We start from the raw sequence: 54,615 nt of genomic DNA on the forward strand, positions 1-54,615 counted from the left end.
TTCAAAAATAAAAAACACCATACAAATATCACCTGTGAAAATTTCACAGGAGAAATTTTTTCATTTCACAAGGAACTGTGTACTTAGCTTTATACGAGAATCCTTCGCGAAAATGTTCAATGGAACATTCCATCTTCATCGTTGTGTGCAGTTTGGTTGTTTTCGGGTGTATTGGTTGGATGCTGTTGATTGTTTGTGCCGTCATATTGCTGTGTGCGCTTTGGTGTGTGTTCGGTCACATGGGTTGAGTGTTCTGAACTACTGTTAGACATATGTGTTGAGGTCGAATTTGCATTTGAATTTTGTTCGAGAGAAAACGAGCTAAACATATCACTGGACATTTCTATGGGTGAGATTGAGAGTGGAGTATGTTTTTTCTTCGATTTATATTTTTGAAAAGGCGAGTATGTTTTCTGATAATTCTGTTGGCGTTAAAGTAGAGTATGTCGTAGTACCGTCTAGCCTCTGCGGTCTTCACGGTTTTCGCGCAACTAATAGGAGAGATAACAACATGGTGTCTTCGGCAAAGTTGTAGTACTCGAGGTCTTCTATAACATTGCTGAAGGCATCTATCTCTTATCTCTTATCAGTTGCGCGCAAATCGCGCACATAAAAAAGCAAATTTTATTTAGAACTTTTTTTTTCTTATCATTTTTTGCGCTTTTCGCGGAACTTATAAGAGATAAGAGATAACTGACTTCAGCAATGTTATAGAAGACCTCAAGTGCTACAACTTTGCCGAAGACACCAAGTTATTATCTCTTATCAGTTCCACGGAAACCGCAAAAAACCGTGACGACCCGCCAAAAATGAACATACTCGCCTTTAACCATTTTTGAGTCGAAAGAAACTTTCTCTTCTCTTTCATAACAAAGTCAGTGAAACATACACCACTCTCAATCTCACCTATAGATTTGTGTCGTCGGTATTTCCAATTTCATTGAACCATACTGAATTGACTCGTATTCCCCAAAATTGAGTTCCTTCCGGTCCATAGTGAGCGTCACATTGATTGATTGGTCAATGACGATGTTTTTCTTTTGCTGGCATAATTGGCAATATACTCGTTTGAAATCAAATTCGATTGGATGTGTACCCATTATGATGTTCGGTACCACGTCGTCAGAATCGAGCATTAGGTCAATTGATCCATCGCCGTTTTCTACCAAATTTGTACTTTTCACCGATTTTTTCGGCAGTTTCAGCAGATTCTTTTTTTTCTCTTCCATTTTGCTTGAGCTCTAACTAACGAATGATGTACGTATCTAATGATATTCATTTTCATAGTGGCCAATTTTTAACCGTTATCCTGAATCTACACAAAAACTCAAGTCAGAGGCTTAACTCAAAGGTGTAATTAAATCTCACTTTCGCCTTTATTCTACTATGTAATGCGGCGCCTCATAGCAGATGAACAGTCTACGTATTTGCAGAGTTTTTTTTCTTCTTTTCTCGTTTCCTCTCTTTCTCTCTCTTTGCAACCGAGAGTTGAAAACATAATACGCTCATACGACTCAGATGAACAGCATACGTATTTGAACCGACGCTTCGTGTTATTTCGAGTTTGATTTCAATACTGTTAAGACGTTGTTCATTTTATGTCAGACGCTGATTAAATTTTTTTGAGTTTTGACATACATTTTTCATACGGCCAAAAGAATCGGAAGGTACGTAAAAAAATTATATTGAAAGTATTTCAATTTTTGTTTATATCTGAATATTATATCGATATATCTCCTTTGAAGTGAAACTGTGCTTTAGAGTGTTATTGTATTTTGTGAAGCATAACATGTTGTATCATTTCTATTCGGTTTGTGCGCATCCACCAGATAGCCACCAACGAAATTCCGCCGGGTGTTGTGATGTTTGCGGTCGCCTGCACCAACTTCTTGTCGGATGCAGAACGCCAGCAGGCCATCGATGCTTTGCCGCGTGCAACCCCCCGTTCTCGCCGTCCATTGCTGATAACTCGGCAAGTAGAAAATGAACGTTGGCATAGTTCGTGGTTCAACAACAACCCATCCACGTACATCCGCACCCACAGCGACAGCTACCTCAATCAATTGTGGCGACCAGCAACCAATGAGGAACGCAATGGTCAACGTCGTAACGTTCGATTCGCCGTAATTGAAAACACCAACATCTTTGCGGCAGAAGCACGTTCACACACGTTGTGGCGGTCGTTTCGACGTGGGTCATCCATCGTATGGATACACTTTTGGGTCCATTCCCAGATGATGGATTCACCGCTCCCCGTGACATCAACAATCGCGACGGAATTCCGTAAATTTGCCCAACCATTGTTGGATGCCCAATCATTGTTGGATGATCATTTTTGGAAGTTTAATTAATTTTATTAATTTTTTTTCAATTTAACATGTTAAATTTGATGTTTCAAATAAAACGAACTGATGGCGTCAAAATAGCTTTTCATGATGACCCATTTATTCTAAATGATAAATCGGCAACAGGTTTAATATTCAATCTTATTTTCAAAACAATCAGAAAGTAATATCTGTCGGAGTGATCATTGTAACCAAACATTACTTAATTGAGATTGAATTTGTCGATGTAATGAAATTACTTATTTACTTTGAAATAAAGAGGAATAAACAAGAAAATGGTCAGAAAGAAATCGCATCATCTCGGTCCATCATGGTCATGTTAAGACAACTTAACACCATTTTCTCATATGAATAGTCACTATAGTTCAAGGGTTTGTTTTTTCTGAATCGATGAAAGGTTTTAGCTATTTGTCAAAGGATTGTTCGTGAATTACGTTATAAAAACCAGATCAAAGCAAAATCTTGAAAATGAAATTTCGCTTGGATCAACGAAATTTTTTGATAACCGTGTACATGGGAATTTTAGAAAACGGCGCTTCCGACGATCAGAACAAGTAAACCTCGTTTAATAAACGTATAATTATGAAAGTACCGTAAATTAACTTCACTGCGAAGTCTACGAAAATTGTTTCTGACATGAAATCAAGCGGAATTGATCAGATCTTAATAAATTCTACTGATGATAATTCTTATTCTTATTTAATCCACCTATTCATTTGTGCATAAATCAATTTATAGTGCAAGCATATGATGAATGTCAAAGAAACGTCATTTTCTTTGCTCTCACTCGCCCTTGCCAATGTGTCAATCAAAATTAACCACTACTGGACAGGACAACCACAGCTCAATATACATATTGTTCTGTTCGACCGCTGTGCACTAGCTGGTGTTAGTGCAAACAGATCGAATTGTAAACGTCAAATCGAATCATACCAATTCTGCGCATTCATTCCGTATCGAGTATTCAACTGGAAAGTGTGATTAAGTGGAATGAATAAGGTTTTTCATGAAAATTTTGAGAGAACGAAGAAAAATTCAATATTTTACAACCAAACCAATTGGCCAGAGTCAAAAGTTGATGCAATCGCTTATTTTGAACGAATATTTCAGCGTTAATTTATTGTGTGTCCAGAGACAACAGTAAATTGAAGGTAAAACGAAATGTACATTGTTTTTTTCGGAATTGAAATGAATATAAAACATAGTTGATTGAATGAATTGATTCCATAGAAGAGAACAAATGAACGCGTGAGAATAAAAGACTGACGCTAGCAGGTTTTTCGCAAAAGCGGGATAACAATCAGTTGCACGGAAGAGAGACATTTCAAAAGGTTACACTCAAACGGAACATTTTATTTTGTCGCATTTTGAATTTTAAAGCCGTGATTACAACAACAATATACTTCTCTCTTGCGTGCAACCTTTTGAAATGTCTCTTTTGTGTGCAACTGATTTTTATCCCGCTTTTGCGAAAAACCTGCTAGCGTCAGTCTTTTATTCTCACGCGTTCAAATATAGCATCGCTACTTAAATTTCATTTTTTTCTCAGGCAATCTGCGGATTCCATCAAAGCCATTGAACATAACCTCAAGCACGTTACAAGTTTGCACTTTGAAGGCAAATACAGGTTATCTTTCCATGATCAATATTTTGACTTGATGCTTTCGATGTTTTCCACTTCAAATCAAGATAGAATTCAAAACTGATTTCAAATCTGTGAACATTTTTTCCGTTCATTCTACAGTGTTTTGGACTGTCGCAAACAAAAAGCACACGCAACAACAATGGAAATATATGATCCACTAAACAGCGACTAAACAACTCAATGGTACGCGGCGATCGGGAAAAAGTTGTACTTGAACGCCGAACTGGCCGATGTTCATTTCGTGATCGGATCAAAAGATGACTACGAACCAGTCCCGGCCCACAAAGCTCACTTGATGACCGGCAGCGATGTCTTCGCGACAATGTTCAATGGGACGTGGAAAGAAAAGGATGAGGTGGAGATTTCCGACGCGTCTGCTGCTGCTTTCAAGCTTTTTCTGCAGTTTTTTCACTTTGGACAAGTCAAGCTGACGATGGAACACGTTGCTGCAGTAATGAATCTGGGCGAGAAGTACAACATGGCCGAGTGTATGGCGGTGTGCAGCAAGTTCCTGAAAAATAATCTCAACGACGACAACGTCTGCCAAAACTATGAGCTGGCAATAATTTTCAAACAAGATGATTTGAAGCGGCTAAACACGAATGCTCTGCTCAAGTCAACTGGTTTCCTGTCATGCGATCAAAAGGTGTTGGCCGAGATTTTGAGACTGAATTGGTTGTCGTGCACAGAAGTCGAGCTTTTCGAAGCGTGCATGTCTTGGGTCAAAACAACTGCCAGGAAGGACGATTTAACCAAAGAACTGGTGCAAACTCAACTCGGTGCTTGGTTTTATGTTTTTCGTTTTGGGTCGATATCACTGGGTGAGTTTTCTAAATTGATTCCAGCTTATAGACATCTGTTCGTGAGCCCTGAGTATGCAAACATCATTCAAATGATTGCAGACAAAGAATTTCAAGCGACAATGTTCAATGGGAATCGTGAAAAACGCTCCGATTCAGAGGGTTGGAAAATGAAAAATACGATTTATTGCAATCGATTGCTCTCGTTAAATTACTCGACTGAACCATACTTTATCAACAATTTGGAAACAACCAAGTTCTCCAGTAACGAACCACTTTTGCTAAAAGGTTTCGGTCTTGATTACACTAGAGAGCATCGTGACAATGAATATAGTTTCTGTGAAGATGTTCCAACAGAAATAAGTATAGTAGAGATAGCCGGTTGCTACACAGTCAAAAATAAATGTCCAGATTTAGGCGGAATTTCGACTGGTAGAGGCGCCCAGTCCTATATTTTGCCTAGTAAACAGAGTTTCAGACGAAATACCGACTAGATTATAAGCGGAATTTCGCCTGTAATGGATTAATGGATAGTACGGGGAGTTTGGAAAAACTCGTCGCTCAGGCTGTTATCAGTCTATTGCGAGACGCCCGTTTATGTCCGTTGCGGACATAATTCGTTGTAGTAGATTGCTTTGTTTAAAATATGATTTTTAGCCTGGAGTCAAACTCACAGGCCAACGTAAACCATTGAATGATTTTATATATTTCTTATAATTGAACTAGGCTGTGCTTGTTCGTTTCCCAGACAATCCTTTCTGATGCTGCGTAGGCAAGCGCAGTCACACATCAAGTGAGATGTCGTTTCTTCCGCCCTTCCGCACAGCCTACAGTCCGGATCGTCACGTAACCTCATCTTCTTTAGGTGATAATTCACCTTTGCGTGTCCCGTTAAGAGGCCAACCGCAATTCTGAGAGATGGTTTGTCTAGACTGATCAATTGATTTGTAATTTTGTTGGACTGGGCGCTTATGAAGTGCTTCGTCTGATTGCTTGAACTCGTTGCTCTCCAGCGTGCGTTAATGTGTTCCTTTAGCCAAAGCTCCGTCTTCCTCTTCACAATTGAATAGTCAATTGGTAGGAATGGCTCTGGGCCAAAGGTCCTTACAGATGCCGCCGCTTTTGCGAGCTCGTCCGCAGTATCATTTCCGCGTATACCAGAGTGCGCACGAATCCAAATCAGTCGAACTTCATCAAAATTCTGCGCTAGTCTTTGTAGTGTCAAGTGGCATTGTAGAACAATTTCGCTGTCTATCACGTAGTTGTCAAGGGCTTTGATGGCTCCCTGGCTGTCTGTGAAGATAGCAATCTTACCCGCTATGCCTCTTTTTAAAATTTCGTTTCCACATTCTGTGATGGCTGTAATTTCCAGCTGTTTCACAGTGGCATTTATTCCCATTGACCCTGAGATATTAATTTCCGGAGAGGCGCAGTGTACTCCGTAGCCTCCGCCCTCGCACTTCAAAGAGCCATCGGTGAAGAGTGCTACGTTGGCCCACTGAAACTCTCTGCAGAAATCATTCATATCTTTTGTGTATCTGACTTCAAAGGTCTTCCCAAATGCATATACTGGTTTTGAGAGTCTGTCTGAATGGGCACTTAGAATGTTATCTATTGATATCAGTTGATTCAGTGCCTCAATGTGTGTGTCTTTATTGTATGGGTTGTAATGTATGGAGGATTTTAGTCTGTAGGCAGTTTTATATGCCTCAGATTCGATAAATTCCTCCAGCTTCGGTAGTGATAATAGGGTGTCGAGTGCCGCTTGTGGTGTTGTGCTCAATGCACCAGTCACACACAAGCAGGCTACTCTTTGTAAGTGATTCAGCTTCGCTCTGACTATTGAAGAAAGTGTTTCGCCTTGCCACCAAACGAAAGCACCGTATGCAATCATTGGTTTGACAATGCAGGAGTATAGCCAGAGCAAGCATTTAGGATTTAGTCCCCATGTCTTTCCTATGGCTGATCTGCAGCTCCAGAAGACTCTGAGGCATTTCTCGACTCTGTATTCAATATGCTTGCGCCATGTAAGTTTCGGATCCAAAATGACACCAAGATATTTCACCTCTTCCTTCTTCGATATTCTGTCGCCAAAAAGAAGAGGTTCCCGGAAGCCACTCAGGTCTCTACGTCTTGTGAAAATGATTATTTCCGACTTTGTTGGGTTCACCTTGAGACCTACTTCAAGATACCAATCTTCCACCAATTTTACGGCGTGTTGAGTTCTATCAGAAAGGGTACTCAAAAACTTGCCCCTACAACAAATCTGAAGATCATCCGCATAACCAATGGCTTCAAAGCCAAGTGCTCGAAGTTTGGTTATTAGGCTGTTCATTACTATTATCCAGAGTAATGGTGACAAGACACCTCCTTGGGGCGTGCCCCTAGTCGCGTGTGCTGAGACTCTTTCACCCTGGTGATAGAAACTAATAGTCCTATGCGCTAAAATGTATTTTATCCAGGCGTTGACAGTAGTACCTATTCCGCAATTAGCAATATGTTTGTCAATCGCTTCGAACGTAACATTGTCAAATGCGCCTTCGATATCCATAAAAGAAGATATCATATATTCATTATTTGCGAGTGTATACTCTGCATTGGAGATAAGACTGTGGAGTGCTGTGTCAGTGGAACGTCCTTGTTGGAAAGCATGTTGATTCCCATCCAAAGTGTTCGTGCCGTCCAGCTTCTCCTTGATATGTCTATCTAATAGTCGTTCCAATCCTTTAAGAAGGAAAGACGACAGGCTGATTGGCCTAAATGATTTGGGAGATGTGTAATCCTTTTTACCAGGCTTCGGAATAAAAGTTACCTTTATATCCTGCCATAGTTTTGGGATGTAACTCAGTAGCAAAGAGGACCTGTAGATATTCTCCACTATCTTTCCTACTAATTTCGCCTGTAGCTCAAGGTACTAGCAGAAATATCGGCTGAATGAGTCTTTAGCTGAAAAAACGCCCAGATGTAGACTTTTATTTTTTGCTGTGTATGATTCCAAAAACGATGTGGTGAAATATAACGTAAATGGAATATTAGAGAATTCAGAGGTCCAATTCGACCTGCCAAATCCGGTTCTTATTAGTCCTGTCGATTGGAGCAACATCCCCCAGAAGAGTGTGCAATAGGTATTCTAGTGAAGTCAAAAGTTCAGATGAACAATGGCATCACCATTCAATTTCATGATGACCCATTTATTCTAAATGATAAATCGGCAACAGGTTTAATATACTATCTTGATTTTTGCCAAATTTGAGAATTACATGTGTCAGAGTAATAGCCCGTTTCATTGTAACCAAACATTACTTGATTGAGATTGAATTTGTCCATGTAATGAAATTACTTATTTACTTTGAAATAAAGAGGAATAAACAAGAAAACGGTCAAAAAGAAATCAATTGGTTCAAGGGTTCTCTTTTTCTGATTCGATAAAAGTTTTTGGTATCACCGAAAAAATTGGAAATACAAACCATTTGTGGAACGAATTTCAAAAGGAAAAACAAGAGTAAGAAATTATTGTATTGCTTCTAAGTAGTAAAAATGTAGAAAAGTCTTTATTGTCTTTTTGTTCAAAGAATGACATCAAAATCTTGCACGGAATGGCTGAATTAAACACATGACGGTAAAGCAATCTCGAATATGTCTCACGAAAGATATCTAAATTGTGGTTTTTAGCAATTTCATTTTTATTTTAAAAAAATTGGCATTCTGAATTTATATGAGATACTTTGGCATTCGATGAATGAGTTTTTTTTAGAGTTAAATGTGTAGTCTAAATGAGTACAATTCGTTCAAATTTTATATATGCGGAAATTGTAACCCAACATCGGATCGATAAATATATCTTTGAATTGAAGCTGTTCATCGTCGGCAATTCGATTATTATTAATATTAAGTACAAAAGGAATTAATTAGCATAAATACGTATAAGATTAGATTGGGCACGATTAAATATACGAATGCTTATGACACAAAAATATTATTGTCCTCAATATGTCGATCAGTAGAATTGGGAGGCGCTGCGTTCGGTAACTGATTAGCATTATTTAGAATGGGCTTGAAGCAATGATGACTTTTGAATAGCTTCAGCGTTTGATAAGCGATAACCTCTTTGTTCACCTTCAACGTGACCTGCACTATGTAGCCATGATTTTGCTCCAGATTCCCCAATTTGAAACGTTCCATACTTTTGGCCAAACTGTTGATCAAACACACACATTTAGAAATTACATCAAATGATCAGAATCGTTTTCTCTTACCTTTCATTGTGCGAACTCATTATACAATCGTATTTCTTATTTGGCAGAAACTTTTTTTGGTATTTCTCGATGTCGCAGGTGTCAATGCTTGTAATAAAATCGTTGAAGCTCTTCGCTTGAATCTTTATTGCCACAATGCAGTAGCTAAAATCAAACAAACGAAACGAATGATCAAATTGTCATTATGCTCGAGTGTGTTTCCTTTAAACAAAGAAAAATAGTGTTATGAAACTCACGTTATTGGGCGTGGATCAGGCGATGGATGCCATTCGATGGTTGATTCACTGCAAGTGCTCAATGAAGTCACCTCTGACACACGCATATCAACCGGTAACATTGGGTAGTTTACGAATTTCGATTTGGTTGTCGCCACCAGTTTGAAACTCCCTAAAATGTTACCACGATTATTTTATACGGAACAAAATTTGGTTTCATCACATATCCACTTACTTCGCTGTAAGCCTTCGTCTGAGTTGGTCGGGGAGAATTTAACCATGAATCGATCATTTTCTCTAAGATTATTGAACTTTAGCATCGTTGCTATGTTTGTGTCCACAACTTTTTTCAATCTCTTGACTGATGATACTTTCACTTTTACTGGATGACCGCAAGGAATGACTAGAAACATGACCCTCTTGGCACTCTGCGTGCCATTTGGCTGTTTATGGAATGAAAAATTGCGATTAGATTAAGATACGAATGAAAATATGTTAATATTCATGTGGAAAATCGGACGAAAAACGGAATTGAAGCCTTTTTTCAGTTCGTACCTTGAACACGAACGATGTTCGCTTGTCAAATTCCGACCATTTACCCAGTTCAGTTTGATCCTCGTGTAATTCAATTGGATTTGTATAGTTGAACACAAGTGATGTTGAAGCTAGCTTAAATATCAGCCCAGGCACCATCTTATGTATGCCAAACACATCGACGAAATACTTTTTGTTCGGAATTAATCCAGCCAGTGTGTGTCTACTTCGCGGACCAGTGCAAGCCAAAGCCGTTCCACGCTTAGCATCTGGTTTGGAAAAATGATAATTTTCATTAGGTTTGAGTCCAACTTGGAGGTTTAAATCATATGACTTTTGAAATACTTTACCAATATTCGAAATTCGATCAACTGGCCGATAGAAGTAATTGTTGAGTGTGCCTTTCAATCGCGAACAGAACATTTTCGGTGATTTTCCAATCACATGATCCATTGCATCGCAAAATGTTCGTTGATTACTGTGAGTGTTTATGGCCAAACAGTAATGCACTGCATGAATGTCGAGTTTGCTGTAAAACATTCAAATTGAGCAACTAACAACGTTTCATTTGAGAAAATATTTAGTAATTTAAAAAAAATCTTTTGAGCTTCACCTTTTGTCCCATTTGAAAATCACTTGACGCTTGTGAATGCGATTTTCGTACCGAATCCGCGACGTTTGAACGTATTGCAGTAGCTTCTGAGCTAAAAATGGCTTTTGTTGCGAAACATTGACGTTGATCTGAGCGTTTCCTTTGGAAGCCACCAAAATATCGTACTGGCCATTCGGTGCGCACGGAATGTTATAGACCGATACATTGGTAAGGAAATACTTTGATAGATTCACTGCGAAAAAATGGGAGAAAAAAAGATGAAAAATGTATCAACTACAGACACAAATCACCCGATTGTGAGAATAAAATTATTTACCCGATTCATTATAAAACAGCTGTGGAATAATCACGCCCACTTGATCGACATGGATGGAAACAGTGAGCGGCGTTGTTTGGTCCAAATTCACAGAAAATCTAAAGAGAAAAAGAAGAAAAAAATGCAGCACAAAAATTATGGATGCAATGAATTTTGGCAAATCGTTACTTTATATTCGAAATGGGCTCCTTATGCTTTTAATAGTCTCAAACGGAATATTTCTTCGTTTCTATTCGTTGTGTTGAAAAATTAACGACTCGACTATCGCCATACACAACTTTCATTGCCAAAACGTAATAGGTTTTATTCCCACTTAATCCAAACTAGTATCACTCGAAATATATAATAGTAACGACAATTTGTGGCCATAAATCAGGGAAAATGATGATTTTATTACAGTTAAAATTACTGAAACGACCATAAATTGTGCGATTGGAAAAATGGAATTGAGAAATGGCGAGAATCCGCGTTGGAATACAGAAAAAATATGTACCATTTATTGTTTTCTCTGTCATTCTCTCTTTTTCGCTCTTTATCAACTCTCACTCTTGCTCTCCGCGCCAAAAGCAGTGCTTGACAATGAGTCATTTCATTGGAACTGTCGTAAAAGTACGTGAGCATGCTCATACATGTGAAAACGATACATAAAAATGCTGTGTGTGTTTTTTTTATTGTGTCGGGCGCTATTCGCGGTACGTAAAATGTGTGCAGACGTCTGGTGCTTGAAACTTCATTCTATCCATTAACTACCCCAACAATATATTTCGTTATCAAGTGTGTTTTTCTATTTTTTTTTCCGTTCCGCTTTACTTCTATATTCGCCGGCTGACTTTCTCTTCCTCTTGTTCTCTCCCTCCCTCTCTGTCTCTCTCTCTCGTGTCTCTCTCGTTGCTGCTCATTCTCTTCACACAAACTGACGTCGTTGTGGTGACAGGCGAAGAAAAAAGTTTACGAGACAATTTGTGTTTTTTTTCCCATTCACTTCAACAATAGTTGGTTTGTTTAAATGTAATTGATGTTTTTTATTTGTTTGTTCACACATGGCAAACTGTAAAATGAGCAGCACGAATGTTCACGAGAATGCCGTTTTTTTTCCCGCGGATAAAACCATCTTCAACCATTTAATTAATTGCAGTCCACTTGTGTGTGCAGCGCAAAGTCAAAACTTACTTTGCGTGACTGGTTGAGTGCCAAGAGGACAGAAACAATATTGATATTTCGCTATTCATGACTGCATATAATGGTGCCAACAATCACGACATGCTTGCAAAACTCGACACACCACATTCAATGATCCATATATTTACAGGTGAATATAGGAATGAACGGCCATTTCCTAGTTGACCATTGACAAAGTGTTATGAGGAATTTTTTGTTGTTAAAGAATATTCATTTGGTAATTTTCAGTCTTCTGTGCATTATATGGTGCTGTAATGCATCGATTTGGATTAAAAATGTGATATCATACGGTCCATCGGCGGCAAATGTCGGTGTAAAGTGTTTATCAAAAATGTCGCAGTTGTATTTGAATGAAAACGCATTGACGAGATCTCGAACGATGGTTGTGGCATACACGAGAAATCTATCAATTCCGGCCGATAATATTCAACGCCAATATCTGAAGTGGGTGCACGAGGCAATCATTTACAACGATTTGGACGAGTATTTTTCACTTTTAACATACTTTTTTACTTTGAAAATATTTTTTTTTTCTTTTTAAATTCACAATAATTTTAATTGATTTTGTTCATTTCTATAATAGAATGGAAATAATACTGATTTCAAATGCTGTAGATGCTAGAAAAGCGTCACATGTGCAATCGAACACAATTTACGCAAAAGACTATTACGTTCTTGTTATGGATGACTTTAACAAGGTAACACGTAATACACACTGAATTGAAAATACAGAAAACGGCAAAAACTGCTAATTATTGATAATAATCGATATATTTTGTGTGCCATTTTTTTTTTGATTTCAGTTTGGTCAGCTGATGCGTTCGTATATTTCACAAGCGTCGTTTAACCCGGGAGCAAAATTTCTCATCCTTTTTGACAATCCAAATGTACAGCCAACGAATGCTACACAAAGAGAATTGGCGTATAAATTGTTTCGTTTCATGTACGATCGCTATAATGCTGCAAACGTTGTGTTTCTGTATGCGACTGACGCTACACAATACAATATTTACGTAACGAATCCTTATCGAAACAAAACTAAATGTGGTAAATGACTCTTTTTCTGCATTAGCACATAATTACTGAGTCAATAAAAATGTTCACGTATTGTTTTTTTTTTGCCTCGGTATGTACAAATCTATTTTTAGGCTCGTTACGGCCAGTTTTATTGGACACATGTCGAAATGGAGTACTACAGGGGAATATTACCACCATATCTTGGGTGACAGAACCACACATACCAAAGGTGTTACCAAATTGTACATTCAAATTTTGTGCTCGCGTTGCTGAACCTTACATCAATGCTGGGTGCACAAGTGGCTTAGAAATTGATATCATTCATGTGTTGCAGCATAAACTTGAATTTAAGGTACAGTTCTACACCTTAGATATCGTCAACCAATTAAATGTTCATATTTTTTCCGTTCATCAAATCGTTTTTTAATTGTTGATTTTATTTCCATTCACCATATTGCCGTAATTTGTTCGCGTGATGAGGAAAAGTGACATTTAGAAATTGATTTTTGATTTGACGTAACGATAGGGATATTTCCATTAGCTCAATTATTTGAATTTGAATTGGTTTCGAAACGTGTTCAGACTCAGTTTTCGTTTTTTTTTTTTGGCCACAGATAAACACATATTGTACGAAAAAGAATCGAGGTGAGCCAGTAGGAAATGGTTCATGGACTGGAATTTTAGGAATGCTTCGGAACGATAAGTGCGATTTTGTTGTTGGTGGCTTTTTCCCTGACAATGAAGGCAAGTTACCACCGCCAGCACATCCCAAGATATTGCAACGTAACAAACTGGCATTAGGCTACAAGAAAGATGGTAATGTAATGTTTCTCTTTTTCACATTGTGTATTCTTAGTGCATGATGACTTTGGTGTTACGTCTGCTTATCTACATGATGCGTATACTTGGTAAGAAATTATACATTGCCCAAAAAATTATAAGTGCTTTTTTCACGGAATATGCGTTATTTTCCGCGTAAGGTACGTTTTCATTGCAAAAACTCGACCGGAGTGGTTGGCAATGCTAATGCTATTTGAGTACATCACTTGGATTGGATTGTGTGTAACATTCATTATGTCTGCGGCTGCATGGTATTTTTTCGGTCGAGTAACACGAGAAAAACTGCCTCATGGACAACCAGCTCTGGTTGCTTTGAACAGTTTCTCTGTATTTTTGGGCCACGCAACCAACAATCGACCATTGTTAAGTCCTCTGCGTGTATTTTTTGTTGCATTAGCACTTTACGGAATGAATATTACCACGATCTATACGTCGAAATTGATACGCGTCTTCACCCATCCCGCTCTGGAAGACCAAATCGATACGATTGAGGAGGTTATCGATTCACATTTGCCCATTGGTGAGTTGGAGTGCAATAGTAGAATTAGTTCAGTAGCATTTGTTTTTTTTTCATATTCCACAAATATTTGATCAAGAAATTATGGGGAAAGTCCCTCAGAATCCGAAATTTTAAACACAATAACTCAGAATTATTGATATAATTTTGAAATGATGAAAATTAAGGGAAAATTAATTAAAAATCTAGGCGGTCGTGAGGAAAACAGGGATTGGTTTAACAATGAAAATCCATACGATCAGACGATATACAGGTTGTACGATGCTACGGAAGAAACTTTTTCGCCGACGGTAGAAAATCTGGCAGATGTGGCGCTGGGAAAGCGTGTTATTTTAGTAAATCGTATCTTCATTACCAGTAAAGCCATCCATAATGTGTATGCGTTGCCATTCAATGTGTTTGCAAATCAATTGGAAATGATAAGCGAACGTGGTTTTCCGTTGCTCCGACGATTCAGTAATTTGATAATGTTCATGAGAGATGCTGGCATCATTGAAAAGCTATACGACAACTTTTACTACAACATGACAACGTTAAATCATATTCGAGATATAAAGAACGGTGACGATCTGAACCAAGAAACAAACATTGTTCTAACACTGAATCATCTGGATGGGACATTTACGGTGTTGATACTCGGCCTATTGATAAGTTTTGTGGCATTTGTCGTTGAAGTAATTGTTGGCACATATAAAAGACGTCGTCGAGCTAAACGATTATGGAAAATGGTGCAAAACTCATGGCGTCAAGTGTCATTAATGCGTATGATGGCGAAAAAGAGTACACGGAATGCGACAAAAACAAAAATTAAATGGAACGCACCAAAAAAACTCGGCAGAAAAGTAAAATTCAACATGTCTAACGACCAGCCATTCAAGTCTAATAAATGGTAAAAATGCTTTCGTATGGGTGATGTGAAACCAAAACTGACCTATAAAACGGTCATCTAAACGAGTGCAATGCATTAAAATGGGCTTTCTTGGCCCAGATCGACTGACGCAATTCAAACACACATATATACAGATATAGAATTCTCTCGTCTAAGATTTTCTGTCGCATTTTTTTCGTGTAGTTGAACTTGGTAACACAATATATATAGATTTGATGCACATAATCATTAGCACGAAAGAGTCACAGATGGTCGAGAGTGCGAGAGCAAGAGAGAAAGAGAGCGATAGAAAAGGGTCCGTGCAAAAATACCAATGCACAAAAAGTCACACACAATCTTCACTTATTATTATTCCAGTAAACACAAACATTAAAACGTGATTATTTCGAGAGCACATTCGCTGCACAGCATTTCGTTCATTTTTTGTTTGTTGCATCGGTATTTGATGTTTCGCATTCTACACATAAATGGCGCTAATGAACGAAACACAGGCTTAATTGCATTTTAAATTCAAATTTTACGGAGCAGCAGCAGCCCAATTCAGTTCAATTCAGTTCCTCTTTTTGCCTCCGAACGCCACGCACCAATGGAATTTGATGAATTATTTCGATTTTTTTCCCGGGCAGTTTTTAGTTTGCGCTTAAACCGTCTGATGTCACGGTCTCTTACCGAGAGACCAGTGTGTGTGTGCAAGTGTATCCATCAGAAGAGTGAAAAATAAATGCAGAAACTCAATTTAATCGGAACATACCTTGCATTTTGGCCTTTTCGTAGGAATGCGGTTACAGTTTGTTCGGCGGCCAGCGTATACGTTTGGTTAAAGTTTCGATGAAAACTGACATGCATATTGGCACCATTCGTGCAATGTGCTGAGATTGTGGAAATTCCATTACGTTGAAACAATGTACCGCAAAAAAAGGCCGTCGCACACGTCAACACAATCGGCCAGATACTCTGAAACGGCAAAACAGCAGCATTTGAGAAAAATTCACCTTTTTGTTTGTTTGGTTGGTTTTTATGTGAAAAAAGAGCATGGTGTTGGAAAAAAAGAGTAATTTTGAGAAGGATACAATGAATTTTGTGTATGTGTGTATGTGCTGTGACATGCTAACCATATGCAAATGGTTATGGTTCATTGTATTCCGAATGAAGGTAAAAAAAACACAGTTCAGGTGTTGGATATATAATACGTAATTAGAAGAGTGTCAAATGTGCTTCCTTGTCTACTGTCTGCACCTCCTTCATTTGATCCACTTGCCGAACATTTTCGTCCAAATTTATTTTTTTCTAAATTTCATTCATAATATTGTGTCGCTAGACGTAAATTGATCCGTTTTGCCCCCGTTTTTACTGCGACTCGAGTCGACCTTCAATGAATGTCTGTAATCATGATTTGTAAACGAATCATTCGCTGTTTTATGACGCAAATCACGTGCAAATGTTATCGAATTTCTAATGTCCGAATTTTGATAGCAAATCATAAAAAAATTGGTCAAAGATAAAAAAGTGAGTTTTTTTTTCGGTTTATTGGAATTCGATTTGGCGATTGAAAAATTATGTCTTCGCAAATAGCCGAACCAAGAGAGAGATAGAGAGGGAGAGAAAAAAAATGTGTATATGCCGGAATAAGCAGATAGAATTGTGATCGCGTAACAAATTTTTGCCGTGCCCAGAAACAGAGAATAGTGAAAGAGAACGAGCAACGAACGAAAGAAAAAAGAATCGGTCAAATTCTGAGAATTCGAGTATTTCAGTTGATTTGGTTACCATCGGCATTTTCTGACTCAATAAATTGATAAATTTATGCGTTCGTTGGTGAAAACGATATTATGCAAAATGCAACGACCACTCAACTGCCATCATTCATCTTTTGAGAGAGATGAAAGGAAAAAACATCACCTCAAACACAAATACACATGCATAAGGCAAGCAAAACGGCAGCACCTTGAGAATTGACTTGTCGAAAATTCAGATTATAGATGTAGATTTTTGTCCGCACGTTCGATATGACCGCGTTGAATGGTTGTTTTTTTTTCGCGTGTTCAAGCTTTTGGTGTGCAATTTTTACGCTCTTCTTTGTGCATTGGGCCAGTGCGAGTCGTGGTGAAGGAAAGCTGTGATTTCTAAATTCATATCAATTTGCATAATTGGTTAATTACCGGGCCCAATTATCCAATTGAAGGAGAGAGATAAAGATGGAGAGAGAAAAAAGATCTTTAGGGCCTACGATGTCGATCGCTCAGATTTCAAATCAATAAATTTTCCTTCATTTGCCAATAGCTCGTTGCATGTGTATTTGTGCTGTTTTGCGTGTGTTTTTTTCCTCTTCTACGTGATGCTAATATTTAAATATGTTTTGCGTTCGCATATTTTACTTGAAGTAATAAATGTTTACGCATCAATCACGGTATCGGTGTAATGGTTTTTTTGCACCGTAACTGTTTCGTTCGTCGGTCATTGGTTTTGACCAATATTTCGAGCTGATGGAAACGTAGCTGAAGGAAAAACACACAGAGACATACTGTGTGTTGCGAACGCGTTTAAAAATCTCGTCACATTTTTTTTTTAGTTTCGCCCAAGTCATATTTTCAATGAGTTATTTTGTTGATTTAATTTTTAGTCGGGGAGTATTTTTCTCTTTTTGCTGCCCGAATATCACGGATGGTATATGTGTTTGTGTGTGGTTTTTTCTCCCAAATCGATCGTCTCAAAGCGGACTCTATTGTAGCCTGTTTATACTTTTGTTGTTGTCGTGGTTCGTCTTGTTCGTGTTCATACATTATTTTGTGAATTGGCTGTCGTCGTTTTTCAATATCCTTATAGTACCGCGCGCGCGCTCTCTTTCTCGTTCACAACATTCAGTTTTTTCGCTCGAATTAATAAATTTAAAATTTAAATTTGTTATGCGCCAGCAATTTGAACAACGTGCGCGCGTCACTTTGTAAAAAGGGTCTCTTGAAAAAACATAACAACTCTTTCTCACAAACACTGCACCAAAAACGGCTCTGTGAAAGCAACGAACAGAGGAAAAAAAACACAGTGAGTCCGATGATCGCCGATTTCTCATTATTCGAGCCTTGTTCGATTCGGTGAGAGATGATTTTCTTTCCTTTTGCGTGACCTTCTTTGGTGATTCAATCGAAAACATTTTTGCTAGTAGGTTCTGTTCTCTCCCTCACTCGATCCATTCTTGCATCGCTTTTGTTCAACTGTGCACAGCGCACTTCTTTTGCTGTTGTTGCGACTCGTTGTCGGGTTTGTTTATTATTTGTTTTCATTTGGCGGCGTCAATATAGTTTGCAATTCGTTCAAAAACAGTGATTTTTACGTTTATGTCGCTCGTTCCTTTTTCAAACGAATTCGGCATTTACGGTTTTTTTCTTCGCTCCGTTGTTTTTCCTCTTCATGCCACAACACACACACACACACACACGAAATTCCGTTCGGATCACAAAAATATTGTAAAAATTCAATGCATGACATCTGCACAAATCTCAAAATTAAGAAATAAAAAAATGAGTTTATATATCTCGGCAAGCCAACGACTGCATCGAATCCGATTTATTTGCCGGCATGCTTCTTTTACACTTTCAAATTTTGCAATGACTTTAAACTGAAACTGAAAATTGTCAGTCGTCGGTCGTCGGATTTTTATTCAGTCTTTTTTCCCTTTTTAACAAGCACACTTTAGCCGAACAATCGAATGATTATTATTTGTCAGAAAATCACAGCACACAATGAACTTATTATTTGATAAATAATAATCATATCGAAAACGGCCAGAGCACAAGGAGCACACTTACGAAACAATGAACGTTTTTTAGCGATGACATGTTGATGTAATGGGGTGCAGATTTCAACTGACCAAAGTGAGTTAGTTTTCTCTGGCTGTAAGGCACCCAACACGAACTATCCACTTAACTTTCAACGATATGTATAAAAATATGTGGTTAATTCGTGTTGCCGGTTAGCCACAGCGTGCCTTCGGAGATTCGAATACGGAATGTGTTGTGCAACACACAACGGAACGCTCTGTTGCGGAGCATTAAATGCATCAATATGATACGAATCAGCTTATATGTACATATCCGTTTTTGGCGAATGCTTTCTTGAATATGCTTGTTAACGCAAACCTACTCGCCCGGCCGCGTGCTCACACGATATAGCAGTTTTGCTATGCGTCTCCTCAAATCGCTGTTTTGTTTCATTTTTCCTTTGATTTAAGTAGTTTTCAGTGGATAATATTGTGACCAACCAATCTTATTCAAACAACAACGCATTCTCGCCGCGTTGCATTGAACAGATACATGGCACTCGGTTTTGCAAACAAAAATTTAGAAAATGTATAGAGAGAGGACGCAATGAGGTGCAAAAAAATCACAGTAGCAGCAACACACATAACGGAAGGAAAACGACGATGTCGTTTGTTGAATAAATCGCTGCCTCTTTTCTTTCTCACTCTTCATTTTGTTCAGTTTCTACCGCCACGCAAACTACTGCACAAATCGAGCGCAAGAGAGAGAGAGAGAGATAGGAGTGCGTATTTTATCACAGTCAGTATGTGTTTGTGTGTCGCAAATGGACTCATATGCACTTGGTCAACGGATACGCTCGTACTGTGTGCACTCTGCAACAGCTCATCACTTGCATACGAAAGAAAACCGACTCTCGATAACAAACGATCATGTCACCGCTTGAAAGAGACGCATATATCATACTGAAAAGAGGCAGTGACTATCCTACACACATGACACAACAGAATAAAACGTGTGTGCTCGACTTTAAAATGGTTTATTTTCTTACACGGTTTCAACGCACGCTTTTTGCAAATGGGATCGTTGATTTTTTTCGTAACGAATTATTTGATTTTGATTACTCTGAAAAATCCACGTATGATCCAAACTTTTTTAAGACACTTCAAGATATTTCACTAGATAAAATAGATTAGTTGGTTGGCTATTGATATATAGTTTGTTTTAAAAATAGTTTATTGATTTGCTAGAAACGGTTATTGATTGACAAGAATTGAGATGAAAAATGATCTTTTGTTGAAAAAGTTAGAAAATATCTATACTAGAATAAAACGAATTTTTTTCTAGACTATTTTAGTGTTTACGGTAAAAATATTGTTTGTAATCAAGATCTTGTGAGTTTAATTAAAATTAAAGCTTTTAACCGATTTTTGTAGTCTGATTTGTACTGTGTCTTTTTTCGCAATAGACAGACAAGGTGTTGTAAACATTTCTGATGGATCCTTTTGAATATTTACGAAGATTTTTTGTAAGTGTAACGTTTCAAAATTTGGGATTTTCCTTTTGTTTGCTTCTTCAAGTCATGTCCAAGTCGCTTAAGAGCCGTAAGTGCTTTAATCGCTCTTTCCAATGAGATGGATAATTCTTTCCGCCAAAAATCAATGTTGCCATCGTCACAAAGGTCAATTTTGCCATCTTCGTCATCGACGTCAATTTTTGTCTAAATAATGTTGAAAAAAAAAATGTTTCAATCAAGCTAAGTTTTCATTCAATTAAACTTTTTTTGTGCTCACCAGATTGATTGTTGGCATTGCTGATGAATGTTGTTCCGATGTCATCAAAAACTCGTTGATATCTGGAAAGTTAATCTTTTTATTATCTTTAACACATAGAAAAACCATATTGAACCCCTTACTGTTGAGCATTTCTCGAGCTTTGATGACACCCAATTCCAGCTCTTCTGCCGTTTCCATTTTTCCAATGTTTTTATCCGTTTTCTCAAAATACTCTTTCTACGTACGATAGTAGTGATTGATAGTTTTCACAAATGTTTACTTTATCTCACGAATTTCTTCAAATAATCTAAATCAAGTTTATAAATTCCAATATATTGGTGGACTTATAGACCCAAAAAAATCACTGTAACCACTGAGCGTCTGATCGATTTGAAATGCTGATGCTGAATGCGCGCGCTATGGCATGCTAAAATGTTCATGTAACTGCGGATTTTTTCCTAACTGTCGCTAAAATACAGACGCAATTTTTCGTCAATCCTTACTTGCAATGTGACTCTCGATTGGCATACCAATACCGATTTAAAATACGAAATGTTTATTTGCGATTCGAATTAAATGTCAACATGTTTTCTGCGTTGCGAAGCCCTGGGAAAATTCATTCCAGCTTATTTTTTACATGAAAAAAAGACATATGCATTATATCCTCAACTCATGTCCATTGGAAGCTAAACACAAGTTGTCATTATCTTGAAAAGTATCGCCGATCCGGCGACAAAAATAAACATTTTTTTTTTGAAACCACGTTTTGTTATTATTCCAAACAATGTTGACGTTCTTTGTTTAAATTGAAAAACAAAAAATGTTAAGATAACCGAAATTTATTTATGAGAAGTAACATGTCAAATTGGTGGTTATGCGATCCAAACATTATGTCAATTAAATGGAAACAAACACATATACACAGAATGTAGTTGGCGAACGACAGAAATGCCGTTAGCGATTCAGTTTACGTTTGTATGCCGGTGCATTTATGTCGAGTGTATGATTCCAAGGCAACCGTTAATAAGCCGTGTGTATTTTTTCGATATTAAGTAAACAATCAACAAAGTAGTCGTTTATTCGATTCGAATATTCGCTCATTTTATTTTCCGTTGCAAAGAATAAAAGAAATTCATTTTATTTCGAATTGAATGAACGTGCATTGAAAATGTCGTTTGCGAGTGAAACTTTGCCCGTGAATGCAATTGTTGCTGACCATCCGCTGTTGGAAAAGTTCCAAGTCACACTAAAAGAGCATCTAAGTCGAATCAATGAGCAATTAATAAAGGAGAATGCTGAAATAGACAATCAAATCCAAGTATTGAACGATGAACGTGAGGAAATTGGTTCAAATTTATACGATTTACAGCTGAAAATCGACCGTCAAAATGAGGATTTGGATGCATATAATAAACGAATCTCGGATACATTCGAGAAACGTGTTAAATGCGAAGAAGATAATCGACAATCGAAAATGGAATTGAAACTACTGCATAATTTCCATCGTGATGCAAAGCGTATACATGCCGACCGGGTGGCTGAGTTAAAGAAATTGCAAACCTTAGAGCAGACCATTGATAAGTGGCAAAAGGAAATGGAACACAATTTAAAAGTATCTAGACTGGTGCTCAACAAGGACAAACAGGAAAAGGACCGCATTAGCAAAGAGAAACGGGAAATGGACTTTTTATTGCTAAATATTGAAATGGAAGTAATGTCATGTGAAATGAGATCTGAGCAAATAGTCAAGGAATTGACCGAACATGAACAACAAGTCGAAATGTTAAATGCAAAACTCATTGGTTCAAATGCCGATTTGGATGCACTTCAAACGGACAATCGACGTTTGATTAGCTCGTGGAATGAGGTGATTCATGCCATTTCGAACAGGGATAAATTATTGGCCAAAACAAATGAAGAATTGACGTGAGTGTTTTCTTTTTGGTTTGTTATTTGTATTTCGTTTTTCATTGAGTCTAGACAGAATTAATTTATTCATTTACGTTAAAATGTCAGCAAGGAAAACGAACAGATTAAAGTGATTCAGAACGATATTGACGCTACGAAAAAGGAGGCGACGAAGCAAATGGAACAAAATGAAAATCTTGAGCAGTTCAAGCAACGCCTTACCGAGGATTTACAACATCTGAGTAAACAATGTAATGAAATTTTTTAAATTTTTAATCTAATGATTTTTTTTCTTGATTGAAGTAAACTTTTTTTTAAAATTATTCGAAATTTGTCTAGGTCGAATATATTCAATTCATTTTGAAAGTATTTAATCTAGTTGAAGTCATTTCTGTGGATTTTAATACCTTTATCAAAGGCCCTTTATTTTTGACATTTTCCAATATAAAATCTTTCTCGTAATCACACAGATGACAAGGCAATGCGTGAGCTGGCTGACTTGAATAGGAAAATCGATAAATTCACACTGCTAATAGAAGAAACCGAAAAGTCGTTGCATCAAGCCTCTGTCGAAAATCACCTTCTCGATGGAAATTTAAAGTCCCTATCGCGTGAGCACGAGCGTCAAGTGAATAACAAAACTGAACAGGAGAATCATATTTTGGAATTGCTACAAGACCAAGTGACCACGGATCAAGCGAGTAAAAAACGTGGTCGACACATTCGTGATTTGCAAAATAAACGCAGAAATATGGAGCTGATGATGAATAACACAGAGGCTCAGCTATCGGAAATTCTCTTTGAGATGGAAAAATTGAAAGGAATCAGTGCACGAAGCCGAGATTATGCCGATGATTTAATTGTAAAGTATCTAATGCATCATGTTTTTTACTAATTGTTTTCTTCACCGTAAATTATTGGTAGCAAATTTGCTAATATTTAATAGGCAAATATTCAATTGACGAATACTGCGCAGTAAGCGTTCAATCGTACCATTTTGTGATAATGAAAAATGTTTTATAATAATAATATTGTTGTTTATTATCACTTTCCCGAAGAATTGAGCTAAGTGCGAGTTTACGTCATGTGTCTGCATACACATGATTGTCATCTTATTGCTCTGATATCTTTGATTGTGAAAATATTATTGACTTTCGTCATGTAGTGCTATAATAATATTTAAATAATTTCATAGAATTTTTTTATTTTTCTTTATTTGCAATATTTTTGTAAAACGAACGTATTTATTGTGACGTATTTGTCATATTTTTTTTACAGAAAGAGCAGATAGTATTCGAGCAAAAAGCAAGAGATTACGATAGAGATTTGCAAATAATTAAACGAGCCATCGAAGAGAAGCTAAAGCTTCACGATCGTTTGAACAAGCAATTAGCCAAATTAATTGAAGCAGCCGGAGGCAGTGAAAATGATCCACTGCAACTCAAAGTGAGAGCAGTATAATTTCATATCATTTAATTTAATTCATTGTATTTTCCGCATTTCTTTTAAATAAGTTATAAATTTTTGAAAATGATTTTTCTGTGGAATGTAATGAAATATAATGAATATTTTTAGATCCAAGATTTGGAAACGACAATCTCCCAATTGGAGATCGATATCAAAAATGATCAGAATAAATGGCTTCGTTTGCAATGTAACATTGTGTCTATGTCGGAGAAACTAACTCAATTACTGAATGAGTCACATTTGGCTCGGCAACGTCTGTATAATGCTATCTCTTTCCCACCTACCTATCTTATCAATGTTTATCATTTTCAATTGCAGAGTTGCTCGTAGTTGATCAGAAAATGTTGAAAGTCGACAGTGAACTGGTCGATATTGAGAAGTCTGATCAAAATCTCATCCGTGACATCGAAAACTTGAATACCAAATTGGATATTTTGAGTGCAAAACTGTGCGATAAGCGGCAGAATAACGCCTCCGAAACAGAGCAATGTCAATTCGTGCACATGAAACTGGTAGATAAGCTTCGCGACGACGAAATGTCGGCAATTCAACTGGAAAATGAGTTGATTTCGATTTCCAATGAGATCGATGAACTGAAACGAGTTGTATTGGATAGACACCACTTAGCACTGAGCTGGGAAACCAAATGGAAAATGATCGAAGAAGCAAAGCGGCAAAATGATGAAGAGTATGCAAAGTCGGGTGAAATTGGGTCGATGAAAATGGAAATTCGTCGCATGGAAGTTCGTCTCGGCGAATTGAAACGTGCTCAAGAAAAATTGGTGGCCGACATGGAATTGTGTGTTCATCATCGTGAACACATCTTTGATCAGGCGAATATGCGCAACAAATTGCCACACAAAAAATCCAAACTAATCGACACAATGCAGTATCGATTCAATCAGTTACAATCGAAATTGGGACAGGTCAGAGCGGAAGTAAAGGAGATTGAAAAGCAAACAAGTAATGTTGTGAGTGCTCGCACAGCCATCGAAGACAAATTGAATAAACTCAATCAAGATATCGATGATGAACGGACGCAGTACATGTTGATGCAGAATGAAATTGAGCAGGCAGTGTTGCTGAAACAGGAGGTAACAATATAGCTAGTATACTTACCCAGTAACTTGGATTCCGAGTTACAGATTGAAACATACCTCAAAAGATTTCAAACTTTTGTAGAAAATATTTTCGATTTCGTTCAATTTCTCCGCTTATTTCAGAACCTAGAGCTAATCATCCGCTTGCAAAATCGCGCAAAACGCTACCGCAGTGTTGTTCAAGTACAGCAAATTCCAAAGAATCGAGCCGAAAGTGTGGTTGATACACAATTCGATCATAACAAAGACATCAGCCTGAATTTGATTTCAATTTTAGAAGATTTGCTACACGAATTCCCAGAGCATAAATTCTCCATTCAACGAGTCCGGCAAACACTCAAAGATTAAACCTCGATACTGAAGCAATCAGCAATTATTACAGCTATTGACAGCAGGTCATTTAACTATTCACATCCAACATATCGGAAATATTTTCCATCTTGCTTATACTAATTGCATGCATTGATAGTACATTATATAGTACTTGATCTTTAACCGCTTTGCATCACTTGATGAACATTCTGAATTATAATAATGGATTAAAACCCGAAAAAATCTTTTTTGAATTTGAATTGTATTAAAACGAGTCCATTTAAAGACTTTTTACGAAAATAGTTTATTTTCATCATTTTTATAACAATATATAATTCACAGAATGTCTCTCACAAAATATCTAAGTCGAAAAGGAGTATTTCATATGAAAAGATTGTAAAAATATTGCTGTAAAGGTAAATTGCCTTTAGCAATTCGTAAAACTTCGACATTTAGAGTTTTTAAACACGCAAATACAGATTTTTTTTTAAATACAAACGTTGCGTTTGTTTGAACAAATTTGAAAAATTAACAATTGGGTAAAAAGTACAAAAGCTGTGGAAACACTGAGGAAACATTTTTTTTTTCAATAAAACTATGAATGTTTCAGCATTTAGTGACAAAAGTAGTGCGAAAAAAATGGTATGCAATACAAAATACATCCGGAACTATAGATAAATTCACGGAATTTGATGCGATAACAGAAAAAAAAATTCGGTTTGTACGGTATGTTGTTTATCAGTTGAATATTGTCGGCTGAGTTTTTGGAGGCTGAGCGTTAATAGGCGCGATAAACACACACCATTAAATTATATTGCTTTTTAAAATTCACATATGAATATATTCGGCTTGAATAATAATCGCGCTCTTCTCTTTTGACTGCAACCGAAAACAGTTTTTTTTCTCTACAATTTCGTAATTTTGACGTACTATCAAAGACGACGACGACGATGAATAAATTCAATTAAATTTGAACAATGAACGTGATGCAAATTAAATGCGAATATAAATTGCCTTCGGTGATTACAAACACTCATAAGATTAAACTTAAAATTATTAGGATCAAAATACAGAGAGAGAGAGAGAAAAGAATTAATTGTGTGAAATTCTCGTTGAAACTTCCTAAGATTTTTGGTATGATTTCACGCAGTTCAGCAACGATGCAACACTGCTTGCATTCACTTGTGCGACAGTTGCAAAGACGTGGATAGAGAGAAAAATAATCCACATTATGCCACTGTTACTGTAGTTGTTCGTGTAACGACATTTGTTACAACAACATTGTATTGTCGGTATTTCAAGAATGCATCATAGCCATACGCACACATTGCTACAAATCCAAAGAACTGAAAACAAAAGAGAGATAAGATAAAATATATGTGGAATAATTGATGTAGACTTTCTAAAATTAAATTCGAATTAGTTGTGGATCAGAAACACTTACAGCTGCTGCGGTAAAGAGACCAACTCCTTTGGCGGCAATAAACGCAGAAGAAAGCATAAGAAGCACAGTTTCGGCTGCGCAGAAATAGAATTCAATTTTGATCCATGGGATTTTGTGGAGTACGTAAATCGCGTGGAACAGATACAATACGAGCAAAATGCCGGTAAACCAAAATCCAATCATTGCAATGGTACTGAAGAATTGAGCCGTTGTAACGCCACTGTGATCACTACATTGTATCAATATGAAACCGATTAGCACGAAAGCCTAATAGAGAGAGAAAACAACAGTTGTCCAATTAATCACGTGCAACATTCCGAATATTTCGCTATTGAATATGAATAGGGAAAGAAGAATGCCATACCATGCACACAACTTTCAAAGTACCGGGAACCGTGTGTAGATAGATGGTACTGTAGTGGATACCAGTTTGTTCGGTGGTTGTAGTTCGGACCTGCGGTGTAGTTGGCGATGTTTGTGGTGGTGATGACATTTTTGTCGTTGTTGTTGCTGTGGCTGTTGACATATAACAATTAAAACTGCGGCCCCTTTAATTATTCAGTAGAGACGTCGATGTGTCTGAAAATAAGCAAACCGCAATAGACTATTAATTCAATTAAAAATTGTCGGTCACGCCTACCACGACCATGCGTAGAATGCGTTAATTCAATAAATGACTAAGAATGCTTGTGTTTTCTTCATTGAACTGAGTGAATGATCTTTGTGGCTGACCACATCGTAGTGAATTGAACGAGTGAATGCATTGAATGAGTAATAGAACGAATGACGGACTCTCATCGAATCATCGATTGACTTGATCGTTTTTGTTTACGTGTACACAATTGAGCATACATTCTTGACATCAATGATGTCATTAAGTTACAACACTTGCCCCGGAATATTCAAAAATCCACTTTAAAAATAGCCACCGAGTGAGTAAAATTGACTTGTTATTTTGCTCAAAAACGAGAAAGTGGACAAAAAATCGAGTTTATTACATCACACATAGACGGTATCACATACACTCACTACGCGAGTGATAGTGAAAAAAAAACCTCTGTTTGGCAGATGATAAATTTTTTTAGCGGTGACCTAATCCATGATTATTATTATTGACATCGGCAACACGCTGCCACAAATTGCCAATACTCATTTTACGATCAGGTTTAAATTCATTTCTTCTTCTTATTCACTTTTTTTCGCACGACAGTCACTGGGTGTGGAAATCGGACGTACATATTGATTGTTTCTATTTTAAATGCATTTCATTCATTTTCCACTGAGTGAACACGCCGTACGCAAACAACCGACGCCGTTTGCGCCATGCGAAAGATCTAATTCACCATTCATTCACTATAAATAATGTATTTTGCGCAATCAATGCGTCCAAAACAAAACACATAAACGCCCAACACACTTGAAACGAAATTATTACCTTGAACCAGTTTCGTTAAATCGTATTGCTTTTTCCCTTTCGCAGATGTACGTCTTATGGGTTTCTTTTCAAAATTCGCTACACTCCAATTAACACCACAATGAGATAGAGAGTGTTTACAATTTTGTTTCTTTTCAAACAATATATGTACACAAATGGTGGGTTTATTTACAAATTTGCTCTCTCGACGTCTTTTGTTTTATTTCAATTAAATGCTATGCGCCACAGAGTATTATTTACGGTCCAACTGCTAATGGAACATTCACAAATCTGATAGTGCTGCGTTACATGAATTCGTTCACAAATCTCGTTCAAAAAACAACTCCCGTCTGGCGATGAGATGAAAATTGGTTGAGAGCGAAAGGTAGGCGTTTACACGCACTAATTTTCAAAATCAAATTTTAAACCACTCACACAATACACACGACTTTTTAATGTGTCACGACAACACGTAGCACCAGAGAAAAATTCTAACCACTTTAGACGAGCGATGCCGACAATTATTAATAAATATTCGTGATGAATCTACTTTTCTCGGACATTTCACCGATTTACAATACGACAGCACCCGACGAAGACGACAACGACGATATATAGTCAACAACAATAATAAACGCAATATTAATCCGCCACATTCACATAAAACAATCACAATTCTAAACACATTCACACACTGTGCCTGCTGCTACGTAAATACCAGTGTAGCCACCGATTTGTTTGTGCAATACCATGTCTGTTGCGTTGTGTCATTCGATTTGAGGCACTCACTCTCTCAATTGTATTCGCATTTGGCAAAAGAGAGGGAAATGAATACTGAGAGTAAACTTGACCGTTGACGACCAGAAAAAACAGTGAAAATGAATATTTTCTCGAATGAATTTGGCTTTTCCATATTAAAACATTTTAATTATTGATTTGTATAAAACAAATTTGTCTCTGAATATTTTCTATTCATTGCAAAAAATAAAAATTTCCTCGCCCAGAATTCAAACAATTGAAAGAGTTGTCATTGAATGAATCCCATCATGTCTAATACACTCATCCAATCTGACGTTCTCAATTTGACACAAACTGTCAAACACACTATTTGACTTCTGACACTTTCCAGTCTGAAAATACTAAATTAGTGACGGAAAGTTAAAGAATTTCTAAATAAAACCAAAGTTCAGTTTTATTCAATCCAATCACATAGAAATTGATCATCAACATGTCGTATGCAGGATTCACAAAGTTTTTGTTAGTCGTAGGATTTCTGTCACTTTTACATGCCGCATATTCGGCTGCACAACGTAAGCAAACAAAACCCGTCATTTATTCATTTGGAATGCAGAAGAAAAATCAATGATGTTGATATTTCATTTTTAGATCGAACATACCTGCGAGACACCGACCAAGAAAAGACAAATACATTCCTCCCCTTAGATGTGAGTGTGCCGGCAAATTCGTTGAAGTTTTTAATTGAAAATGAATTTAGTTGAATTTATTACTGTTGAAGTCCATGAGATTAATTGTGTGGTATCGTTCCAATGTTTCAGATCATCATACAATCTGTAGCCAGTCTATTTCTTATCATATACAGTTTGCTTCATGTAGTGGGTGACTTCAAGGAAATTCGTGCCACAATCGATTTACAGGCCAAATCATGGGAAACTCTCTCAAACATACCCTCGTTCTACATATTCAATCATCGTGGAAAGAGCTTGTCACGCGGCGCTCGAGCGGCCATCGAAGAGAATTAGACTAATTGCGAGAAATTGAATCGATTTAGTTTTTATTTATTTTTATTTACCATTCGAACCAAATATTGAACTGACACATTGAACACTGTCACCAGCATTGATTGTCATTCAACTTTTTACGGGCCAACGATGAAACCGTGTCTGCCTTTTCGCAGATTTGTAAACGAGAATTAAAAACATGGACAAAATAAATAGAACTAGTTTGAACTCGATGTTTTCAAAGAGAATTTTGCTTGTTATCATTTGGAAATGGAAGGGAAATCAAGTCTGTATTTTCAGTAGTATTAGTAGGATAAGGATAAACAAACACAGAGTCGAATGAAACATGAAACAGTTTCGATTCCAAACATTGAACAATCATTCGCTTTTATTGGCATAGAGACAAAAGTTCGGAGGGAACAAGAAGGTATATTTTCTTCCCTAAAAATGAAAATTGAATTTTATTGTTGTTGTCAATAGTCGACATCGCGTCATAAGCTTCCGAGAAAAAAAAATCCAATTTACAGCAAACCAAAGCACAAAAACATAAAGTCACCAGAGGTGTGCAACATAACCTCAATTCCGTGTTATTTTCGAAATGTTGTTCGAATGCTATTGTTCTGATGTGACATAATTGACAGTCTTCGAATGCTTCAAAACAAAAATCATCTGCTCGAACAATGACAATTCAGTGATTTCCTGGAACGCAATAAAACATAAACAAAGCTCTAGTTCGCTGCCAAATTCTTTTTATTTTAATGAAATTCGCACGGATTTTCATAAATGTTTCAAGGCAGAATAATTGTTAATACCGCAAAAAATGTGTAAGTATACGAAATGATGTTGATTGATCAAGGTCAAATGCTTTGGTTCAACGTTCTGAATGAGGAAGGGGTTTTTTGCGTTCTTTCATGAATTACGTCTTTCCGTTCGCCTAGTGTTGATCATTATTCGCTGTTTCGATCGAATTCGTGGAATGGATTTTCACCGAATTTAAACACAAGACGATGGATATCAAGCGGAGAACTGTCTTCAGTCCTTCGACCGTTCTATTTTGCCGTACATCCGGATTTATTTGGACAACATCCCGAGCAACGAGTAATTAGAACTGAGTTGTTTTTATCTTGAAAATTTGACAAAATCAGTTAAGTATTGGTCCATTTTCTAGACAACAAACGAAGAATCCTTGAAGCATCTTAGCGCATACCTCGAAGCACTACAAAATCAACGGCTGGCAAGCATTTCCAAACCAAAACACATCAACTTTTATGTCAGAGATCAAAAGTCCAGAGGTTGGATCGATTATCATTAAATTTTTAATGGAGATAATGATTATACCGGTTTTTATTTCGCAGATTCATTCAAGTTGATTCGAATACCGTTGGAGAAAGAGCCGGATGTGAAACGATTCTTGAAGCACATATTAGAGTCATGTAATTTGTCGACGGAGAAAGTGGAAAAGCTAAAAATTAAGAAGGTATCAACCAGTGCCAAATTCCATACCGATCGCAATGTATACTCCAGACCAGATGGAACATTTTACGAGGAGTACGAAGTGTATCGAACTGAAGTGCAGAAGGCCAGACAAGACAAAACGTTGAAGTGCGATTTAAACATTTCTAATGAACTTGTTAAATTGATTCTAATCGATTTGGTTTTTCCCGTAGGAAATGGTTAGACTCAAATACGAAGACAGCTAATGAACGTTCTGAGTCATTGCAAACGATTCGGGCTGACGTGGAAAAACTGGAAAAACGACTTGTGAACAATATGAAACTGGTCGGCATTGAATACGATTGCGATTGGAATATTGAACACATTCGCGGGTGTTTGAAGAGCTTGGAGCATCTGTTCAACATGCACACAAATGAAATGCAATGTTTGCAAGGTATGGTTGGTACTCTGAACGCTTGAATGCTGCAATGAAATTTGAGATAATTAAGTTAATTCACGTTTCGATTCTTGTATTTGCAAATGTTAAACCTGAATTTCTTCTGTTCTCAATTCAGGTCGAACGATTGTATTTGCCAGAGCATCAGGGGTTAGTTTAGAAGGCTATATCATGCTATCGCCTGAAGATGTGCAACATAATTGGCTAGATGTAAGTGGAGTATTCGCTTTATATTGAATCAATCTTTTGATGAAGAAAATGTTCGTTTTTTCTTCAGTTTTTCAAAAACATCCCAAAACAAGACGAATATTTGCAACATATACCAGCTTACGAAAGGGCTCTGTCTCAGGTGTTACGTGGAATTAAAATTTCTCGACGAAAATTTATGCCTAAAGCACAGGTCGTTCATTATGCCGCTTATTTACGTAAAGTCACCACTTCAATGTTGGACTATTTGACGCAACACTCAAACTATCCCAAGACTTGGCCAACGGATTTGTCCAATTTTGAAATAGTCATTGAATCGTAAGTATCCAAGTGGAGAATTGATTTTACATACAAAATCTAACTGTGTGTTCAAGCAATGATTCGACATGTTGCTAATTTACTTCTAATTAACAGCGAAGCTGGCCCACTATGCGTCAGCCCCACCGGTCAGTTTATCGCTCCATCCACGTGTCCTGGTGCAATTCTAGTCGATTTCTTATCAACGCATATGAATGAAGCCGCCGAAAAAGCAGAAGCATACAAGAAGTAAGTGGAAATTCCAAAATGTGCGAGTCAACTGTTTATTCAAATCACTGAAGTGTTGTGTTTTTAGTGGAAGAGAATCAACCATCGAGTTTTCGAGTTGAATTTATTGCAAATGAAATATTTTTGTCAATTTCAGGAATAAATTCATCGAGAGAGAATTACATGAGCAATGTATAAAAAAATTGGGCCTGGTTTCATTGTCAAAAGACGATTCAGTGGATCCGGAGCGCATGATTGAGTGCTTGACACGACTGGTTGACTCTGATGTTTGCTTGAAGGATTGCAATCTACACATAACCCACTACTACTCGGTTCTGTCAGATGGGACAATGTGTATTCCATGGGATTGGACGTTCGAATAAGAATTTTCATCCATTTGATGGATGAAAACTAAAAATCGCAGCTGATAGTTTAGCTGTAACCTGTACAAAAACTAGGAGTTTTTAAATTGTTTTCAAAAAGAAATTGTTTTTTTTTCTTATCATTGTCTGAATATTGTTTGGCCTAATTCAGTTATTAGTTTGTAGATGTACATATTAGCGTGAAATTCAATTAATTGTTTTCAATTTATTTGGGACAATAAAAGTGTGGATATTTTTTTCCAAGGTTTGATTATTTTTTTCGAATTTTCATTGATAAAATCACAATATATTATTTTAATAATAATATTGAATCAGTTCAAATCGTTCGGCATCGATCTAAAGACAAACGTACTGTCAAATTTAAAAATAACAAAAAGTTTCAGTTGATTTCGAAATTTTTCCAATAGGGATACTATCAAGTCAAACGGCATTATGCTCAATACGAAATGGTTTGAATTGAAAATTTTCATATTTCTTGTCGAAAAAAATTGATTTAATAAATTGTTTTTGGAAAATTTCATTGAATCAAATAACATAAAATCCGAATTAAAAATAAAAATAATTTTTCATCACCTCAAAGTGAGAAATAAACAACGCTCGCAACGACCATTCTGATGTTCAAAATTCGGCGTTCGGATGTTTGGATGTGTCAAAATAGCGGTGGCGCTGTGATCATGGTACTCGGTGCTTGGTGCGCACGACAACTCATACATCGCGTTCGGTCATTTCATTTACGAATTTGAAGCCTGGCGGACAGAAGTGAAAAAGAGAAAAAAGCGAAGTGAAGTGAATAAAAAATTTTAACCATAAAAAGAAGAGAATCTAAAGGTAACTATTACGATGGAAAACCATTGAAAATCATTTGTTTTTTGGAAATATCGTTTGGCAAATGCGTTTTTATCTCGATTACGGTGTAATTTTCGATGGATTTTTATTGCGATTTAAATGAAATAATGTTTGCCATTTTTCGTCGCTTTGACGGTGCTACAGAGTCTGAAACGCGTGAATCGTATGCAGTGAATGTATGTGGATTTTGGTCGCAAAGTAAAGTCGTGTGTTAGCCATCTTTGAAAAAAATGATTCGATGAATTTTTTTTTCGTTCGGTCTTTCAATAAAAATTTCGATTGCGTATCAAATGCTGTAATTAAATTAAATCTATTTTTTCGGTGAATTGATTTTTTCTCGGTAAAATTTTAACAAAATCATTTTTACGCGGTCAAAAATAAATTTAATCGGTCTTTGTTCGCTTATAAAAAAAAAATTATATGTAGAACCGAAATGTGGTAGTCAACATCACAGTTGTATTGAGATACATATATACTCGATGTATATACATATATACATATAAATGGTGACGACGCCATTGCAGGAGATATGTATATTCTGAGGTTTTTTTTGCTTCGTTCTGTTCGATCTTCGGTACATTTTCCACTTGAGCGTGAATATGAGTAAAAGGAAAAAGAAAGATAACGCGACGCTTCTAACTGTATTTTCGGTTCATATGATGCCTTTTGTCCGAAACCATTTTTTTCCTGATTCCAATTCTTAAACAAAAGCAACAATTTCTTGCTTGCCAATTCGGCTTAGTCTCATACCAATTTCATCCAATTTAAATTCAAATCATTTTTCCGCATTGTTTCCGTGTCGCACAGAAAGCGTTCAACTTGGTTTTGAGTGCATTTCTCTGTTCGACTGTCCATTGTTCCAAGCCATTTGGATGCATTGCACCATTTTCTTACACTTTCTCAAGTGTACGGCCTTTTTATTGGTTTCGTACACGTTCTCAACGCCACATATACGGTCATGTAATGTGAAAACAACGGAAAAAAAGTTTGTTGGCTTGCAAAATCGATGCCCATTTTCGGTGTTTCACCAAAAACTATTCATGCAGCAACAACAACACAAAAACCGATCGGGTGAAATCGACGAATCGCATATTGTGCTGTGTGGTGTGTTGAAACAAAAACGCTTATACCGTTATGTTCGGCTGATGCTCCATACACCACGTAACACTGTGGAAAAAACCCAGAATTGATCCTTTGCTGTGTGCTCACACCAAGCGGCATTCAGTGCAACATCGCAACCGAATATCATGACGAATAGACATAGCCTTTGGTCTGATATTTTGAGTTGCATCTTTTCGATTGAAACGTGAAACGATGGTCAGGTCAAGTTACATGACTTTATCTTTTGCTCTGCGTCATTAGTTGCATCGTATCTCTTCATTCTCCATACGATGAATCACATTTTCTTCGGTCGTCTTGTTTAAAAAAAACACGTGTTTACTCATCACTGCCGCGCACAAATATCGACTTTTTCACGTCAAAGGGAGATATTTTTTTTTATTGAAATCGAGATAAGACAAACGCGCTATATTGCTCTATTTATAACATGCCGCCTAGTTAAGTTTCATTCGTCTCTAGCCCGATTTTTACGCATTTTTTCTCTCTTTCTTCCCTTATTGACAGATATCAAATGCAAATTATAAAAAAAATTGAAAGCGAAAAAAATTAAAAATCATTATAATAATTGTGCTTTTAAAACATTTTCAAAGTGAAAACCGAGATAGACAAAGAAAAAGAAACAAAAACACTAATATTCAATCGAAAGAAGCATTTTTTGTGCGTTTCAAAATAAAGAACTTATTTATTTCGAAGTGAGAAATAACGAATGGAAAATAAACAAACATTTGTGGTACTAAAGACATATAAATATAATGAGTCGGACATAAAAGACTATTTTAAAGTGAATTAGAAAAAAATACCGAGAATCTTTTTTTTTTGTAAATTTGGCTCCAATTGAATTGGATTTTTAGCGTGAAACAATAAAAATTTAAATGAATTTCACTTGTTAGAAAATTAACTTGAATTTAAAAAAAAAACAAGAAAGAGATCCTAAAGAAGAAGATAAAAATAAACGTGTCAAGTTTTCAAAGTAGCAGAAAAAAAGTCATTGAACGCTTGAATTGTTCTTATTTTGTTAAATTTTCTTAACATTTATTTTAGCATTGTATTATTATATTATAATTTCTATTTTAATAATCAATTTAAACAACAAAAAAACTACCAAGAACGCAAATCGATTCAATTGTACTGAATCGTAGCACAAAGAAGAACATTAAAAGAAAAGAAAAACAATCGTTTATCCTAAATAAATCATTATCGTGCATATAATCATTTTGTGTAAAGGCTAAAGCCAAGTGTGATCACCTTTTTTTATCAAGATGATGACAGAAAACATGTCGAAGAATCACCTAGCAAACCATTCGGGCCCAAAAAGGTAATTGACTTGGTTTATTTTTAATTTTTTGAATAAGAAAACACATTTTTTTCGATAATTCATTTACTTTTGGAGTAAATTTAGTAGTGATTTCATTGCAATTCCAACTCATTTTTGCTAAAAAAAATTTATTTGATTTCATTTTCTTTGTTTCATTTTATTGAGTTTTCTTTCAAAACATTTCATTGAAATAATTTCAATGAAATTCCATTGAATTTTCGCTATCATCATTCATCCGAATTCCTAATCATAAAGAAGCCATTAAACATACGCGTCATTCGTTCATACAATCCCTTACAGCCAATCAGTTGAGTAAGATGGATGTAAAAATTGCATTTGATCTAAATTATGATCGGCTAGAAAAAACGGCATGCTCTGCTCACTCCATGGAATGTTTGCCCCATTTATCAAGGGAATCATTCTACCATCGCAGAATAACACTTTCTTTGTAAGCAATAAAAACTCTGAAGAACAATAACGAATCACTTTATCGATTTTAATCGACTTTCACAGTTGTTTCTTCCTTTTCAAGTTTGACATTGAACCCATTCAATGCCAAGCCATTTCGAACCATTCTCCAACCGGCACCTCTTCTCTCTTTCATTCGTTGCTTCCTATTCTCATTTCATTTTCCAACATTTTTTTTTTCAATTCAATGGCGAATATCCTTCGCTTCTATCCATTACAAATAGCCAACCAATTAAGTAAGAGAAATGCGACGATTGCATTTTATCTAAATTATGGTCGGCTAGACTAAACGGCATGCTCTGCTCACTCCATGGAATATTTTCCTCGTTGTCTCAAGGAAATATTCTACTCATCGCAGAATAACATTTTTGTTTCAACACTTTTTTTTTCAAAGATTTGAACGAACACTTTGTTGAACATCACGAAGTTTTTTCAATTTTGAAAAATTTGGTTTGAGCTATACTAGACAATGCTATCGCTATAAATATTCAAAATCATTCAGATATAAAAATGGCTTCGCAAATGTTTAACTCTTTCATCATTCTATAAATTTCATTGGAATTGTGATACAACGGAATCAAAGTACAAACGACTGGGTGCTGAGAACAGCACTTTTTGTGCTTACAATCGCGTTTGTGTTGCTCCATTAAAAATAACACGAATGGCCAACCTGTTGAGTAAGATAAATGTATACAATGCGTTTAATCTAAATTGTGGTCGGCTAGATCAAACGTTATGCTCTGCTCACTCCATGGAATGTTTGTCCCGTTTGCCAGGAAAATATTCTACTCATCGCAGAATAACAAAACAAAAATTCATTTCAAAGAATGATTTTTTTCTCGTTTTTCCAATTATTTTACCCCATTGGATTCATCATTGATTTTTCGAGTCGATTTTTAACACTTTCAATGTGATTTATTTGTTTCGTTCCATACAGCGATGGTAAAATCGTGTCGACAGCAAATGAGCTGGACATAACTGGTTGGAAGCAAAAATTGAAGGTCCCACCAAAGGATATGCGCATCAAAACCAGCGATGTGACAGACACACGTGGCAATGAATTTGAGGAATTTTGCTTGAAACGTGAATTGTTGATGGGCATTTTTGAGAAAGGATGGGAGAAACCGTCACCGATCCAGGAGGCAGCTATACCAGTTGCATTGGGTGGCAAAGACATTCTGGCGCGTGCCAAGAACGGTACCGGCAAAACAGGAGCATACTCGATTCCGGTGTTGGAACAAATTGACTCAACAAAGGACTGTATTCAGGGATTGATCATTGTGCCAACCAGAGAATTGGCTCTACAAACATCGCAAATTTGCATCGAACTAGCAAAACACCTGAACATTAGAGTAATGGTGACCACCGGTGGCACTGTTCTTAAGGATGATATTATGCGAATTTATCAAAAAGGTAAGCAAAACATGAGAATTTTCGAATTGAAAACGTGATTTGATATGATGAATTTTCACGGATTCCCCAACATTTAAACAATAAATGAGAAGAAACGATGCTGACTCACTCGACCATTTCACAATTCATTCATTTCGACCGAAATATATTTATATGCTAATGATCGTATATTTTCTTTCTTTCCCTCCCACGCACTATCTCGCTCTCGTTTCCTCTCCACAGTTCAACTTATTATCGCAACACCCGGCCGTATTCTTGATCTCATCGACAAAGAAGTTGCAAACATGTCACAATGCAGAATGCTTGTACTCGACGAAGCCGATAAACTTTTGTCACAGGATTTCAAAGGCATGCTGGATCATGTTATCATGAAACTGCCAAAAGAATTGCAAATTCTATTGTTTTCGGCCACATTCCCACTCAGCGTGAAAAATTTTATGGACAAACATTTGCGCGATCCATATGAAATCAATTTGATGGAAGAGCTAACGCTTAAGGGTGTGACACAATATTATGCGTTCGTACAGGAACGCCAAAAGGTCCACTGTTTGAACACACTGTTCTCAAAGTTGCAAATCAATCAGTCGATCATTTTCTGCAATTCAACGCAACGTGTTGAATTGTTGGCAAAGAAAATCACCGAATTGGGCTACTGTTGCTACTACATTCACGCAAAAATGGCACAGGCGCATCGGAATCGGGTGTTCCACGATTTTCGTCAAGGTTTATGCAGAAATTTGGTCTGCTCCGATCTGTTTACACGTGGTATTGATGTACAGGCTGTGAATGTTGTCATCAACTTCGATTTCCCCAAAATGGCTGAAACTTACTTGCACCGAATTGGACGATCTGGTCGTTTTGGACACTTGGGTAAGTCGGATTTTGTTGTTTTATTTTTTTTTTTCGCGAACCTAAAATGTCTTGAATAAATATGATGAATTTTCACGGATTCCCCAACATTTAAATAATAAATGAGAAAAAACGACACTGACTTTATTTGTTTTCTTTTCAATTCTATGGTTTGATTTTCACATTCATTGTTGCCTAAAATGCTAATCCGTTCAATTGCACTTCTTTCGTCTAGGTATTGCTATCAATCTCATCACCTATGAAGATCGTTTCAATCTTCATCGCATCGAAAAGGAATTGGGTACAGAAATTAAGCCGATACCAAAGGTCATCGATCCAGCGCTGTATGTGGCCAGTGCACCAAACGACTCAATCAACAGCAACAATGAGAGTATTGTCAGCAAGTAAGCCAAACACCTCGTTCAATCATTTCTCATCAAAAAGAAAGTACACACACAAACAAAACATTTTGCAAATGAAATTCCGAAGATGAGGACAACTAAAAAACTAATAACAAGAGAAACAACAAAACAAACAAAATGAAAAATATCTATTGTCAATACACTCGCCTACTGTTTTTTTTTAAATCTACCAAATTCAGAGCAAAAACTAAATTAAAATAATCATAAATTACAATATTAAAAGAAAAACACACAAGAAAACATTAATTTTACAACAACAACAAACTAAACCACGTGAATAGAAAGAAGAAAGGATCAAAGTTTAGGTGAAGAGATCAATTTTAAAAAGAAAATAGTGTGAGAGAAATATTATTGTGCGATTACCTAAAACAAAAATCAATGTGCATAAAATCGGATTAAGGAACAATGAAAAAGACAGAGAAAAAAACATACATGTTTAGAATCAGGAATTTTTTTTTTTTTTGTTGCACACAGAATTTAAATATTGAAGGGTTACAAGTCGCGATGTACGAAACACACAAATAAAAACAAAATAAACACACCGATTTAAAATTTAAAAAGAAACCAACATGCATAGGTAAAAAAAACAACCAAAACTGTGAATAACTTTTGAGAAGTGAAAATGTCGGTGCATGCGTTCGATTGATGTGCAACATTAAGAAAAACACAAATTTAAATTACGAAAACCAAATCTGTATGTATATATAAAGAAGCTTTTTTTTGTGTGAAAAAAAAACAACAAATTGAAATTTCAAGAGAGAAAGAAAGAGAGAGAGAAAAATTATCCAGAACTCCGAGTTGGGTTTAATGGATCAACTCATTTTAAGAAGAAGAAAAAACAACGTATGCATCTGACAATTTCTCGAAAGTAATTCATCAACACATTTCATAAAATGCATTAAAAGAACCAACATTTATGAGAGATGAAACAAATCCACTTAATTGTACTACGATAAAATTCAAAGCAACTACAACAAATAACTAAGTAGCATGAAGAATTAAAAAAGAAGAAGAAAGTAAATAAAATTTGTATGTTGTTCAAGACAAAAATGTGTAGGATGAATTTAAAACTCTTTTTTATAATTTAAAAGCAACAACAAACAAACAAACACACACACACGAATAACATGAAACCAACTGAAATGTTCCGAAGCGATAAGAATGATATACAAATAAAACATGGAAATGGAACGTATGGTTAACTGATTAAAGCGAAAAAACTGAATGTGATTTCTTTCCCACTCAAAGACACTCAAGTGTTGGCAAAAAAACAAATTGATCCTGAGAGTAAGAGATAGAGATGAAATTTTGTTGGTAAAATGAATCTCTGCAGTGAATGAAAACGGAACTAAAGAATTCCTTTTGGCCAATCAAACCATCAATCGGTCATTTCTGCCTTTTTTTCATTTGGGTTTCGTAAACAAACATCACACTGTCAAACAATAGACAAGAAATTAAGCAAGAAAAACAAACTCTTCATTTCATGAAACCACAAAAGCAAATCATTCGAATCAGTTTTCGAGTGCGTGAATATTTAGTCGGACAAATTCGAAACGCCAATGGTTATGTTTTAAAAACGACAGTCACACATTGTTTGTCTGCATTCTGTAAATAATTTTTTTTTCTCGAATGGTTCGATGTGTAAATCCGTGCTACACTCATGCGGCTTATGCCGAAAGCCGCGAGTAACAACAGAAGCGAAAGAAAATAACAAAAAAAACCAAAGGATTGAACTCACAACATCAAGTGAATTACGCATAAACATGATTTTATTAAAACAAAACAACAAAATGAAAAAGAAATAATGTAAATTAAGAAATCACATTTGTACATAAAGAAAAAAACCAAACAGAACATCCATTTTGAGAGGTGACAAACGTATGCGTGCTACAACACGCTTAATGTAACTTTTTATTTTGGTTTCTTCTCGATTCTCTGCTGTAAAATTTATGAAGAACATGAAGAAAAATTAACATAAACATTGTCCATTTGTTCATCACGGACATGCTAACAACGATCGTCATGACAATTTATAAAAATCAAAAGAAAAACCATTTTAGAAATGAATGCATTAGAGTTTATCGATTGGCACAACAAAGAAAAAGAAGAAGAAGAAGAAGCAAAAAGAAAATGTGAAAAACAAATTTGTTGAATTTTCCAAAAGTCTATTCGCATAGAGAATCCATTTCATAATGATTTGTCACATGAAGAAGAGAGCGAGAGGATTATTTGCATCTAAGCTATCAAACGTCATTTATACCCAAATCTAGCCATAAGATCCTCTCAATCATACATAGACACACACACACAATCATCTAAATCTATTCTATGCATTTACGTCCCACATTTTTTTTAAAACATTGGCAAAAAGAAAGGGAGTAAGCAAATCGGTATTCAACGGGACAAATGCATAGAATTGTACGATGAGCAACGTTCTTGTTCTGACATTATTTCAACTAATTCCTGTTTAATTAACGTTTTTTTAATATTTAAGTCAGACCATGTATTTTGCCTTGACATCAAGCCAGCTAAAATTCGGCAAATCTCAATCAACTGCTTTCCGATCCCCTTTTGTCACACGCTCTGACAATAAATCAACGATATTTCTCCACATCGCCGAGAAAAACACACACACACACACACAAATTGATCGAAAAAAAACTATTTGAAACAAAACAAAAACCAACTGAGAATGAGATAAACGATAAGAACGAATAGACAAACGAAACAACAAAATATTGTGTATATAAATAATATTTAAAAAGAAGAAACAGCACAAGGTTGCTGCAACAGCAATATACCACAGGCGATCCTGGTGGCACCGATTGTAATGTGTTGAAAAATAAATTGTAGCACACAGGATTTTACTATCGGTGGCACAAGGTGTCGCTAGTGGTAATGCTCTTGCAGCAACGGTGTGAGAAACAGAAGCAAAAGATGAGAAATTAAGATTGGGGGGTGGGTACAAAAAAAAAACAGAAGATTTATTTACATATAGATCATTTTATAAAACGACTTGGCCTCTTTTTGCGAGGTTTTAAAAAGAAGAAATGAAAACAAAAAAAAATGAACAAGATGAAAATTTGAAACGTAAATTCCGTCGATATGAGCCACAGATAGATAGCAGAGAAAAAAAATGAAGAAAACAACAAAAAAATATTTATTTAAAAAAAAACGAACATTTTTATTGTGAAAAGAGGAGCGAAGGGAGGAGAGAAGTAAATTGATGAGAATGTGACATAGGGCAAGGATGATTTGAACAAAACGGTTTGAGTAAGTTTTTTTTCTTTTTAAAGAATTGGGCGCTCAGAAAATATCGTTTATTTTATGCGCGCATCATCGAGAAATATCGTTGATTTTTACCGAGAAAGACTGTTTTCAAATCCCACATGCGAATTTATCTCTCATATAACAAAAGAAAAACCAAACACTCACACACTTACAATATCATTTGCCGAAGATTCTGCGAAGTCAGACTGACTTTTCAATTTGATGCATTTGCAAAAACGGCAGCCACACCGTGTGACCGATCATAATGTGATTTTTTCCATTTTTTAATGAAAGAATAAGAGAAAAAAAAAACTTCCGAAAAAAATCAACTTAAAAAACAATCATCCATCAAATAGCGCACGAAGCTATTTGTAATTGAGTAAACACGCGTTTTTTTTTAAAGTTTTCATTTCGATGACATTTTCTGTTCCGATTCGTTGAGCTTGGCGATTTTGTACATCCCGTTGGTTTTGATGCTCTCGTCGTGTGCAATTGTTACTTTGGAATAGCGAACGTCAACATCACCAAACATTTCCCGAAGACACACAGACAATAAGACCAAGAGCATCAAACTAAGTATGAAGTTGAGCCCAAACACATTTTGAATCTCTTTGCATATTCGCTGAGCTAACGTCGAATCGGAATCGATGTACATGTTTCATACTTCCCCGTTTTTTCCATTACATACCTTTTTTCGTTTGAATCAAAACAAATTTTACGGTGCATTTGGATGCACCCATTCAATTCGGTGTCATTCAATTCGCGCGATAAAAGAAAAACAAATATATTTTTCCAAGGCGAATTCACAACGCATTCGTAGTACTTATAAACTAATGGAGCTAAACTAAAGAAAAACAAAATACGAGTTATCAACATTTTGAACAAAAAGATAAATCCCGTTTATGTTACGAATATTTAAGAGCATAAGAGGAAGATGTAACTTAAAAAAAAGAGATTTGCACAAAGAGTACCTGTTTTTTTTAACGAAACAAAATTTAAAGTGCGAATAAAATCAAATCGAAAACCAATTTATTTATTTTTTGTTGCGAACAACTTGGAAAATAAAAATTGGTGACAAATAACGAAAAAAACAAAATACATTTAGCGAATCAGATCAGAATTACCCCACCTAGAACGGAAGATGTCCGCATGAAACTTAAGAAAAAAGAACATACTGAGTTGAGAGCTGTTTATTCAGTAATGAGCATAACAAGCTCTAGCAGAAGCAAAAAAAAACAAAGCAATTTGAATTTATTCTTTAAAAACAAAAAGCAAAACATCAAACCAAAGCGTTCGCACATACAAAACGAAGAGAAAAACTAAAAAATCGAGATAAAACACCATCCGATGTCTAAGAAAGAGATTCAGACATTTTAAAACGTTCCCTCCTGATTAGCGGTAGGCCAAAATCATTGCCAATCGAAGCAGCGTGTTCATAGGTCAGGGACCATTTTAAAGTGATAAAAACACACAATCATTATTCCTACAAAATTACAGAAATGTTTTTGAAACAATTTTACAATATAATCACAAAATGAAACAAAAATAAATATGCTATACACAACACAACACACACAGCAATAGCCCGAAAGCCGATAAGTCGTTACCAAAAAAAGCAAATACACTCATTTTAGGCAACTAAATTTACCAAATTTTATTTGGTGATAGACAGAGAAAAAAAAATTCACACAGCAAATCGCTTATCGGCGAGAAGTCATTCAGATGTGAACTTGTGATTAATTTGGAATGAAGATCACATTTGAATGGCTTCACATCTGTAAGCACCCATCATCACATATGAAAAAAATTAAAAATAAAATTCGATTTTTCGATCATTGGTGCAGCAAAATTCATCATTTGGCAACCAAAATGAAAAAAAAACTATATCTTATCATACCATTTATCAGATTTCGTTGCATTGCTGTGAAATTAAAAGAAAAAATACCGACCGTGTCATTTCAACTGCTAAGTGATTCGAGAGAGTTCACCAATAAGATAAGAACAAGGAAGAAATTGTGATAATTACAAAGTATGAATCATATTCGAAAACGAAATGAATTGATAACAAAAATAACAAAAACAAAGAGATGTGATATCATAAAGAGAATATTATTTACGTTTGATTGGAACGCTCAAATCAATGAATTTTTTTTGTGTTTTTTTTTTCTCGCGTCATAATTTTGTACAAATCAATTGATTTTCTGTAATTTTGTAAAAATAATTTGAAACAATTTAACACCAAAACCGCTGCTGAAATGGGCTACAGTCATCAGCCCAAATTGAAATTATTTCGATAATTTCCAAGAAAAAAAAAATGAAAACAAAAAAGAAAATAAAAAAAATGCCAACGAAATGTAAAACAAGTAAAAACAAAATATTGGTCCAAACAAACAGCAATTGGTCATTTGAAAAAACAAGAAAAGCAAAATATCAGGGTAAAAATCAGAAATTCCGTATTAGTTTCTGTTTCAACCAAGTCGAAGCTTTATTTTTTCGATCGATCGAAGCAGCGAATCAAAATCTAAGTAGAACAAATTTAGATACAACAAAACAACAACAAACCTTTTGTGACAATTCGCAATGTTCAACGGAAAAAGCGATCAACTCGAATTAGATTCTCGACTTTCCTAGAATTTATAATCGTAAGAAACATTGTAATTCTGTATATTGAAACAACAACAACTGAAAAAAGAAATCAATCACAAAACGTTCACCAAAAACTGAAATAAAATTAAATCATTTATTGGCACCAAAAAAAAACGGTCTTTGTTTTTATTTGAATTTCATTGAGTTTTTCTTCTCTTGGTGAAAGTACTGTTTAGAAAATGCATCCAAAAAGATCTCTTCTAAAGCTTTTGTTGCGATGTCATATGTAAGTATGAAATGTTGCTTGTTTGAAAAAGTGGTTCAGTGAATGAGTACAGCGCCATCTATTGTCCACTGGTCGGAATCGGCCATTACGTATTGCATCGAAAATGGGGTTTGTACGACAGCTACTTTGACATTTGACTCACGTAGATGTAAAATGACAACACAGAAACACATCGCAACCAAATTGATTAGTAGAATCTCGTTCTTTCACACGATTAAAAGGGAAATAAATCGTCTTAAGAAACCGTCTATTTTGTCCTTATTTTCTTCTTAATTTGATTCCTAATCTCGTCAGCGGATCTCGTTTCCTTTCCGGCAATAAATTCATATTAAAATCGGTAAGTTCTGTGACTGATTGCAGTGAGCATGGAAAAGTGACGTGTTGGCGTTTTAACTTCTTCATCCGATTAAAATACAAATCCAATTTTTGACTTTAAAAATCCAAATTTTTCCTACGATGGTTTCATTTTTTGTATTAGATTAGAACCATGGCCAATTACGATCAGCAAAATTACAACAACTGGAACAGCAATCAACAACAGTCGTACAATTTCGAAATGCCCGAACAGTTTGGAAGTGAGCTGTAAGTCACAAATTTTGGTTTGCATTGGCCAGTCTGAAGAAAACAAGTCGATTAAAGAATGAAACTTTTTCAAGTCGATTAACAAATGTCAATGTTGAATTCACTGAAATTAAAATAATTACTCTTTGTTAAAGAAACTTCCAAACGTTTGATGCCACTCAAAATGTGGACCCAAACTCGGGTATTTATGCTAATACCAGCTACAATAACACATACTACGATCCAACTGCATATGCTGCACCAGATCCCATTTATGATGGAACAACCAGCGATTTTGACAACGAGCCACCACTTTTGGAAGGTAACACTTTTGAATGGTTCAATCCAACATTACTCTTCAATAGATGATTTCAAATAATATAGCCGCTTAATGCATCAATATTTGTTCTTTTTACTTCAATAGAACTCGGCATCAACCCAAATCACATCTTACAAAAAGTAAGTCGTGTCCAAAATCATTCTATTTGATCCTGGATTTCATTAAGTTTTGCGTGAATCTAATTAAATTATTCATTACAGACACTATCTGTTTTGAATCCATTCCGAACGACAGATCAAACGATATTGCAAGACACCGATTTGGCTGGACCGCTTGTATTTTGCCTGACATTGGGCTCATTTTTACTTCTTGTAAGTCAGTCAACTTATTCTTGTGATTTTTTTATTGACATTTCATTGAAACTTGGAAATTTTATTTAAAACGATTGGATTTTGAATGGATTGGTCGTGAGAAAAAAATGTTTCAGAAGAAGGTGTTTTTGAAACATAAAGAAATTTTTCTTTATCATCGATAAAAATGTTCAATTAGAAATCTAGCATCATTGACTTTGGCCATTTGCGCACTTTTTTTTCAACCAAAACCAGATTTATTCCACCAATCATGTTCTCTATTTTCATTTTACCCTTTTTGCAGAGTGGTAAAGTTCACTTTTCCTACATCTATGGTATTGGCGTATTAGGATGTTTGGCATTCTTTGCCCTATTGAGTGTGATGGCAACACAAGCATCCGTCACAGTAGGTGCTGTCGTCTCTGTTCTGGGGTATTGTCTCTTGCCGATGGTATTACTTTCAGGAATCAACGTGATTTTAACTATACAGTGAGTAAAATGCCCATGTCAATTATAATTGTATTCGTCATCTTCTTTGAAACCCGAATTTACAGCAACAATTTTCCGTTTGACATTTTCAGGGGCATTTTTGGTATGTTGCTGGCCGGTTTGTGTATTTTATGGTGTTCAATATCTGCTTCGAAACTATTTGTAACCGCATATTCAATGGATCATCAGCAAATATTGATTGCTTACCCATGTGCATTGCTCTACGGTGTCTTTGCACTAATAACTATTTTCTAAACGTCAAATTCATCTGAATGGAATACAAAGAATGTTGAAAATTTGTTTAATAAGACCAGGGTTTACACACAACCATCGATTAATCGATAAAATTAAAATTAAAAAAAAAACGAAGAAATTTGTATAACTTTTTCCACATACTCGAAAATAAACATGTGTGTTTAACATGACCAAAACTATCTAGCGTTTTCCCTTCACCCATTTAGATGTGTGTAAGCAAAAAGCAACGAGCATATAAAACCGAGCGGCCGATGGTGCAATGTGGTAAATAATGATGTGGAATTGGAGTGAAACAGCGTACGTCGCTTGTTTGCGTTAAATTATATTTCCGGAAGCATGAAACATGCATGATGAATGCATATATTTGCATCTCGGGCGCATTCAAATGAATCCCAAAAATTCATAAATTATTTTGTAAAATTTATATTAAAATGTATTGTGAGAGTGGGCACGGCACTCACATCGATGCAATGCATTAAATGGTGCATGTCGGAGTGTTGTTCAATTTCCTCTCTTTCTCCCTCTCTCTTGCATACACACGAGCACACAATCGAATGGATTGATATGCGATATGGATATGTCGCGCGTGTTGATTTATGATATGCTCCTAAACAACGATGCTGGGTAAAATATCAGGATGTTGCTTTTTATTTACTCATGCTTAAAATTTTTTTTTGCTCCCGTTCTCAGTAAACTCAGACTTTGACTTTTGACACGACTGGGTAAAAAAATTATTTTCATGCAAAACATGTCATTGTGTGAAAAAAAAGGCGTTCGAGCAGCTATTGTATGCACAAAAATGTTCGATTGTGATGTTTACACTTGCCACGCTCGTGCAACAGATCTATAGAATAACACGAATACAACAATTGGATACGATGTCAACAACAACAACGACAACAATGCTATAACGCACACACACGCTCTACATACAAGCAAATAACATTAATTTTCTAGTCGATTTTAAATGCATTTGTTATACGTGGAACAATATTATCTATGACCGTTATTTGGTTGATTCGTGCAAACATATGCTTTGCACCATGTATTTTGGTTTTTATGCTGTCGATTATCACACGCAGATTATGAGTTTGGTCAAAGATTGCGGGGAATTTGGATTGGCCACAAATTAAAATCAACTATTTATTATTATGGATAAATTGCTTAATTAGCGACGAGATTACAGATGAAACGGGAGTATTTTTGCTATCAGCGCAATTTTATGTTGATTTTACTTAAATTCTAATTAATTGATGGTTTACATTCATATTCAGCTTGAAGTCGGAAATAGAATGAATTTCATCGCATCAGAATAGACAACTTTGGCACATAGCACATTTCAAAGCCATCAATTTAACTATACACTCGCATTTATTGCAGTGATAGATAAAACCACGTCTCGTGTCGAAACCTCATCTCCGAATGAATTAGACGGAAATTGTGTGCCACAATTTAATTTGGTTGAAATGTTTATTTTAGTTGAAATGGGTTTTGGTTTTCTTCTTTTCTTCTTTTCTTCGGTTTTTTTCCTTCAACCATTTTGCCGTTTGCCGTTTAAAAATCTATTTTCACTGTCGCTATAAATTATCCCATTAAATGTTCACTCATACCAACTTAATTTGCATAGCATAGCATCATCGTTGACGTCTTTTTATTTACCCTCTCGTCGTTCGGTTTACGGAAGTGAAACTAATCATTGGGAACGAGATGGAAATTGCAACAAACACTATCGAGTGCCGTCGGTGAACACATCGACAACTAATGTATAAAACACAAGCACACTCGATTTGATGGGCTTTTCCGCAATTCCGCTCACTCTCACTCCCTTTCGTTCGGCTCACAAAACCAAACAACATGCTCTTTCATGCTGTGTAATGATACGCAAACATTTGGTAGCAACGACAAACAAAATTACCATTTTCATTTAATTATTTTATTCTCAAAGCGTTTAACTTTTGATTCCATAAATACTTTGATTTTCATCTTTTGCTCGCTCGTGATTTCTTTCTCTCTCTCTCCGTTTCTCTCTGTTTCTCTCTGTTTGTCTGGTGATTTTCCGCTGTGTGTCTCAACTTTCTCGACGAAACCACCCGCTTTTTTATGACTCGCCCAAGCACTGCAATTTCATTTAAAATTTCGTTCCATTTTAAAAGGATTTAAATAATCCCGTCGTATTTTTTTATTTACCCACCAAAATGTGTTGTTTGCGTTTTTTCTCCGCCATTCGCACGCACACACATTTCCTTGAACTGTACAAAACAAATAATCATTTAGAACAGCGCTTTCCAAGCAGATTCGTTTGTTACGGTAGATGAATCATATTTGAGAATGAAAATTCGACGAAAATTGACTGAATGATGAATACAAATCTTGACTTATCAAAGCGAAAAAAGAAGTTTACTCGCTGGTTGATGCGTCTGCCAATGAACTTCGTTCAAATGGTTTTGAAGAGCAACCACCTAAAAATCGTTGTGTGCGTGAGGGAGTTTTGTGAAGCCTGTATAGCCCATAGTCAGACACACTGACTTTTTGTGTGCTTGATTTTTGCAATTCAACATTCAAGACTCGCAATTTTATACTAGAGCACTTATCCTTCTTTTTTCTCTCGAAAACCAGAGAAAGTGCGAGATAGAGTGAGAAGTCAAGAGATAGATAACGAAAGAGTGAGAGTAAGAGAAAGAGATTGAACTGATGACTATTTCTCGTTTTCATTTGCTTATTCATTATCATGATTGCATATTATCCACTTTTGTCTGTTGCTTCCACTCTTATGTCACTTTTCTTTATGTTTTTTTTCCTCTTCTATCTCTCATTCTTTTTATTGTCTCTCGCAGTCATGTGTTTTTGTGTGCATTGAATATAGAAAAAAAAATAAAGAAAAAAATATTTCCAGTAAAATCAACTCACCAATTGTACCCAATTTTATTCATCGTGTTTGATGAATACATTCAATGAAGACACTTTAGTTCGTCAAGAGAGAGGGAGAAGCACAGAGTGAAAGAACACATGAAAGACATGCTGTGAAAGAATGCTTGATTTGTAATTTGTTTCGTTGTAATCAGCGTCCCCTTTTATTTTACTTAATGAAAATTCATTCACCAAAATACTGTTGCTGTCGAAACGCCCTGCAATGAACGAATCAACAAAACACTTTATCGTTCGCACTCGTTGCCCTTTATTAAATCATACACATCTCTTTATATATTTGGCAACACAAGCAAAACTCTTTGTGCAACAAATTAGTTAGCAGAGGTTTGATCGTTGTGTTATTGTTTCGCATAATTTTTGTTGGTTTTTTGTTTTACATTATTTCGTCTACAATCCATAATTTTTTGTTTCTTATCAAGATTTATGTGAGTTTTCATTGCATCCAGCAGAAATACTCTATGTATTTTGAACCGAGAGTGTTGTGAATACACTGCTTTTTTGTTTTGTCATCATCACAGTAACAGTCAGCCAGCGAATGCATTCATCCCGAAAAGAAACCCGTTTCTCCGTACACATCTGATGATATTCTCCCCCAAAGCACAAGTCTCGTTTTAAAAGTAGAAGAAAAAACAGCTTTGTAATATGATTACAATCAAATGTGATTCAAGACAGGGGTAAGAAACAATTCCCCGAACAGAAATGCACACCAAAGGAAATATTTACTTTCGCCGTCTACAAACATTGTTTGCTAGCATTCTTCATCCCAACAGATTATGTTGAACAAACGAAGAAAAAAATAACGCGACCGTTGTTGAATAAAAACAAACCGAAAATCCACACAATGATATCAACTGTTTGCATCAACGATGAAAATAAAAGTTATTAAATCAAATAAATTGTGAGACATCTAAAATTAACCAACAAACTTGGAATAGAATTAGTGCGCCGTGGCATTCACACTTCACTGATGATATCCTCAAGATACATGTATAGTATTTCGTTCGATATTCACATAAGAGTTTTTCATTTTTGTATAAATACCCAAATGCATTTTGGTACAGATTTACATTTTCGATATGTTATTAATATGTTATTGTCCAACATATTTATTATTATGTTATGTTGGGATTTTTTTTTATCTTGATAACGTTATTAAGATTCAGCATAATAATAACATAATATGTTACGAAATATGTTGGATTTTTCTTAATAATATGTTAATAAGATACCAACATATTTGCAAATATATTATTAAGATCCGCCATCTTAATAATATGTTATTAACTCAAATAATAATATATTATTAAGATGGCGGATCTTAATAATATATTTGCAAACATGTTGGTATCTTATTAACATATTATTAAGAAAAATCCAACATATTTCGTTACATATTATGTTATTATTATGCTGAATCTTGATAACGTTATTATAATGTGATGGTGGACCAAATATATCGGCATAATTATTATGTTATTAAGTATAGTTAATAATATGTTATTGCCCGTAAATCTGTACAGTTTGGTGATCTCAATTGTGAATGTAAAACAAAATGATGGCAACGACACAAGTGGTCATTTAGTGTCGCTAAATTGGTTCATTGGATTTTCAATCGAATTGATGCCAAATGTATGTACAAAATCCAATCAATATCCTCAAGACTATTGATAATAAATCCGTATTGAATAAACATTCTTAAAATAATGTGTGTGATTGTGATTTATTGATTATATTATAAATATTACGAAATAAATGTGTTCGGATCATTCCGACAAATTAAAAGCATTCAACATCATTGTCTTTATTCGTCCTAAAACCCAAATTGATCAATTAATCTACTCTTTGCTTTACATTATCTTAATTTCTTCTAGTCAATTTCATCCAGAGCAACGATGATTGCTTCATCCAAGATGTTCGCAAAAAAGGGTTTTTGACCTGTTCGTTTTGGTATATGTGTAAAGTGACAGCTGTAACTAATGATGTGTTGTCATCGTATGTATCGATATCAAGTTCATCACATCGATTGGATAATCGTCCAAACCCAGACCATTGATCACAGCACCGGCCAAATATTTTCTCATACCAAATCGTGTCTTCTATGTAATTAAACGACTCCATTCGATTAAAAAGTCATAGCTTTTTTCTCATTCATTGCAATTCCTTCACATTGTTATTGAAACTTGTTGCTGTTTGCATACAACAGAAAAGAGAGAAAAAGCGAAAACGATCCATGGAATTTCCACACACGGAAAGATAATATTCACATTTATATTTAACACGTATACACGTAATATATAACACGAAACTCTGTGGAAACACCAGAAAATGCCAAGGGGCAATCTAGGGGGCAATTCACTAAAAAGTTGTATTACTTTTTTCACGTTGTATTACTTTTTCAGCAGCGTTGTATTACTTTTGAGCGATTTGCCCTTGAAAAATGCACTGGAATCGATTTTAAGACAATATGATAAATCAGTTAGGTAAATAATCGGAAGTGATCGAGAAGAGAACATTGCTGTAATATTTCGAAGCTCCTTCTCAAAATAATAGAAGTAGGAGAAGTTATACGTTGTACGGAATGACCTGAATCACCTCTCCTTGAGCTGGTGTGTCGATATTTTCATTTTTCGAGCGACGAATGAACCAAAACCACCGAAGTGTGGAGTAATAAATGAGTTCGATGATGCTCAGCAACGAAATTCCCATAAATAATCCAAGCAGGCCACCACAAATCGCCAAGAAATTGGTCAGAGTGTACATTTCTGTTCGTTTTAATAAGTTAACGTGTTGATCATTGAAGAAGATGGACAGTCGGGACTGTTGAACTCTATGTATAATGAATTTTAAGAACAAAGAATCTTTATTTTCACAAAGAAATTGAAATAAAACCGTTAAATATTTTTACCCTGACTCATTCAATCGAATCCCGCTAATTCTATTCACGGCTGCAGAATCAAATGTAACACGATCGATTTCTGCATTGTATTCGATTGAAGTGCATGCAGGCAAACAGGTGCAATTAACCAAATTGATAGCTATTGCTAGTTCAATTGAAGTTAAAAATTCGACTTTCTCATAGCATTCGATGCTAGCTGCACCACAGACTTTTGTGCTATTATCTCCTGTAATAAAAACATTTATACCCATTATATTTATTGTATATATTAATCGATATGAACGATAATTCCAGCAAAGCAATAAAATCTATGAATATTTGGTTTGGTAAATTCATAAGCTCATACTTGGCGACGAATATTTTACACATCCACATTCTGCAATCGTGTTGTTCGTGATACATTCTGCCTTACAATTTTCTTCAGTGTAGATGTTGAAGAAGCGCAATTGACGCTCAGAACTAAAAAAACAGTCACGTTCAATTGGATCATAGTTGCGTAATCCACTTGAAGTGGTGATCATATTGGGTTGGATCGTAATTTGTGTATCGTCTGATGGGAGTACACGAAATGGACGATGTGATGTTGTTAATGCTTCACCAGGTGTTGTTAGGTACACCGTGAATCCTTGAATAGAAAGCGCGTTACACTGATCGTAGTGATCGCTTTCACGATGCAGAAGTGATACGTCGAGAGAAGCCTGTCGCCCTGAATTCATCACACGAAATGGATATTTAGATGATTTGGTATCGTATCCACCTTCTAAACTCCAATGTGATCCATCCAAATTATCTTTGACGGACATCACTTGCGTAGTTATTCTAAAAATATATTTTTGAATTTTATACCTCAGCCGACAATGTATTTAACTGAAATTCTCATCACACTAAGTGCAACATACTCATTGGTATAAACCTCATGCGAGTTCAAAGCATTGAAAGTGAAACAAAGACCTTCATTCGTTATTGTTGATGATATGTACTTGGAACAATTGAATGTTTTTCCCAGCCACCAGCATTTTAAAAATACTTCATCGAGTTGTGGTGCAATTTCTTGAATTACACCATAGATGGACTCATTCGCGTATAGATCTACCTACAATAGGTGTGAACCTGGTTTTCAAATACACTTACACTGTGCAACATTTTTTCGGTCATGGATGAGGGACTCACTTTAACTAATCGCTCCTGAGAGTACTTAC

General features: G+C 35.8%; 10 protein-coding genes across 12 annotated transcripts; 6 read left to right on the forward strand and 4 right to left on the reverse strand.

Annotated features, from left to right (window-relative positions):
• Positions 1 to 4,468: 4,468 nt before the first annotated feature.
• On the forward strand, positions 4,469 to 5,284 carry LOC129566625 (BTB/POZ domain-containing protein 3-like). The gene has a single exon (XM_055442708.1). The coding sequence runs from the start codon at positions 4,469 to 4,471 to the stop codon at positions 5,282 to 5,284; it is 816 nt and encodes a 271-aa protein (XP_055298683.1).
• Positions 5,285 to 8,157: 2,873 nt separating this feature from the next.
• LOC129566692 (uncharacterized) lies at positions 8,158 to 19,331 on the reverse strand. Its single transcript, XM_055442846.1, has 10 exons — positions 18,970 to 19,331; positions 15,918 to 16,120; positions 10,725 to 10,822; positions 10,409 to 10,640; positions 10,146 to 10,324; positions 9,817 to 10,064; positions 9,497 to 9,704; positions 9,283 to 9,433; positions 9,047 to 9,190; positions 8,158 to 8,985 (listed from the first exon to the last, which is right to left on the reverse strand). The coding sequence occupies exons 1-10, from the start codon at positions 18,997 to 18,999 to the stop codon at positions 8,751 to 8,753; spliced, it is 1,728 nt and encodes a 575-aa protein (XP_055298821.1). The 5' UTR covers positions 19,000 to 19,331; the 3' UTR covers positions 8,158 to 8,750.
• Positions 19,332 to 19,910: 579 nt separating this feature from the next.
• LOC129566696 (uncharacterized) lies at positions 19,911 to 22,757 on the reverse strand. 2 transcript variants are annotated; one of them, XM_055442853.1, is made up of 3 exons: positions 20,834 to 22,757; positions 20,712 to 20,773; positions 19,911 to 20,638 (listed from the first exon to the last, which is right to left on the reverse strand). In XM_055442853.1, exons 1-3 carry the CDS (start codon positions 20,889 to 20,891, stop codon positions 20,432 to 20,434), a joined length of 327 nt encoding a protein of 108 aa, XP_055298828.1. In that variant the 5' UTR covers positions 20,892 to 22,757; the 3' UTR covers positions 19,911 to 20,431. The 2 variants fall into 2 exon arrangements, with proteins under 2 accessions (XP_055298828.1, XP_055298827.1); XM_055442852.1 differs by having other exon boundaries at positions 20,712 to 22,757.
• On the forward strand, positions 21,862 to 25,972 carry LOC129566626 (coiled-coil domain-containing protein 40). Its single transcript, XM_055442710.1, has 7 exons — positions 21,862 to 22,619; positions 22,710 to 22,852; positions 23,072 to 23,463; positions 23,880 to 24,047; positions 24,177 to 24,321; positions 24,387 to 25,162; positions 25,292 to 25,972. The coding sequence occupies exons 1-7, from the start codon at positions 21,862 to 21,864 to the stop codon at positions 25,514 to 25,516; spliced, it is 2,607 nt and encodes an 868-aa protein (XP_055298685.1). The 3' UTR covers positions 25,517 to 25,972.
• Positions 25,760 to 29,116, reverse strand: LOC129566695 (plasmolipin-like). Of its 2 annotated transcripts, none has more exons than XM_055442850.1 (4): positions 28,360 to 29,116; positions 27,289 to 27,503; positions 26,925 to 27,191; positions 25,760 to 26,826 (listed from the first exon to the last, which is right to left on the reverse strand). In XM_055442850.1, the coding sequence occupies exons 2-4, from the start codon at positions 27,448 to 27,450 to the stop codon at positions 26,710 to 26,712; spliced, it is 546 nt and encodes a 181-aa protein (XP_055298825.1). In that variant the 5' UTR covers positions 27,451 to 27,503; positions 28,360 to 29,116; the 3' UTR covers positions 25,760 to 26,709. The 2 variants fall into 2 exon arrangements, with proteins under 2 accessions (XP_055298825.1, XP_055298826.1); XM_055442851.1 differs by lacking the exon at positions 28,360 to 29,116 and adding an exon at positions 27,565 to 27,898.
• A 303-nt stretch (positions 29,117 to 29,419) lies between these two features.
• On the forward strand, positions 29,420 to 30,325 carry LOC129566697 (ER membrane protein complex subunit 5). The gene is made up of 3 exons (XM_055442854.1): positions 29,420 to 29,648; positions 29,725 to 29,783; positions 29,895 to 30,325. Exons 1-3 carry the CDS (start codon positions 29,567 to 29,569, stop codon positions 30,096 to 30,098), a joined length of 345 nt encoding a protein of 114 aa, XP_055298829.1. The 5' UTR covers positions 29,420 to 29,566; the 3' UTR covers positions 30,099 to 30,325.
• Positions 30,326 to 30,699: 374 nt separating this feature from the next.
• On the forward strand, positions 30,700 to 33,336 carry LOC129566693 (T-cell activation inhibitor, mitochondrial). Its single transcript, XM_055442847.1, has 9 exons — positions 30,700 to 30,901; positions 31,016 to 31,175; positions 31,246 to 31,369; positions 31,433 to 31,679; positions 31,745 to 31,965; positions 32,087 to 32,178; positions 32,246 to 32,493; positions 32,590 to 32,721; positions 32,858 to 33,336. Exons 1-9 carry the CDS (start codon positions 30,861 to 30,863, stop codon positions 33,081 to 33,083), a joined length of 1,491 nt encoding a protein of 496 aa, XP_055298822.1. The 5' UTR covers positions 30,700 to 30,860; the 3' UTR covers positions 33,084 to 33,336.
• Positions 33,337 to 33,500: 164 nt separating this feature from the next.
• On the forward strand, positions 33,501 to 40,565 carry LOC129566694 (ATP-dependent RNA helicase me31b). Its single transcript, XM_055442849.1, has 5 exons — positions 33,501 to 33,911; positions 35,553 to 36,363; positions 37,769 to 38,244; positions 38,467 to 39,114; positions 39,329 to 40,565. The coding sequence occupies exons 2-5, from the start codon at positions 36,308 to 36,310 to the stop codon at positions 39,499 to 39,501; spliced, it is 1,353 nt and encodes a 450-aa protein (XP_055298824.1). The 5' UTR covers positions 33,501 to 33,911; positions 35,553 to 36,307; the 3' UTR covers positions 39,502 to 40,565.
• A 5,224-nt stretch (positions 40,566 to 45,789) lies between these two features.
• LOC129566698 (protein YIPF5) lies at positions 45,790 to 47,771 on the forward strand. The gene is made up of 7 exons (XM_055442855.1): positions 45,790 to 45,994; positions 46,136 to 46,239; positions 46,374 to 46,540; positions 46,643 to 46,677; positions 46,759 to 46,869; positions 47,153 to 47,337; positions 47,430 to 47,771. Exons 2-7 carry the CDS (start codon positions 46,145 to 46,147, stop codon positions 47,590 to 47,592), a joined length of 756 nt encoding a protein of 251 aa, XP_055298830.1. The 5' UTR covers positions 45,790 to 45,994; positions 46,136 to 46,144; the 3' UTR covers positions 47,593 to 47,771.
• A 5,311-nt stretch (positions 47,772 to 53,082) lies between these two features.
• On the reverse strand, positions 53,083 to 54,219 carry LOC129566627 (pickpocket protein 28-like). The gene is made up of 3 exons (XM_055442711.1): positions 53,763 to 54,219; positions 53,426 to 53,642; positions 53,083 to 53,347 (listed from the first exon to the last, which is right to left on the reverse strand). The coding sequence occupies exons 1-3, from the start codon at positions 54,217 to 54,219 to the stop codon at positions 53,083 to 53,085; spliced, it is 939 nt and encodes a 312-aa protein (XP_055298686.1).
• Between the last annotated feature and the right edge of the window lie 396 nt (positions 54,220 to 54,615).

Source organism: Sitodiplosis mosellana, unplaced genomic scaffold (genome assembly GCF_009176505.1).
Source record: "Sitodiplosis mosellana isolate CC-2019 unplaced genomic scaffold, AAFC_SMos_1.0 Smas_scaffold_4, whole genome shotgun sequence".
Lineage (NCBI taxonomy): Eukaryota > Metazoa > Arthropoda > Insecta > Diptera > Cecidomyiidae > Sitodiplosis > Sitodiplosis mosellana.

Coding starts and splice junctions, on each gene's coding strand:
- LOC129566625 (XM_055442708.1), top strand. CDS start 4,469: ATGGCCGAGTGTATGGCGGTGTGCAGCAAGTTCCTGAAAAATAATCTC.
- LOC129566692 (XM_055442846.1), bottom strand. CDS start 18,999: ATGTCATCGCTAAAAAACGTTCATTGTTTC. Junction 10,325..10,408: donor ATTTTCAAATGGGACAAAAG/GTGAAGCTCAAA, acceptor AATGTTTTACAG/CAAACTCGACATTCATGCAG. Junction 9,434..9,496: donor AGACGAAGGCTTACAGCGAA/GTAAGTGGATAT, acceptor GTAACATTTTAG/GGAGTTTCAAACTGGTGGCG.
- LOC129566696 (XM_055442852.1), bottom strand. CDS start 20,891: ATGGAAACGGCAGAAGAGCTGGAATTGGGTGTCATCAAAGCTCGAGAA. Junction 20,639..20,711: donor CAATGCCAACAATCAATCTG/GTGAGCACAAAA, acceptor AACATTATTTAG/ACAAAAATTGACGTCGATGA.
- LOC129566626 (XM_055442710.1), top strand. CDS start 21,862: ATGTCGTTTGCGAGTGAAACTTTGCCCGTGAATGCAATTGTTGCTGAC. Junction 22,853..23,071: donor ACAACATCTGAGTAAACAAT/GTAATGAAATTT, acceptor GTAATCACACAG/ATGACAAGGCAATGCGTGAG. Junction 24,048..24,176: donor ATGATCCACTGCAACTCAAA/GTGAGAGCAGTA, acceptor GAATATTTTTAG/ATCCAAGATTTGGAAACGAC.
- LOC129566695 (XM_055442850.1), bottom strand. CDS start 27,450: ATGTCAACAGCCACAGCAACAACAACGACAAAAATGTCATCACCACCA. Junction 27,192..27,288: donor CTTTGAAAGTTGTGTGCATG/GTATGGCATTCT, acceptor TCTCTCTATTAG/GCTTTCGTGCTAATCGGTTT. Junction 26,827..26,924: donor GTCTCTTTACCGCAGCAGCT/GTAAGTGTTTCT, acceptor TTTTGTTTTCAG/TTCTTTGGATTTGTAGCAAT.
- LOC129566697 (XM_055442854.1), top strand. CDS start 29,567: ATGTCGTATGCAGGATTCACAAAGTTTTTGTTAGTCGTAGGATTTCTG. Junction 29,649..29,724: donor CGCATATTCGGCTGCACAAC/GTAAGCAAACAA, acceptor TTTCATTTTTAG/ATCGAACATACCTGCGAGAC. Junction 29,784..29,894: donor ATACATTCCTCCCCTTAGAT/GTGAGTGTGCCG, acceptor CCAATGTTTCAG/ATCATCATACAATCTGTAGC.
- LOC129566693 (XM_055442847.1), top strand. CDS start 30,861: ATGTTTCAAGGCAGAATAATTGTTAATACCGCAAAAAATGT. Junction 31,370..31,432: donor CAGAGATCAAAAGTCCAGAG/GTTGGATCGATT, acceptor TTTATTTCGCAG/ATTCATTCAAGTTGATTCGA. Junction 32,722..32,857: donor AAAGCAGAAGCATACAAGAA/GTAAGTGGAAAT, acceptor TGTCAATTTCAG/GAATAAATTCATCGAGAGAG.
- LOC129566694 (XM_055442849.1), top strand. CDS start 36,308: ATGATGACAGAAAACATGTCGAAGAATCACCTAGCAAACCATTCGGGC. Junction 36,364..37,768: donor AACCATTCGGGCCCAAAAAG/GTAATTGACTTG, acceptor CGTTCCATACAG/CGATGGTAAAATCGTGTCGA. Junction 38,245..38,466: donor TATGCGAATTTATCAAAAAG/GTAAGCAAAACA, acceptor TCCTCTCCACAG/TTCAACTTATTATCGCAACA.
- LOC129566698 (XM_055442855.1), top strand. CDS start 46,145: ATGGCCAATTACGATCAGCAAAATTACAACAACTGGAACAGCAATCAA. Junction 46,541..46,642: donor CGAGCCACCACTTTTGGAAG/GTAACACTTTTG, acceptor TTACTTCAATAG/AACTCGGCATCAACCCAAAT. Junction 46,870..47,152: donor TGGGCTCATTTTTACTTCTT/GTAAGTCAGTCA, acceptor CCCTTTTTGCAG/AGTGGTAAAGTTCACTTTTC.
- LOC129566627 (XM_055442711.1), bottom strand. CDS start 54,219: ATGTCCGTCAAAGATAATTTGGATGGATCACATTGGAGTTTAGAAGGT. Junction 53,643..53,762: donor TGTAAAATATTCGTCGCCAA/GTATGAGCTTAT, acceptor TTTTTATTACAG/GAGATAATAGCACAAAAGTC. Junction 53,348..53,425: donor ATTCGATTGAATGAGTCAGG/GTAAAAATATTT, acceptor CATTATACATAG/AGTTCAACAGTCCCGACTGT.